Below are 72,089 nucleotides of genomic sequence, written 5' to 3' on the forward strand. Positions count from 1 at the left end.
TCCTGTTGGAACCTGACTCCAGTTCCTCTTGGAAACCCAAGGACTGTAAGTTGAACATAGTGCAATAAATTGAGAGGGAAAGGGCAGTTAAAGATTCAACTTCTCTAGTGGCCAGAATTTGGAGTTCAGAAGGTTGGATTTGCAGGATCACTGCGCCCTCTGGTGGGCACATAGGTAGCTATGCGGATTTCATAATGCTTTTTTTTTTCTTTCTTTTTTTATTTCTTTTTTACATACATGACAATAGTGGAGTGCATTACATCATAATTATCCATTCACAGCACAATTTTTTTGTAGCTCAGTATACAAAGTATGTTCATATCAAATTATGCCATTATACATGAGCTCTCTTATTTTTTTTGCATACAATTCTTAATACCCCTTTATACCACCATTTATCATATCTCTGTTTGTATATAAGGTATGTTGATAACCTGAACAGACACTTCTCAGAAGAGGATATACAATCAATCAACAGATATACGAAAAAATGCTCATCATCTCTAACAATCAGAGAAATGCAAATCAAAACTATTCTAAGATACCATCTCACCCCAGTAAGAATGGCAGCCATTATGAAGACAAACAACAACAAGTGTTGGTGAGGATGCGGGGGAAAAGGTACACTCATATACTGCTGGTGGGAGTGCAAATTAGTGCAGCCAATTTGGAAAGCAGTATGGAGATTCCTTGGAAAGCTAGGAATGGAACCACCATTTGACCCAGCCATTCCTCTCCTCAGTCTATACCCAAAGGACCTAAAAACAGCATACTACAGGGACACAGCTACATCAATGTTTATAGAAGCACAGTTCACAGTAGCTAAACTATAGAGCCAAACTAGATGCCCTTCAGTGGATGAATGGATTAAAAAATGTGGCATTTATACACAATGGAATTTTACTCAGCACTAAAAAAAGAATAAGATCATGGCATTTGCAGGGGAATGGATGGCATTAGAGAAGATTATGCTAAGTGAAGTTAGCCAATCACCCATCAAAACAAATGCCAAATGTTTTCTCTGATATAAGGGGGGGGGGTGACTCAAAGTGGGGTAGGGAGGGAGAACATGGGAGGAAAATTACCTCATAATGCTTTTTAAGAGTACATTCCCTTTCTTATAATTTGTCATCAAATTTGAATAATTTCTTTTTTTTCCATTTTGAATCACTAACCAGCTGAATAACTTGTGAGACACTGTCCACAAGTTGGAGGATATTCATACTCAAACTTTCTCTGTTCACATGAAGTGGACAACCAAATTCTGATTGAAGGTCAGTAGAAAGCTAGAAGCTAGAAGGTCCGTAGAAAGCTGGAAGGCTTTCTATGTCATAGTCACAGAACACTATAAGATTCAGCCCCCCAAAATCTGCCTTTGCCCCTATGGACCCTGCAGTTAGAGTATGCAGAAGCTGGGCCTGGCAATGTTGGGGGGCGGGAAAGGAAACAGAATTAGTAAGACATCCTCTAGGGAGAAGCCTCGTCCCTGAGTCTTGGAGAGCTTGTGTCCATATTGTCTGTGTGTGTGTGTGTGTGTGTGTGTGTGTGTGTGTGTGTGTTGTGTGTGTGAGGTGGGGGGTGGGGCAGAAAAGGGAGATTATATCAGTCAGTTTGGGTCATTATTAAGGAAATATCTGAGATAGGCTACTAATGAAGAAAATAGGCTTGTTTTAGCTCAGTTTTGGAGATTCAAATGCAAGGTGCCTCCAAGGGCTCAGTTCTGGTGAGGGTGACAGTTCCGATGAGTGGCACATTATGAAAGACTAGTTTATCAAAGCAAAAGGTCAAATCTCAAGCCAGAAAGTCAAAAGAGACTACAGGTCCCACAATCCTCTGTGTTGACACCTCCCCCCCTTACAGTCCTAAGCACTCTCCATTAATCCCCCTGACCAGAAGTCCATAGCCTCCCCCAACCACTGCACTAGGGACCAAGCCCCAATACTGCTGCCCTAGGAACACTTTGAGGGAAACACATTCAAATAGTATAAGTGTGTCTTCCTGTCTGTTGTCTGTCTGCCTTCCTTCCTTCCTTTCTATTATTAGGAACCAATAGAATTTCTATAATTATATAATTTTGGGGGGGAGGGGGAAACCAGGGATTAAACCCAGGGGTGCTTAACCACTGAACCACATCCCAAGCCCCTTTTTAAAATAAAATATACTTAGAGAAAGGGTCTTCTTTCTGATTTGCTTAGGGCCTCAATAAGTTGCTGAGGCTGGCTTTGAACTCATGATCCTCCTGCCTCAGCCTCCTGAGCCACTGGGATTACAGCTGTGCACCACCATGACTTATCTTGGTTTATTGCTTCTTAAATACAACATGATCCAAATAATTCCTTGAGTAATCAACAGAGAATTCCATTGCCCACATCCAGCAAAGCAGGTGTGGAGGATGTGTAGAGAGGTGTGGGGACATAGCAGGGTGGGAAGGATGGCACAGTTAAAGGGAAACCACAGAGAGATGGCAAGAGGGGTCCTGAGCCACTGACAGTCGCTAGAAGGCAGGTGGCAACAGGGAAAGGTTGGTGGGACACGGGCCAGCACTCCTTCTGCCATCCCAGAGGTGTTTATGGAGGACAGCTTAGTACATGCCAACCCAGTGTGGCCTCTCACCCAGGGACTCAGACTACTGAGTCTGTAGGGGAGGCCTTGGGATTGAGGGATTTATGGACATAGAGTTTAAAGGAGAAAGTGCTATCTAGGAACTAGGTATTTACAATTATATTTGAAAAGTCAAACACATTTGGATTGAAGCAGTTGATTTGATTTAATGTTCCCAGATATGACATATACATAGAATTTATTTCAACATATAAATTAAATGGACTCTGCTCACATGCTGCTTTAAAATTTAACAGAGGTATAAAAGTGCCATCTAGTGGGGAAATGGAGAAATGAATTGAAAATATTAGCTGATTTGTCTTTTTCCCCCGTCCTGTACAATACAACATAATGTGGTTATAATGGAAATAATAATACCTTATTTTACATGGTTTTCTGTTGTTTTGTGTTCCTCAGGAAAACCTTCTTTTTATCCTAATTTTGAGCTTTCCCCAAGTACCCGTCTTCCTGTCTCATTTCATAAAACCTGGTGAGTCCTTCTAATTTCAGTTTAGCATTATATATTGGGTGTAAGTTTTTTATTTTGTTCTTCATGCTAAGTAGACAGTAAACTTCATGAAACTAGGAACAAATCATTTACTCACCCTATATCCCCAAAGCTCAGGTTGATACTATCACGTAATTGTGTTCAATAAATATGTTTCATATTGGATGAATTGTTGAGCTATTAACACAGATCAAAGCAGTTCAAATTCTAGGTTATTGAACCATACCAGAATAGTAACCAGGTAAATATTTACAGGAAAGAGAAAACCCCAGTATTCAGAATACAGGGAACCGTATAGAGATGCTAAACTTGCTACTATCACCATCGATTTGCTCCCAATTGTCTTTCCCTATAGTATGTATGCATTTTATATTAATTTCCACCCACGACTGCTTTGCCTTGGGGAAGGAGGTTGGCTGGCTTCCCTTCTCTCCATCAGTCTCCTGCTCCCCAAATGCTGCAATGAAATGTACCACCTATCTACAAATAGTTTTCCAGGAAAGTACATCACTAACATTTGTCCACTAAGGTTTCTCTTCCAGGTAAATTGCCATTCCCGGTCTTCTCCTATAGAGAAATTCTGGAGTCTTTGTTCACATTCACGTTTAGTTTGTGCCTACCCAATCTGATTTGAAAAAAATATATATGTATTAAACATTGGAAAGAAAAGAATTTCTGACCATTCTAAAATCTTGTCAGTGAATTCAATCTAATTCTTTATTGAAGAAACGTGTTGGTGTAGGCAGAGTATAGACAATTGCAAATTAATGGGGACAGTTCTTATTTCCATTTCTTCCAGTTACCACTTTCATTTAATGAATCTTTTTTTCGGTGGTGGTTTCTTTTAGCAGTTCTACCTGATTCCTTGGTGCCAGTACTTGATCCTTTTCTGCTAATATCTGCCATATTTTAATCTTCAAAAATTTCTTTGACTGAGTGAAAGTGTGATCAGAAAGCAAGAAGCTAGGTGCTGAAAACAATTGTGATTATCCAAGAATGGGAGTTTTGAAAATGACAGTGTGTTTTCCTCGGGGTATTTTCTTACAAATACCACATCCTTTGGGCTTGTGACTGTGGAGGAGACTTGGGATCATGTGTCTTCTTCAGGGGTAACAACATCCTCTTCCCTCTTCCAGAGAGCAATCTGGAATGCCGTTCAGGGGGCAAAAGGCACCTGGAGACTCCTTCATGTTGCTTGAGTTTTCTCCAAAATCCAGTCTATGTACTTGGCCACGTTGGTGTAAATGCCTGGCCGTTCCCTCTGAGCACAGCCTTCCCCCCAGCTTGTGATGCCCACCAAATGCCAGACCTCATTGTGCTTGCAGGACAGGGGCCCCCCTGAGTCTCCCTATGGAAAGGGGAGAAAGACAAAAATGTCCTGGTCACTACCCATCTTAAATAAATTTTTGTTCAGAGGGATTTTGCCTAAAATTCTGTCCTGGCCCTTCATAAACTTCAAAAAACCCCATTGCTCAATGCATCCTGGTTGTCTCATTTAGATTTCAGTTAAAGTAGCTCAAATCCAGTATCTCCTGCTCATTGGCTGAAGATTACTTTTTAGAAATGTGTCAGACATTCTGATTTGAAGACATTCCGACGGTGGAGAAGACCCTCTTACCTTGCAAGCATCCTTCCCTCCTTCTTTATAGCCTGCACAAATCATTTTATTGGTTATTTTATGCCCTCTGTATCTTGTCTGGCATTCTTCGTTGGACACCAAAGGGATCTTGGCTTTCTGAAGAGTGTTTTGTATTTTGTCTGAAAAAAATTATTTTTATATTTTTAGTGGAATAAACATATATATTGTCTATATATACAGATATGTATATAACATATATATATACCATATATATGCATATATACTAAATATATATATACTAAATATACATATGTACGATATATACACACATATAACAAATATATCCATATGTACAATATGTAAGTGCAGTATGTATGTGTATATATATATATATGTATGTGTGTGTGTGTGTATATGTATATGTATATATACACACATGGATGTTAAAAATGAACATCTTTTGCGAAAATTCTAGAAAGAAAAAAAGTATTAGGTTTACTTCATAGAAATTTTATAATTGCAGAGTACAAAGAAGACATTATTCCTATTATTGGGTGTATATTTTGTTAATTTAATTAAATTTAAAAATTAATTACAATTCTAAGTAGAATTACTTCCCAGAGAAAATAATTGGATAATAAGCTAGGACATCTACTGAAAAGTGCTAAGTTTCCCACTAAACATCATTAAAAATAGTCTATAAAGAGGTTTAATCACACTTAAAGTTCCTAATCAAACAGACATGATATCATCGTTACTTGGGTATTTTTTCTTTCCAATTTTTTTAATATACTTTCTGTAATTGAATAGTTATTTGACTTGCATTTTAACTATGATGTTGTGGAGTAGAAAAGTTTGTGCTTAAACTATTGTTTTTATTTTTAGGATGCGGTATATCTTAGAACATCATTTTTTACCTCTTAGTTTTCTGTACCCCCATCCAGTCACCCAGCAGTCAGTATATATTACATTTCTATCTCCTTTGGAAGGTAGGCATATGGGCCGTTGAGAGTCTAAATTTTAAAAATCATAGTTTTAGTTATCAGAAATAATATATATTTTGCTTCCCAGAAGAGACTCTCTTGTCTCACTTTATATTGTATTCTTTATTTATTATTTATATTATTTTCTTTATTTATTATTATTCGGTGTTACATATTATAATCCTAAAAGGAAGACACTAGACTAAATCATTCTTAATATTCCAATAGATTATAAAATTATGTCGTCCCATGCACTGAAATAAAGCTTGAAGAAGACTTACCTTTTCACCCAAATTCTCAAAATATGATTGCATAACCAGACAAGTGTGTCAGTCTTAACAGGGTGAAAGACTAGCTTTCTAGACCTTCTCCCTGGAGAGTCTCGTTGGTAAGGTCAAGCCGTGGATCTTGTAAAGTTAAACATTTTATCTAGGTCACCTTGGTAGACAACTTCCCACTTAAAATGTTACATACCTGTGTAGTTTATGGTTGTTTCCAGTTTCAACAAAGCAATATCATATCCACTTTCTGCCATTTCATACTGATCATGAATTATTATTTCTTGAACCCCAAAGAAAGAACTACCCTCTTTTATTTCCGATTGATTTACAATGCCACTATAGACACGCAGAATTTTAGGTGACTCTATACTGAGGAGAAAACAATAAAGGAAGAAAAATTTCCTTCACTAAATCATTTCCAAACATTCTGAGCTGCATATCTATTTTTTTTTTTTAATTTTTCTGTGGTGCTGGGGATTGAACCGAGGGCTTTGTGCATGCAAGACAAGCACTCTAGTATCTGAGCTATATCCCCAGCTCTCTCGGCTGCTATTTAACTAGCTAGTATTACTAATATTTTCCACCAAGAGTATAGATTTTTAAATCAAAAGAAGTGATTTCATCCCCAAAATTTCAATCACATATTCCCCACACAAAGAAAGCACTGGACTAGCATTTAACTAAACACAAAATGAAGCCTCTTTCCAGTCTCCATCATGAACGTGCATACACAACCCATGAAGAGTCCTGGGTATTACTTTCATCTGGCCTTTGCCCAGCTATGACTCTGAGAAATTCATGTGGACTGTCTGTACTCAATTTCCCCATATGTAATAAGTGAAGAGGAGGGGAATTGTGGCTGTGACTCAGTGGTAGCGCACTTGCCTGGCATGTGTGAGGCACTGGGTTCGATTCTCAGCACTGTGTGTAAATAAATAAAATAAAGGTCTATCAGCAACTAAAAAAACATTTTTTTAAAAAAAGTGAAGAGGACTACTGACCTCTTGAGTTATGAATATGCTACACACTGATAAGAAAACAATAACTAAAGCAAATCCATAAAACTGTCTGAAGACAACTCAGGGGATACTGAAGCAGCTAAGAGGAGGTTTGATAACTTAAATTCCCTGGGTTACATGCATTCATATAGTCCCCCAGATGCAGTTTTTATATCTGGCCAATGTTGAAAGTGACCCAGGGAATCCAATTTGAGAATGCATAATGAAGCCTTTCTGGACTGGAGGTCGGGTAGGGGGATGTGTTTGCATTTACTTTGGAAATGAACCGTCATGTTTTGGCACCTATTTTGATGCTGGTAGACCATGAATGGTTCTTCCTTTTTGCTTATTTTTTTTTCCTGCTAAAGTTTAAAAAGGGTAAAAAATTCATGTCACATATAGGATAGGATAATTTACATTTTAAGGTATTTGTTAATATGCTAGTGGTATGAGGATAGCCAACTAATAAAAATAGCGCTATACTGACCCATAAAAACAATGTGCAGCTGTTAATATCCACTGGTTTCCAATGATGGAGCCTCCACAGAGGTGTCTCTGCATAGGTGACATGACGTGTAGTGTTACCTGCCATGGCCACTCGCCTTGAACTGACGCAGTTCCTCCAACAATTCTGGGTTTGATTTTGGTTGTGCACTCTACAACAGAAAGATTGTAGTAAAGAGTTGCTTGTATCTGCATTTTCCACCAGTGGCTATGCTCCATGAGGAACAAAAGGAAGAAAAGTTTCCTTCAGTTCAAGAGTTTACCATGACCCTGAGCAGAATAGACTTCATCATTAAGTTGACAAAGCAAAACATGCACATGAAAGTGGAATGGCCAAGTCATCTTGTAATTACATGCTCCAAAAATTGCTGCTGTTCTCATCTGATACCACAAAGTAGTCTTACTGATGGTTCTTTTCATGCAGTGTTGGCCAAGTGTGGTCTGCAGACCAATAGCATCACCTTGGAACTTGTTAAAAATGTTAATTCTTGAGCCCCACCTCACATCAGAAACTCTGAGAGTGAAGATGGTCTATTCGATAATTTTGTGGGTGTAAAGTTGCCTTTCTAGATTTTTTTTCTCTTATGGGAAAATGAGTGTAAAATTCTGGGGTAAATGTCAAACTGAAGGAAGGAATAAGAGAAGAAACTTTGTGGACAGCAGCCAACAGCAAGCTAAGCTGAGAATGAGCATTATGGGGTTTTGTATGTCTGAAAAGACACTTTCATTTAAGAGTGGATAGGGTGGAAATTAGTTTCAGGGGACCATTTTGAAGATTTTAACTATATCCTGGAATTTTTTGGAAGCCTATATAATTTCCAAGCTGGAAAGTGGCATAAATGCAAAGTTTAGGAAAATTAATAGATAAGTGATAACTAAGGTATGTGATAAATAACTTAGCCAAAACCTTATCAGGTATAGGACATAGATATTGATTTTCTTTCTATTTTATTTCTCAGTTTAAAGGGAATGCTAAAAATTTGATTTTCACCATTATATTTGGTATTAAGAAGTGTTTCTGTTAGGCATTGTTAGGTATCTTCCAATAACAAACTATATTATGGATCAATGACAGGACATGATAAAAAGCTCAGGATTTTCTCTTTTATATTAGGGTGTTATTTCATCTAATATAGTGCAATAAAACTTAGTTACTAAATTCAGAAGGTGATGCACTAAAAATATATAAGATTTTATTTGTTTGTCGTATTTTCTCCTGAGTTATCAACCTATACCTGATATAGTCTATAACTTCCACTGGTCAGAGTCTATAAATTCAACAGAGAAGAAAGTGAAATAGGAGGGGTTGGAATAGAATCTGCAAGTAAAGTAAATGTTTATCGAAGTAAATGTTGGGTTCAATTTTTAAACTATGGCAGCATCACTTAACAAAGTTTGCTAAGTGCTGCTTCCAATGATAGGAAGTGGAATTAAGAAAAAACAGAATTATTTTGAGTGATCCTTTTAAGGTAAGTTTATTGTGAGGAAAATAGAGAAAGTATGAGATAACAGTTTATTTGACTTGCTTTCTAAAGAGGTATAGGCCACCCAAAGATTCTCCTCTGAGCCTCTCTGAACTATATACAGTAAAGCATAGTTTGCTAGTTAGGATACAACGTAACATTTGTATATGCTACAGAACAAGTTCTCAAGAGTTAAGTATTGAGTCACTTTCTCAGTATAGTGCATAATTTGACACAAAAGATTTTTATACTTCTAAACTATTACAAGATGTGAATATCATTTCCATTTTACTTAATAAATCTGTTTCATCTTATAGTTTATTAAAATTTTAGACACTAAACAAAACAAATAGTCTAACAGGATGTTATGATAATATAGGGAGAAGTGTTTGTAGGACTTTCTTTCCAATGGGATTCTGTCCCTTAGAACAATTCTATTTGCCAACAAACCATCTCTTGCTACTGTCCTCAGAAATTAGCTGCTAGGATTGAAACAGTACTGAGCTGATTTTTATTATTATTTATGTAATTATAAGCTTTGTATAAACTGGATGATCTTTTTATTTCCAACCAACCACACTCATTATTATAAATTAAAAAGTTTTTTTTTATATATATATCTTTGCCAGTATTCTTAAGTCTGCAGAACTTTGCAGGGAAATCTGAAAGAATGATAGTCTCTGAAAAACAAGTTACTTCAGTATTTCTTGAATAAATACATAATTTTTAAGACATGCTGGTTACTTATGCTTCACTGAAGATCTTTAGTGAGAGGAAAGTGAATAATTTGATTTACCAAGGTATGATTGATATTTCAATCATCAAGAATAAGAAGAAAGATCCTTGGCCCTGAGAACAAGAGTCAGTTATACAAGTGTTGCCTGAGTCTGTATCTCATCATAAAGTGCTGGTCATATAAATGCTCTGAATTTAAACACATGTTCAATTCATACTAGGCAGTGTCAAATTTAGTCAAATAATTTTATACCGTTAAAACATGGTTAGCTTATGTAAAAAAAATGACAAAAAAATTGCTAGATTTGTTATTTTACCCCATTTCTTCTCTCTGTGGCTATTATTGACTACCTTAGTCATGCCGCATTCAGTGTAGAACAACTCCTTCTGATATATTTTTTCAAGTGATGTTAGACTCACCATTATCCATTTTACATAACCTTAGTGTATATCCAGAGATGCCTCCTCTCCCGTGAAGTATTTTAGTCGGAGAGCCATTGGAAGAAAGTTTTAAGTAACATTTGCCCCTATAATTGGAAACAAAATAGTATAAACATAATGCCCTTCACAAAGAGGTGGGATGGGTGTATCTATGGACTTGACCCTTTGTCTTACTTCTTTTCATGGCATGATTCTTGAGGTGGGGAGTAGGTGAAAAACTGGCAGCGGATGACATCAGTACACATTTTCTGGCAGGCTTCAGGACCTTTCACATCAACAATGTCCAGTTCTTCTCCCAAGAAGTCAGTGTCATGGTAAAATGAGGAATGACAGAAGACTAGATAACAAATCACACATCAGATATGAGACACAGAACCACACATCCATCTCCTCGAGAATGGTTGATCTCAACAGGAAGAAAGTATGCTCATGGTTCACCTGGGATGCTATGCCTGCAGGTTTGTAGACTGAAACCAGAAAGAGCTTTGCTCTTCTTGATGCGTGTACTTGGTAATCCACTTTCGGATGTTTTAAGGAGACAGAGATTTCTGAAAAAGGGAGATATCAATATATCACATAACACACATCAGAGAAAAAGAACTTTTTTACAGCATATCTTGAAAGTAAGGACAGTTCACATTGGCATGAATAGTGAAAATGTTCCTATTTTGAAAGTCTCCTTCGTGGATTATGAGTCACAGTCCATGACTCGGATGTTATAGACAAAAATCTCAAAACTAAGCCATTGGGAGTTCTAAAAACGTTCGGATCTTGCTCTACTGTCGGTATTCCTAGTGTCTTCCTTCTTTATTTCCTTCCTTTCAACACACCTAGTCTATCTCAAAGCATCAAGAATTTTCTTGCTGCCTAGAAGTCTCCTGTCCAGGGTTGGTCCAGCTTAGAAGTGGATGAGTGACATACTTTGTTGACTCTGCACTCTGGCAGCATCTTCCTTGAAGGGAGTGCCTTTTCCTAGGCAGCACAAAATCACTCTTCAGCAGAGTTGTCCAATAGAACCTTCTTGAATTCTCTATGCCACGCAATGCAGAAGCCACAAGCTACATGTGGCTTTCCACCATTTGAAATGTGACTAGTACAGTTGAGGGATTAAATTTTTAACTTTATTTAAATTAACTGATTCAGTTAATCAATTAAAATTTAAATAGTCAAATCTTGCCTTGTGGTCACCAGGTGCCAATCAACCCTCTTATTAAGAATTAAATGTATTGCTCCTTTCATAGATATTGATTGGTAATTTTATAAAAAGAAACAAATAGGACAAAGGAAAGAGAAGCAATTATCATAAAATGACAGTCATCTTCCTAATTTCTGAATTTTCTGAGGCTCCAAGTTTCTATCTTTGGACATCCTTTCTTCTCTGTCTGCATTCAATCATTTGATGCTCTCATCCATGAGATGGTCTGCATTATCAGCTATATTCTGGGAATTCCCTAACAGGGATCTAGAGTGTAAACCTCCCTTCTGAATCTGATTTCTATTTCCAATTGCCTATTCAATATTTTTCCCTAGGTGTCTAATAGGTGTCTCTTCCCCCGACCTCTGCCTTTCATGAAACCTTTTACACCTCAGCTATTAGTATTTCCATCCTTCTGAATCCTTGGGCCCAAAATATTGGACTTTTTCTTTCCTTCACAGACTACATCCAATCCATCAGCAACCCTTATTGGCTCTAGATGACCGTATGTCCCAATCTGAACACTACTCTATCATCTCCATCCTGGTCCAAGAAGTTAAGGTTTGTGTTCATTAGGCGGTATACCTAGAAAAATGTCTGATATATAATAGGCACCAAATAAATTGTGTTAAATTTGTTTAGCAAATGAAATTAACAGATACATGTTTCTGTAATAGTTCCTGAAATTGCAATCTCACCCAACAGGAAACGAGGCTCACCGAATGAGCAAAGGACTCCAGAGCTTACCTGGCTGGAATGCTCTGGGGGGAATGTTCTCCTCAACAGTGGGCAACCAGGTCAAGCAAATGCCAAAGGCTCTGAGCGTTCTAGTTCAGCTATATAGCATCTAGGTTTGATGCTGACTAAAATATTGTTTTTAAAATTAAATTACTTCCTTTTTAAAGTGAATCTTGTTAGTGAAGAGTAACAGCCCCAGCAAGTATTCCTTTGAAGTTGGAAGAAATTTCCTCTGCTTTTTATGTGGTTCCCTTGTTAACTTTCATCAGTAGAGAAACAGGGTTTCCATGCTTGAATCTTTCTCTGCCACCACCCCAATACTCTTTTATTTTTTCCAATACTCTTGATGTAGGCTTTTATCCCTTCCCTACATTGATCCCATCTTTCACTGACATTTCTGCTCCTGGCTCAGTTATTTCGAATGATGTTAGACTCAATTGCCTCTTAACAGTCATGATTATTATCTTCATTCTGTCGACAATTATAAACCCTCCCTCTGCTACAGGTAGAGACCTCCCAAACTGAAGATGAAGAAAAAGTCCTTGGCAACATTGGATCTGCAGTCAGTAGGTGCAGAACAAGAAGGGAGAGGAGCTAGGGATTTTGTTTTGCAATTTTAATCCAATATAGACATTTACATTAATTTTTTTTAGTTACTCAGAATGTTTAACGACAGATTGTGATCCACTGTTTTAAAAAGAAAAATGACCCTTAATTGTAACTCCTTACCTTTGAGATTCTTCTGGCCATTCTTGGGAAAAGAAGGTAAAAAACAGACAACTGGGATGATGAGTACAAATGCGTTGGCAGACAAAAGCATCTGGAGCCAAAACACTGTCGATGTTGTTGTCTGCAAACACCGTACTAGGGAAGATGTCCCTAATACAAGCTAGATGACAGGAGAATCCGTGTTAGGAAATCAATATGCCAGCGGAATAGTGAAGATTCCAGTCACGGTATTTGTAAATTCCACATTCAAATATTTAAATTTACCCCAAGATTTTTTTTGAATTTAGAAAAAATATGAAGTGACTACTTTAAACTTGAAGTTTAAACATAAACTCTATATAGGATGTAACAAATTTTTTTTTTTCACACAAAAATGGCAAAAGATCACTGATCCATTTCATCAATGAGTGTAGAGAGGTATCTAAAGTTAGCCTCATTGCACATATCATCAGCTTTGTTCCAACCAATGGTTCAATCACCTCATTAAGAAAACAGTAGTTACCCAGGTTAGAAAGCGCACAGGATTTCAATGAAAATCCAGATGCCACATAGCGGAGCTTCGTTATTTTGGTTGGTGTCCCTGTTTGGGTGTACTTCAGCAAACAAATATTACTGAATAAAGATAAAAATGGAAAAATATTTTATTCTTCCAACTGAAAGTGTGAAAAAGCATGAGATTATAGAAAGGAAACGACCATTTGAAGAGAGGACTTAAGCATGAAGTAAAGGAATTAACCCCAAAGAACATCCTGAGAGGTGACTGGCAGCTGACTTGAATCTTAGCACCACCATGAAGCCCTCAGGGATGCTGTGAATTTTGCAAACTTTTATTTCCTCATCAGTAAAATGACAGCTTGAGAGAAGTGATGAATAGATAAGTAGATTTTTTTATTATTTTTCTCTATAGGGTTAAACTATACCATCTTTTTGGCTGGGAAGAGAATTAGCAATCAGATCAATTGTAACTGTTTCAAAATTGCCAATTTAAATATGGAGCACTTTTGAAATTATCTAGGATATGGGTATACACTCATGTTTTATAAAAATGTCATTAAAAGACAGAATATCATAAATTAAACTCATGCAAATTGGGCTTTAAATGAACTTTCATGACAAAAGCAGTTAATGCTATTCTGTGAATGTCTTTTAGGACTTAATAAATTTTAGCCTCAGATTGATGAAAAATTTTTTTGACGAGTCAGCAGTTTGTTTTTCACTGGGTGTCTTCATTCCCTCAGGTCAGCTTTTAGTTCACTCACCGATGCTCTGTGCTGGGAAAATCCTTTCCTGCGTATGTGAAAAAGTGACAGTGGATGTCATTTGTGCATCTCTCTTGGCATTCTCGAACATTCTTGGCAATAGAGCCATTATAGTTCATTCCTTTCATGTCCAGGGCTATGTAAACATCTCTGTGGCAAGCTGGAAATTACAAGTGGGAAATATGGGAAGCCTCCATCCAGATCCCAGGGACAATGGTAAAATTTCTAACTTCTCAACAGTCCCTTCTGACTTGAACTTCTAATCTCTTCACCCAGTTTTCCTCAGAAGTCCTTTGTTTTTATTTTAATGTGTGTAATCCCTACTTTACATGAAAATATCTAGGACGACTAAAGTTCTTTTCATAGTGCAGCAATTTTAGACTTGTTAATTTGCATCTTGATTTTCTGACCTAGGCTCTCCTAAACTCCATTGACTCTGTTTCAATAATCAACCTATTCAAGTATCTGGGAATTTTTTTTATTATCATTATTAAGACAAGTGTCAATTCAATCTTCGTATTTGTACCCTTTGATTTGAATTAGCATATATAATAAAGACTTTCTATGAAGCTTTTAGGCTGGAAAGGTGAAAGAACATAAGTGAATGAAGAAAACTGAGTCCTTTTATGGGGAAAAAGAAATTCTAATAAACTGTAGTGTTGCTTTGGGGTGGGGAGGCATATATGTGTGTTTTTACACTGAAAGAACTTCAATAGAGGAATTTATTCCCACATAGCAGATTTTTTTTGTTTTATAGCCATAAAACCATATCTGATATAATTATATGCATTGTCATAATAGCTAGTGTTGATCAATTCCAACAAGACTTACCACTTAATTGGTGTGGGCATTGCTTCAAAGAATATCCAGAAATCGCTCCTGTCATATTCACCCTTGGCAGTATTTCTGTGACACTGTCTTTTAGGACACAGGTAAACCTGTTTTTTTTTTAGAAATAGCATTAGCAGGTGGAAATATGTTTTTTTAAAATAATAGGTCTTAAAATCACACCGAAAGCCAAAGAGGAGGAAACCAACATCTCTTGCCAAAACAAATATTTAGTCCAAACAAATATTTTCTGAGCAAGACTGTGACTCTGTTTTTCATTTCAACATTGCTACATTTAAAAGACCACATATGATATTCCTTAACAAGTAACAAACAGGAGTGGGTGAACTATGGCCTGTTGCTAAAATACTGCCGAAAATCTGCCTGTTTTTGTAATACCCAAGAGCTAAGAACGGTTTTCATCTTTTTAAATGATTACAAGTTAAATAGTGATACAAGTATTTACATGATGTCCCTAATTTTGCCTTTGGACATGGAAAGACTAAGCATTTACTCTCTGCCTTTTTAATAAAATGCTTGCTGATCTCTGTTCTAGATTTCTATAAGCTTTGTAAGTTCAGGATACTGTATAAATATCTGTAGATGCAGCATTATACACAAAGATGTTGGAAACTTAAATTTGCAGAAAGTCTTAATTACTGAATTTTTGAGTTCACCTTGTTAACAAAAGTGCTGGGTGAAATGTTAGAAGATTTAAAAATACAGCCAGAGTGTTTTATAAAACAACCAACTGCAATTTGTAATTTTGATGAGATTCTAGTTAATTGCTGTAAATTACATTTGGTGGACAAGTGAGATGATATAAAATTATTCTTGTTAAGTTTTTTTTTTTCCTTTGGGTAGGATAATGTATTTTTAAAAAATCTTTTAAACATTTTTTTTAGAAGTTTTTGGACACAATACCTTTATTTTCTTTATTTTTATGTCGTACTGAGGATTGAACCCAGGGCCTCGCACATGCTAGCCAAGCGCTCTATTGCTGAGCCACAATCCCAGCCCCGAATAATGCGCATTGAAGTGCTTAGAGATGAAATGTCATGATGTCTTAAAATTACTTGAAATGTTTAGACATATGTACATATATAGGTGGGTAAAGTGAGTCTTGGTGGCTTGGGATTATTGCATTATTTAAAAAAATCATCTTTATCAATGTTTAATTTTTCTAATAAAATAGTTGGAAGAAACTTCTCACTTAAATAGTATCCATTAATAGAAAAGCAGAAAGATGAAGATGGATAAAAGTCAAGCAAAAGGGAAAAAAATGCACCCTTAATATTGAGACCCTAAGAGACTGGAAAAGCCACACAGAAGCATTAATATTCCCCCCTAATCCGCCTAAATAGCATTTTTCTGTCATATTTAATATTTCAACTGAAGGTCAATTGATTTTCAGGTTGTTAACTGTACATTATATGAAATGATAGATGGAAACTTATTAGTAGGTAACTGGCCTGTGAATCTAGTGAAAACATCAGTGTTTACCATTGGGTAGGATCTTCAGCTGATGATTCAGCTATAAATGTGAAGAGCAAACATCTTGGGTGGTGGGTGCAGACCACTTGGCAGTACTTGGCACTCGGTGTAAACACAGTAGCAATGTCCCCTCCTTGAAAGTAGGAGTCTTTGAACAGCCTTGTCACACATCCTGAGAGGCAACACATGGCACAAGTTACCATGGATTTTCCTGGGCATGTGTCTAGTTAGATAATAATCTGACAGAGGCAAGGCAAACAGGTCTACTTAACAGAAGGTGGGCCTGAACTTGGATATCAAAGCAAACAACATTTTCATGTCAGTTTCTTGAATGAGTGGCCTGAGATGGGGGAAAAGAAATCACAAAATGGCACCTTTGCCTGAATGACATCTCACTATTGAAAAGCTACATTGTGTAAAATTTAAATTTTTTTTCCTGTTATAAGAGATCTAACATCCCACATGGTATGTAACATTTTTAGGTCATTTGATTCTTAGTCATTGAGGTTGTAGTTTTTAATCTTGCCATATTCCTAGTGAGAGGTACTGCTATGCACCCTTTTTTTCCCTAATGTTAAAAAATCACACGCAGGGGGCTGGGGATGTGGCTCAAGCAGTAACGCGCTCACCTGGCATGCACGGGGCGCTGGGTTCAATCCTTAGCACCACATAAAAATAAAATAAAGATGTTGTTCCCACCAAAAACTAAAAAGTAAATATTAAAAAATTCTCTCTCTCTAAAAAAAAAAAAAAGATTAAAAAAAACTAAAAAAACAAACAAAAAATCTTAAAAAAAAAAATCACACACAACCCAAATGGAAATATTCACGCAGAATAAAATATAACAACCATTATGATGTAAATATCTAGGGAAAAAAAGGTGGGTGTAAAGCAGTTAAAACTATTACAAGAGGCTTATAGGAATCAGTCTATGAACTTGGTGAGGGAAAATTTTATCTTTGTTTTTTACTAACATCTAACTGGAATGTGGCCTTCTATTATAAACGTAAGCAACAAACTACATTAGTATTCATGGTATTGGTGACTTTTTCATAATAACAATCAGATTTTTTAAAAGTACTGAAGTTGTAGACATTTCAGATCTTCCTTATCTGTCCCACTACTTTTAAGCCCACCATTGCATCTTGTTACATAAAACAGTGATAAGAACCGCATCCATTTCTCATATCACATTTTTTTACAATTCAAATAATTATATTTTCATGTAATTGATTTTCTCAATAATCCTACCCATTTTTAGTTTATGTGTTTGGAAATATTTACTCCAAGAATGGAAATCTACAGTGTTCACTGAACCATCATAGAGATCTGTGGGAGTGAAGAAGATCAAGGTCCCTGTCACAGACCTAGCATACAATTATCCACACATAACCTCCAAATATAGCATGATCCCCCACCCAAATGGCAAGTATTTCAAGAATGACTTGGAAATTTATTGCCTTTCCCCAAGTTCTTTGTTCATTCCAACCCATCTGTATGGTAGCCTTCCAAGAACTGAGGATCTGTTCTCACCTCAAAGTATTTCTATTGACCATGTGCCATGCTTCTGGTACAAAGCAATTGTTCTACATTAAAATATTACTTGAATAAGAATATTAATTACTTAGTAAATTTAGTAGGCTTTAAAACAATAAATGTGGTCATTTTCTTAGGCTATATCTCCTACTAATTGGATCATTTAACTTCAAAGGCAGACTGATTTTTAAAATCCAAACATGATGTTTAGTTCCACTAAAAATCGATGAGTTTTTGTTTGTTGGTTTGAGTATTGAATTTGCATTCAGATTTCTTTTTAAATTTAACTATAATCATTTATGTGGTATTGTTTTGGAGTTTTCTAGGTACACAATCAAATTATCTCTGAACAGAGTTAATTTTCTTCTGATCTTTTACTTTTTATTTCTTCTTCTTTCCTTACTGTGCTGACTGGGTTCTCCAGAACAATGTTTAAGGTAAGTGACAGCAGGTAATCTTGTCTTATCCCAAGTCCTTTAGGAAAGTTTTTAGTATTTCAACATTAACTTTTTTAAACATTTAGGATTTTTTTCCAGCTACATTTTTGTTACCTTTTTAGTTGTTAGCTCAGTTCCTCTGTAACTGAATAACATGCTCTGTATAATGTTCATGCTCTGTATAATGTTCACACTTTGAAATTTGTTGAGACTTATTTTAAGGTCTTGCATATAGTTGGCAAAAGTTTAACAATAGTTAGAAATTAAATGCAATATGCCTAAGTAATTTTTTAAAGGAATGCTTATGTTTTCATAAGAATAAAGAATAAACATGGGGTCTAAAAGTACTTATATTAATATGTTCTACTGAATATTGGTTAAGTAATTTATAAACAAATTTAGTGGATGAAACATAGGGTGGAGAATTAACATCAATATATTATTGAAATGCATAAATTATGTATGCATATTTGTATGACATTTTTCAGTCCAAAGTCACTATTCAGTGTCTGTATTATTGAACTGACTGACTGCTTATGGAAAACTGAAATATCAATGAGGCAAATCAAGACTTCTGCTTTTTTAATGCTATTATTCATTATCATTTATATGTGTTAAGTAGGTAGATGGAGATGTATGAAGATAAAAATATAATATAGATACAGCTATAGATATAGATTTCTACTGTTATTCTTCACCTGCTTTGAAAACTCCTGGAGGTTTAAGTGAAGGATAAATAAAACAATTTGTTTTGTTTCCTGGAGTAAATAGCATGGGATTTATTTACATGTATGCAGCTCATATTGCAATTTTCTCTCTTAGACTTAAGTTTTCTTGTTTCCCACACTACAGACCAATAAATTAAGCTATTTCCAGTCCATTCTTAAAGATTTACTTACCACCAGAAACAGAGGCAAATAAAATGAAATGTACCATTTGGCATAATAAGATCATCCTACAAAGAGAAAAATGTGCACGTTTTTAGAACATGAAAAGTATATTTATGCCATTTATGTCTTGGCACATGCTTATGATCCCAGCAACTCAAGAGGCTGAGGTAGAAGAATTGCAAGTTCAAGGTCCTAAGCAACTAATGAGACCCTGTCTCAATATGAAAAAAATTAAAAGGGCTGGGGATATAACTCAGATGGTAAAAAACTTCTATTTTCAATTCCCAATACCAATAAATAAATAAATGAATAAATAATAAGATCTCTCTTTTATATATATGTATGCATACATATATTATATATGTATATATATTTATATAATTATTTTACTGACATCAGAATTTATAAGAAACAGGAAGTGAAGGGAGTAGTAAATTAAATAGAGTTCACAGGGATCCTATCATGATTCTGAATTTTATCTTTTCAAAATTTCAGAATGTCCTCATCAGGTGGGTGTGTAGCATGCCACACCTTGTCACAGCCCTGTAGAAGCCCAAACTAACAGGGCAGGTTCTCTCCCTTGCCTGTCTTCTGGCCCTCTGTCCGCCTCCAGCTCACTATTAATCAGATGCTCTGACCATCTGCTCTCCTCACCCCGAATTTTCAACTTTACTTTCTCTTCCAGTTCATGTCCTTTCTTTCCATATTTGAGGTCTCTTTCTATATCTCTTAAAGGTCTCTGAGCAATTTCTTACTTATAACATTTTCTATTTTCTATTTTAAAAAATTCAGGGCAAATGAAGACATTCGCAGATTGACTTAGTTATCTACAGATGCACTTACCCCAACTAAGCACTGATAGCATTGTTCTGTGAAAAATGAACTGGCCTAAGAGATAAGTCAGTCCTTCTGATCCTTCAAGGTTGCTCTAGAATGTCTTTTTAATTTGCAAAATACTTTATTTTTGAGTATAAACTCTCACTCTTCTTTCATTATGCTTCCCTCAAATTTATTATACATATATTAAGTAAAAATGTGAAAACAAACACATATTAAAAATCTATCATTCTCTATTGCAAATATTTTAAAACCCCCATTGCAGGAAAAATAAAACATTTCAAGGCATAATTGCTTAAGAGAAATGTTAAGTAATAATTTTTGAAATCATACCTGAAAATACCTTGTTTGCTTATTTGCTGCAATTCTCAATAAGGGTGTTTTTCTTCTTCCAAAGGGGTCTTTATTCTTTCCTAAATAAGCATGTGTAGGTATGCTCACTCAAATATTTATTTTTCCTGGTTTCCAACGTTAAGTAACCTTTCATACAGCATATCCAGGAAAGTCTTTAAAAACTCTGTGTATCAGAAATGTACCTTAAGAGAGTAACTAGCTTTTTCAATACACTAAACTTATTTAGGATCTTTTTATTGTATACTCGACAAGTGACACACACACAGAGACAGCTAGAGAACTTGAATTTGCTTTAGCAGCTGAGCAAACTCACATCTAGAATGCCTGCTAGCCGAAGCTGCACTTAGCCACACTGGTCATTATTAACTGTTAACCATTAATTCCAGCCAAAGTTCAATCCCAGAATCTACTAAGAAAACACAGAAAGTCTGATGGACTGATTGATTTGCAGTGTATGAAGAAAGGAGACCAGCTGTTGTGGGCTAGGCCTGGGTAGAAAGTAAAGTCCTGATCTAAAGATTTAGTTTTCCTTTAGGATAACATCACTTTTCGGAAGCCTATGCAGATATGATTAGTTCTAAGAATTCAAATTCTTTATTATCTCATTTATGAACACTGTCTAAAAATTTTTTAAGAAGAAAATATAAAAGTCTCATAGTTTGTTTTTGTTTTTGTTTGTGGGGGGGAAGGTATATTGATATTGAGACACAAATGGAGAACTAGGAATGATGTGACAAGCAATAATAAAACAATACCTCAATTCCTTGAAGGACAAGGAGCCTGTTACAGCAGGGGTGGGGTGGGGTGGGGAGCTTCCAGGAGTGGTGGCTTGCTGCCACCTATGGAAAAGAAAGCTGACAAGTATTTTTTTGAGCTTCCCACCCTGTGTTTCAGTTATGACCCTTCTTATGGAGCTTGAAGAAGGGCTGAGAGCTCTGTGGACATCATGATAATCCAGTCCTCTATTACCCAGACCTATTTGTTAGTTTACTGGTCATGTCACTTGGGCAAACACCAGGTAGCTACACTATAAACCAGCTACCTGTGGGTCCTGGGCCATGCTGCTTTATTTCTCTGGGACTCAGTCCCCATTAGACACTCACTAGCCCTTCTGTTGTGATGATCCAACAAAAAAAGGTGAGGAGGGGCAATATGTCCCATTTAAATGCATTTTAGAGAAAAATAAATTTTATGGTTCAGAGATAGTTCCCAATTTTCCATAGGAAAGCTAAAAAGATCTTGAGAGTTTACAAATGGAATCATAATTTTCAAAAATGTTCTGGAGACCAGGACAGAAATGAATATATGAGTTTGTCCCCATTAGAGATCATGCCGAAGTGATGTGTACCAAAGGGAACACTGGACTTTGTTCAGGGACTGTGAGTGTGATCTGGTGAACCTAGACAATGTCACCAGTTGACTCTAAGCATTTCAATATTTGAGGACACAGAGAGGCAATCTCATTTCCCGTATATCATAGCAATGCTGCCCTGGACTTTCTGAATAGTTTCTGCAGGTCAGGCTACCAAGCCCTCGAGGCCAAAGACTAAGTGGAAAGATGGTCCAAGATGGGGAAATACTGCCCGACCCTTTCGCAAAGTCCTACAGAATGGGAAATATAGGGGCAAAAAAGAACCCTTTCACAAAGTCCTACAGAATGGGAAATATAGGGGCAAAAAAGAACTTACTAGAAGACAATGAGAAAATAGGCAGCAAAGTAAAGGTATGTTTGAAACTTAGCTATAAATTGATGGGAGCATTTTTGAAAGGAAGAGAAAAGACAGCCCTTGTTCCTTTGGACAGAAAGGTACAAGGGAGAGGCTGTTGAACTTAGGTCTTTAAAAGAAGTGCTCATGTCCTGGGTTTTTTTTGTTTTTGTTTTTGTTTTTGTTTTTTTTTTTATGTAAAGGCTGCTCCTCTGTTATAATTTGATCTATTGCCAATGCATTGTAACCCATGTTGGCATAAAAAGTCCTTAGTTATTATCTTGAGTTTCCCACTTAAAATGAAGTACATTCCAGCTACACAAAAGGCTCATATAGATAAAGTCTGGCCTTTTATGAGACTCAAACAGAACGGCAAACTTATGCTAGGGAAGGTTACCATGGCCATGATATGTAAGATTATAGACCTTTCCTCCTATATGGTTTCTCCCATAAACCTCCATTTTTTCCCCTAAAGTCCTATAAAAAGAAGATAATAATAATTCTCTAATCCTATTAAGATAATCAAAGATTTTAAATGTGAGAAATGCTTCACTGGAAAACCAGATACGGTTCTCCTAAATTTGATTTAGCTAGTTAATGAAATCTCTAAAGCCTTTGAAGTAGTATAAGAACTCTGAAATATTGTTCTCTATTCAAATCGAAGTATAATAAGATTCTTAACTGCATGAAATTTTTTAAAAATAGAACTTTCTCTCAAACTGACAGTAGGAATTCTAAAAATTCTTCTCAGTGAATGCATTGCAGCTTAAAATTCTGATAAACTACTTTTATTGTAAAGGTGATTATTTTTTTCTGTGAAATATTTTTAAGCCCAATCAAACTCAGAAATTACTAGGCAAAAATCATAAGAAAAAAATTCAAAATTTAGTCAAAAGAGATTCAAGTGTAAATCATAAGTTAGGAACATAGGTGAGAGATGTGCTGGGCATATTGTGACCTAAAATCCTGTCTCCTGGTGGAGTCCTCTTCTCACTCATAGCCACAACCCACTTCTTCTTGGAGTGCCTATACTCTCTCTCATCAAAACTCCCTTTGGAAAGGGCACGGCCTACCATGCCCTGCACTTCCATCTTGATGCTGTCCCTGAAATTCCCCCTTTTTATTATCAAGGTTTTTTTTTTTTAATCTTTTTTTAAAATATTTTTTTAGTTGTCAATGGACCTTTATTTTATTTATTGTTGCATGCTTCTGGGAATCAAACCCAGTGCCTCACACATGCTAGGCAAGCACTCTGCCACTGAGCCACAACCCCAACCCTATTATCAAGTTTTGATACTCAACTTTGATCAGGGTTGCAGCAATGCAGGAATTATTGATATTGGGTCCAGATTGTCCTTTGTTGTGGGGGCTGTCCTGGGCATTGCAGCATATCCATCAGCATCCCTGGCCTCTACCTGCTACAGTTGGTTACACCCCCTCCACCAGTTGTAACAACCAAAATGTCAATATTGTCAGATCATCCCTGGTTGAGAACAATGGTCTCGGATAATAATGATAATAACTGATGATGGTCATAAAATGGTTCTGCCCTCTTTTATCCTTCTTTTAGTATGAGATCACATGATATAGTCTTAGAAGGCATCATCTGGGGATATGAATGCTAAGCTTAGTCCTGGCTGTGTCCTTGACAGTGACCTTGAGCTAATCTTTTTACCTCTTTAAGCCTCCATTGACTCAGCTTTATAATAAGAATGGATTTATAGGAGCCGGGAACGCCGGGGGGGGGGGCGCGGAGAGAGCGACCGGGGCAGCGCTGGCTGTGGAGGCCGCGGCGGAGAGAGAGGCGTGGGAGCCCGAGGCTGAGACACACCGGAGGGAGCGAGCTAGCGCCCCGCCATCATCCCGAAATGGCGAGAAGAGGAAGATGGCGGCGGGAAGTGAGTAAGCCTCTCCGTGCTCCCTCTAGCCAACTCAGAAAGGCTGGTAAAAAATCACGAGAAAAACATCCAAGAGTTATGGGATAACATGAAGAAACCAAACTTACGAGTCATCGGGATAGAAGAAGGTACAGAGATTCAAACCAAGGGAATGAGAAACCTGCTGAATGAAATAATTACAGAAAACTTTCCAGAAATAAAAAAGGAAACAGATATACAAATTGAAGATGCATACAGGACACCGAGCACACAAAATCACAGTAGACCAACGCCAAGACACATTGTTATGAAGATATCCAATATACAGAACAAAGAGAAAATATTAAAAGCTACAAGAGAAAGGAGACAGATTATATTTAGGGGTAAACCAATATGGTTAACAACGGATTTTTCATCACAGACACTGAAAGCAAGAAGGTCATGGAACAATGTATTTCAAACACTGAAAGACAATGGATGCCAACAAAGAATTCTGTATCCAGCAAAATTAAGCTTCAGGTATGACAACGAAATAAAGATCTTTCATGATAAACAAAAGTTAAAAGAATTTGCAGCCAGAAAACCTGCATTGCAAAGCATTTTGAGCAAAACACTACACGAGGAAGAAATGAAAAACAATAACCAAAACCATCAGTGGGAAGTGCCTCAATAAAGACAGAGGGCGAGGGGAAAGATAATCACGGAGAAACAAACTAAATTTTTTTTTTTTAAAAAAAGGATAAACAACCAAACATGGATGGAAGTTCAAACCATATATCAATAGTAACTCTGAATGTTAATGGCCTAAACTCTCCAATAAAGCGACATAGGCTGGTATCATGGATTAAAAAAACAAATCCAACAATATGCTGCCTCCAGGAGACACATCTGATTGGAAAAGACATACACAGGCTGAAGGTGAAAGGATGGGAAAAAATATACCACGCACACAGTTCTCGTAAGCAAGCAGGAGTGGCCATCCTCATATCGAATAAAATCGACTTCAAGACTAAGTTAATCAAAAGGGATAAAGAAGGTCATTATATACTGTTAAAAGGAACCATTCACCAACAAGACATAACAATTATCAATATTTATGCACCAAACAATGGTGCTGCGACATTCATAAAACAAATTCTCCTCAAGTTCAAGAATCAAATAGACCACAACACAATAATTATGGGTGACTTCAACACACCTCTCTCACCATTGGACAGATCCTCCAAACAAAAATTGAATAAAGAAACTATAGAACTCAATATCACAATCAATAACCTAGACTTAACTGACATATATAGAGTATATCAACCATCATCAAATGGATATACTTTTTTCTTAGCAGCACATGGATCCTTCTCAAAAATAGACCATATATTATGCCATAGGGCAACCCTCAGTAAATATAAAGGGGTGGAGATAATACCATGCATTTTATCTGATCATAATGGAATGAAACTGGAAATCAATGATAAAAGAAGGAAGGAAAAATCCTACATCACATGGAAAATGAACAATATGTTACTGAATGATCAATGGGATACCGAAGACATAAAGGAGGAAATCAAAAAATTCTTAGAGATAAATGAAAATACAGACACAACATATCGGAATCTATGGGACACAATGAAAGCAGTTTTAAGAGGAAAATTCATCGCCTGGGGGTCATTCCTCAAAAAAAGAAAAAACACAAATAAATGAGCTCACACTTCATCTCAAAGCCCTGGAAAAGGAAGAGCAAAACAACAGCAAATGTAGCAGAAGGCTAGAAATAATTAAAATCAGAGCGGAAATCAATGAAATTGAAACAAAAGAAACTATTGAAAAAATTAACAAAACTAAAAGTTAGTTCTTCGAAAAAATAAATAAGATCGACAGACCTTTAGCCATGCTAACGAAGAGAAGAAGAGAGAGAACTCAAATTACTAACATACGGGATGAAAAAGGCAATATCACAACAGATGCTACAGAAATACAGAAGACAATTAGAAATTATTTTGAAAACCTATATTCCAACAAAATAGAAGATAGTGAAGACATCCATAAATTTCTTAAGTCATATGATTTGCCCAGACTGAGTCAGGAGGATACACACAATTTGAACAGACCAATATCAATGGATGAAATTGAAGAAGCCATCAAAAGACTACCAACCAAGAAAAGCCCAGGACCGGATGGGTATACAGCGGAGTTTTACAAAACCTTTAAAGAAGAATTAATACCAATACTTTTCAAGTTATTTCAGGAAATAGAAAAAGAGGGAGCTCTTCCAAATTCATTCTATGAGGCCAACATCACCCTGATTCCGAAACCAGACAAAGACACCTCAAAGAAAGAAAACTACACACCAATATCTCTAATGAACCTAGATGCAAAAATCCTCAATAAAATTCTGGCGAATCGAATACAAAAACACATCAAAAAAATTGTGCACCATGATCAAGTAGGATTCATCCCTGGGATGCAAGGATGGTTCAACATACGGAAATCAATAAATGTTATTCACCACATCAATAGACTTAAAGATAAGAACCATATGATCATCTCGATAGATGCAGAGAAAGCATTTGACAAAGTACAGCATCCCTTTATGTTCAAAACATTAGAAAAATTAGGGATAACAGGAACTTACCTTGACATTGTAAAAGCTATCTATGCTAAGCCTCAGGCTAGCATCATTCTGAATGGACAAAAGTTGAAGGCATTCCCTCTAAAATCCGGAACAAGACAGGGATGCCCTCTATCTCCACTTCTATTCAATATAGTTCTTGAAACACTGGCCAGAGCAATTAGACAGACGAAAGAAATTAAAGGCATAAAAATAGGAAAAGAAGAACTTAAATTATCACTATTTGCAGATGACATGATTCTATACCTAGAAGACCCAAAAGGGTCTACAAAGAAACTACTAGAACTAATAAATGAATTCAGCAAAGTGGCAGGATATAAAATCAACACGCATAAATCAAAGGCATTTCTGTATATCAGCGACAAAACTTCTGAAACGGAAATGAGGAAAAACACTCCATTCACAATATCCTCAAAAAAAATAAAATACTTGGGAATTAACCTAACAAAAGAGGTGAAAGATTTATATAATGAAAACTACAGAACCCTAAAGAGAGAAATTGAAGAAGATCTTAGAAGATGGAAAAACATACCCTGTTCATGGATAGGCAGAACTAACATCATCAAAATGGCGATATTACCAAAAGTTCTCTATAAGTTCAATGCTATCCCAATCAAAATCCCAACGACATATCTTGTAGAAATTGACAAAGCAATCATGAAATTCATATGGAAAAATAAAAGACCCAGAATAGCAAAAGCAATTCTAAACAGGAAGTGTGAATCAGGTGGTATAGCGATACCAGATTTCAAACTATATTACAGAGCAATAGTGACAGAAACAGCATGGTACTGGTACCAAAACAGGCGGGTGGACCAATGGTTTAGAATAGAGGACATAGAGACTAATCCACAAAGTTATAGCTATCTTATATTTTATAAAGGGTCTAAAAGCATGCAATGGATGAAGGATAGCATCTTCAACAAATGGTGTTGGGAAAACTGGAAATCCATATGCAACAAAATGAAACTGAATCCCTTTCTCTCGCCATGCACAAAAGTTAACTCAAAATGGATCAAGGAGCTTGATATCAAACCAGAGACTCTGCGTCTGATAGAAGAAAAAGTTGGCTCCGATCTACAGATTGTGGGGTCGGGCTCCAAATTCCTTAATAGGACACCCATAGCACAAGAGTTAACAACAAGAATCAACAAATGGGACTTAATTAAACTTAAAAGTTTTTTCTCAGCAAGAGAAACAATAAGAGAGGTAAATAGGGAGCCTACATCCTGGGAACAAATTTTTACTCCTCACACTTCAGATAGAGCCCTAATATCCAGAGTATACAAAGAACTCAAAAAAATAGACAATAAGATAACAAATAACCCAATCAACAAATGGGCCAAGGACCTGAACAGACGCTTCTCAGAGGAGGACATACAATCAATCAACAAGTACATGAAAAAATGCTCACCATCTCTAGCAGTCAGAGAAATGCAAATCAAAACCACGCTAAGATACCATTTCACTCCAGTAAGATTGGCAGCCACTATGAAGTCAAACAACAACAAGTGCTGGCGAGGATGTGGAGAAAAGGGTACACTTGTACATTGCTGGTGGGACTGCAAATTGGTGTGGCCAATTTGGAAAGTAGTTTGGAGATTCCTGGGAAAGCTGGGAATGGAACCACCATTTGACCCTGCTATTGCCCTTCTCGGACTATTCCCTGAAGACCTTAAAAGAGCATGCTACAGGGATACTGCCACATCGATGTTCATAGCAGCACAATTCACAATTGCTAGACTGTGGAACCAACCCAGATGCCCCTCAGTAGATGAAAGGATAAAAAAATGTGGCATCTATACACAATGGAGTACTATGCAGCAATTAAAAATGACAAAATCATAGAATTTGCAGGGAAATGGATGGCACTAGAGCAGATTATGCTCAGTGAAGCTAGCCAATCCCTAAAAAACAAATGCCAAATGTCTTCTTTGATATAATGAGAGCAAATATGAACAGAGCAGGGAGGAAGAGTAGGAAGAAAAGAGTAACATTAATCAGTGACATGAGATGGGAGGGAAAGGGAGAGATGAGGAAAATTGCATGGAAATGAAGGGAGACCCTCATTGCTATACAAAATTACATATAAGAGGTTGTGAGGGGAATGGGAAAATAAACAAGGAGAGAAATGAATTACAGTAGATGGGGTAGAGAGAGAAGAAGGGAGGGGAGGGGAGGGGGGATAGTAGGGGATAGGAAAGGTAGCAGAATACAACAATTACTAAAAGGGCAGTATGTAAAATTATGGATGTGTAACCAACGTGATTCTGCAATCTGCATTTGGGGTAAAATTGGGGGTTCATAACCCACTTCAATCTAATGTATGAAGTATGATATGTCAAGAGCTTTGTAAAGTTGTGAACAACCAATAAAAAAAAAGAATGGATTTATTAGCTATTTACCTCAGCACGTCCTCTCATATGCGGTAGAATGAGAGAAAGCCTCCTTTGAAATTGCTCACAGTATGGTGGAGAAGTTAGACATTAATGATAATTACAAGAAAAAGTCTCAAGTTTAATCAGAGACAGATGTTGGAGTCATTGGTTGGTTACCCTCCTGTGAGATGGTATGTGCAGCACTGTGTATTCCATGTGCATTTTGTTGGCACAGGGCAAGAGCAGTGCTAGTTTTCAGGGTTGGCTCTGCCACCACCCTTTCTTGGATGGAACTGCTAAAGACCCACGCCTCTACCCTCACTGTTCCTTGTGAGAGTGACATCATCCCAGCCTCTGACTTCTTAGCCTCTTACATGCTTCTGGGTCCCATGAGGCTCTTAACTGTCTGAAGGGCTCCTCTGTTAACTATGAACATATGGTGAAAGCCAAAGAGAACATCCCAGTACCAAGAGACTTCAATTGGAAAACTTAAAATGATCATTTATGACTTAGGAAAGTCCCACATTTCAAAATTCTCAAGGTTTTTTTAAATCTTTTTAAAAATATTTTTTTAGTTGTTAATGGACCTTTATTTTATTTATTGTTGCATGCTGCTGGGAATCAAACCCTTGCCCAAACAAGGCCATTCCTTGAGCAACCAAAGCCCAGGCATTTACCCTGTAGACACTCCAAAGTCCTATTTAAACCCTTTGTAATTATCAATACAAAAAAAAAAAAACAGAGATAAAAGATTTTATTGCAAACATTTTCTTCCCTTTTAAATATAAACAACTTCCACGCAGAACAAGACTAATACCTTTATTGCAATCAAAAGTAAAAGTTGAAATTATAATACGTTTTAAAAATCAATTCATGCAATCTAGCCAGGTTTTACAAAAACCATTTTGCTTCTGGACTAAATTCTTGACCCTTCATTTTCCCATTGCATGGTCTGTGGATAACCTGGACCTCATGACTTTCTTTCAGCCTCTCCATCTTTAGCTCTTTCTACCAGTCAATGTGTCTTTGAGTATGGAAAAAGGAAAAAGTCAATCACTTTTAGAAAACTGCACTTTTCTATTTTTCTACCTAGCTTACATAATCTTTTATAAATGGTCAATTCTGTGTAAATGTTAACCAGCTTAACTGAAATGAATCAAGGTACCTCCAATCAATTGTGGGACTTGCCAACAAGTCTGGGATTTCCATTGCATAAGGATTTATATCATTCTTTCCAAAGTCACTTATGACTACTCACGACCATGATTTTACATGTCTGTATTCTATGATACATGATATATCTAACAATGCTTCTTGAATTACTATTGCAGAAACTAATATTCACTGATATCCACTGCCAGGGTTAATGTTCTTTGCAAAGCAGATTTCTTGGTTTCCAGGAGGGCTCTGCAGTGAGTCTATTGCAGGCTCTGCAACCAGGAAAATGCAGCCCTTCAATCCTCACCTGCATATCAACGTTGGACACCTGTGGCCATGCTGGGGTCGCAGAGATAGGGGCCTGAAATGAAACCATCTTTTTATTGTCAAAGGGAATGTTACACATATCTCCTTCATCCACTGGGCAGAACAAAACTTGAGCTTCCTAGCTCTTCATCCAAAGGACAAAGGCAGCATTAGGTCCTAATGAGTTGGCAGGTGAGGCATGGACAAGTTATATCTCTGAGACATATTGAGTTCCAGGGGAAGCAGGAAGATCAGGATGATCCCAAGCACTGTGCTTCAATCCAGAGTCACTTATTGTCAGTTCTGTTTCAAAACCAGAAGGAAACACTCTAACTGTGCTCTTTTGGTGTTCGATTTCACAACAAAATGGCAGAGTTCTTCAGTGATCTCCCATTAGGAGCTCCTGGTTACTGAATACTGAAAGCAAATCTCAGCAAGGCACTGTCCCCACAGCTGTTGTACCTCCTGTTTTTGTTGTTGTTTGTTTGTTTTATTTTTTATCCTTACGACAAGGACGCAAGGTAGACACTGGTCTCCATGTTTTTCAGGTGAGGACTCCAAGGCTTAGAACTTGACTAGATCCCAGGATGTAAAACTAGAGTTACAACCCTGGGTTCTCCTTCAAACAACCCTGGGTTCTCTTCACTGTCCAGCCTCCTTAGGCCGATGACTTCACCAAAGCACCCTTGTCGATGTTCTGTGTCTTCTCTAAAATCCAGTCCACGTACTCAGCAACTTTGGTGTAGACGCCAGGTTGTTCCTTGAGGCCACAGCCTTCCCCCCAACTGGTGATGCCCACCAACTGCCACATTCCACCCTGTTTGCAGACTAAGGGACCACCGGAGTCTCCCTGTGTCACAGAGGGTAGAAAAATAAAATGGTAGAAGGTTTCAATGGAGGTGATTCAAATAAGTTTTTGCCTTTAAAATTCTGAAGTCCCACTTCACATAGTACCTACAGCACACTCAGTTTCTGGAAGTTTCTCAGGCCCTCTTGTGTTCCTTGTTAGCTGTTGTGTGCAGTAAAAATCAGTGCAGGGTGACATTTTTAATTTATTCCCTCACCCATTTTGAGGTTTTTAACTATAATCTAGAAATTATCTACAACCTTATCCCAAAGTCAAAGAAATCTAATGTTCCTATGTTTTAGATTATAGTATATACAGTTGTTCTTTTTAAGTTTAACATGCACATGTACAGATTGTGACATATATGAAGATTGTGACATATATGTCAGAAATAATATCTGATGTACATTATATGTATATGTTAAAGGGTTATAAAATCATCAGATCATTTGTCTCTAAATTTTCAAAAATCTGTCATGAAATGTGCTATTGGAAAATAGTACCTTGAAATGAATTACCTCACATAAACTGGTATTTTCCCACCCCAATGCAATACCTTACAAGCATCTTTGCCCCCTTCTTTGTAGCCAGCACAGACCATCTGGTTGGTTATGACATAATCTCTGTATCTTTTCTGGCATTCTTCATTCGTTACCAAAGGAATATTTGCCTTTTGTAGAATATTTTGGATTTTACCTACAAAGTAATCAATACATATAAATTCAGAGGATGAAATGCAATTAATATGGAAATAAGATTAAAGTCTTAAAGCAAAGAAGGGTGGTGCATTTCTCATCAAGGCCATATTTTTGGATACAGACAGTAAATGTCCAGAAGGTAGACAGAGACAGAGAACACGCAGAGAGCACCCTATATTGGCCTTCATTTCTACATCCCATAACCCAGGCTGAGCAAGGGCTCTGTTTTCATGTTACCTGCCATCCTCTCACCTCAACAGAAGTCCCTCAGAAATTCTTTCATACACTTATTGCCTACAATACCAATCTGGGCATTCTTATATTTTAATATTTAAATTTTCAAAATTATAATACAAAAATACTTCATTTGTGAAATAAATCCCAAACCTCTGACAACAGAGGAGTATTTTGTACTTTGAATACAAACACATTTTCCATGAAGTACAATTTATTTATGAATAACTTGATTTCTACCCAAGTCCATTGGATATACATTGGAAGTTTTCTTTGTGTAGTTAAAGTTACTTTCACTCTTCCTCTCTCAAGGTTCTAGTGAAAAAAATGTTAAAATTTTGAATTAGCTGAATAGAGGGATGATTCAAGAAAGAGAGAACAAGATTGGTCAGCTATCTTTTTTTTGCAAAGAATGACACAAATATTTTTTCCTATAGTGTTATTGGGAACTTAATTTTTGGAAAGGAAGAATCTTATGTTTCTAGAAAAGTTCAAGGGCAATCGAAATACTCCAAGTATCTATGAGCAAGGATCTTCACCTAGAGTCTATAAAAGAATCATATGGTGCATAAACTCAGAAAAAAAATATACATCTTTATATTTCCTGACCTCCAAGTCTAACACGCCCTCCAATTATAAGTGTAGACCACATACACAGTAGTATCAGCAGCACCATTAACTTGGTCATCAACAGGGATGACAGATGTTTAGGTGTTTCAGGAAGATAACTGAAAATATATGTGCTCCTCACTATTGCACAATTACGGCTAATATTAAAACAGCTTTGGGCTGGGGATGTGGCTCAAGCATTAGCGCGCTCGCATGCGTGCGACCCGGGTTCAATCCTCAGCACCACATACAAACAAAGATGTTATGTCCGCTGAAAATTAAAAAATAAATATTAAAAATTCTCTCTCTGTCTCTCTCTCTTTAAAAAAATAAAAAATAAAACAGCTTATTTAATACATCAATTAAAAAGCACATATATCACTATCACATCTTTTGATGTATTTTGATAATTGTATTGCAATATAATTGGCTTTCTTTCTAGTTGTGTGTGACTTATTATTTAAACATGACTAGTGAGGCAGCTCATAGGCATCACCAGATTGCAGGAAGAATGCATGGAAAAAAAATACTAAGATTGGTTATAAAGAAAGGCTGTCATTTTGGCCTGTGCTACTGGCCAAAATATCAAGGGAGAACATAATAGGAGAGTCAGGAACACTGTTGATACTGAGAATGAGTTGCACTTCAGTGGGCTTATGGACCTTATAGGGGCCCTGCTCTTTGTGCAGTCAAGCAAATCATCTTTATTATGAAATAAGATGCGTAAAAGTTTAGCTTATAAAGTTTTTCAGGACGCAGCAAAAGTATCTTCTCAAGAATCACTGAACAGCTGGGCATAATGGTGCATGTCTGTAATCCCAGCAATTCAGGAGGCTGAGACAGGAGGATTTCGAGTTCAAAGCCAGCCTCAGCAACTTAGCAAGGCCCTAAGTAACTCAGTGAGACCCTGTCGCTAAACATAATGTTAAAAAGGAATGGGGATGTGGCTCAGTGGTTAAGTGCCCCTGGGTTCAATTTCCAGTATCCTGCCCCCCACCAAAAAAAAAAAAAAATCACTGAACAAACATCTGGTAATAAATAGAGTAGAAAGATCATAAGTTTGGACAAAATTTTTAGACAGAAACTGGCTAATTTGATCCACTTATGTGTTATGAGACTGGCTTCAGGAGCAAACTTTAGAATTCCAGGCTGTACCTTTTTCTTTATTGAAGCCCCATCCAGTTACCCAACAGTTGGTATAAATTGTATTTGCATCATTTTTGGAAGGTAGGCATACTGGTTTTTGGAATTCTGAAACAAATTTTAAAACCAGAGTTGAGTTAAATAAAGCTAAAGATATTGACTTTAAAAATACATCCTTATATTTTCCTATATTTTCTTACCACGGAAGAATATGGAGAATGACTCTCCCGCTGTCTGCACAACTTCTCAGATCCATGATTTAAGAAAATTTCTCACCATCAGCATAATTTTCCCATGTCATTTTGACATTAAAATTTCCCAGAACAAATGAAAAACTCACAGTGCAAATTTACCATCAAAAGCATTTAGCAGTTCTTGTGTCTTATTCAGTGTATGCTTGACTAGTTAATAGTGGTGGCAAAAAGTGTCTACACTGTTTCAGGAAGTGTTTTACCACATTTCATTACTTAATTATTATAATAAACCATTGAGGAGATCATCGTCCTAATTTTATAGACGAGGAAATTTGAGGTACAAGGAGGCTCAGCAAGTTGCTGGAGGTCACATAGTTGTGAATGGACATTAACAATGAGTTGTGTTAGCAGGCATTCAGCTCCTGTGAAGCACAGTACCTCCAAAGCCAACGGTGATGGTCTGGTCTTCCCAGAGTTGCCTTCTGCATCATTCTGTTCTCTACCCAAGTGATTCCTGGAAATTAACATCTGGCTCCACTTATCCTCCTATATCCCTAATATTCCTAAGCCTTAGCAATGGTACTTCTGCTACTCTTCTGTTCCCAGATGGCAAAGACGATGTATCTGCAATTGCATCCCTCCATGAAAAAACAAATTAACATTTCTTGTCCCCTTAAGTAGAAAGATATATTAGGTCAAGCCATAGGATCTTCCCTACCTTCACAACCACTCTCCTTCCCCACAACTCCACCAACTAGAGAATAGTCTCTCCAGATCTGTCCCCTCACTAGAAATGCTGTGAAACCAATACAACACAAGTCATGTAGTTTTCCCTTAAATATGCTGCATACCAGTATAATTCAAGGGTTCCTGAAGTTTTATTAAGGCAATGTCATGACCAGCTTCTGAGATTTTATATTTCTGGTGAATAATAATCTCTTTTATTCGTGAAAAATAAGTTTCTTTTGTAATGTTGGACAGTTTCACAAAGCCACTGTAAATGCGCCAAGCATCCGGTAAGGAAATCCTAGGAGAGAAAAACAAATTCTTTGTTGGAATGGGAGAGACTAACCTTTGATATTGCTCCTTTCCCTTCTTACTTTCTCTTTCAAAAAAATAAATAAATAAATGAACGAATAGAGGACAGGGAATCCTTTTTTTTGGGGGGGGGATTTATTTCCTGATCCCTCCTCTAGCAATTTGTCACCAACAGCAGCAGTAGTAGATCTCTTAAGGTTTAGTTTAGAATATTGAAAATGCACATTTATGTTTTTACATCATGTTTACTGCAAGTAAAAGTAGAAGAATATTGTTGTCCCCATTCTGAGAAGCTGTGGGGAAATCAAGCTTAGTTCACCAAACCTGAAAGCAATTGTTTTCATTAGATTCAAAACTATCAAAGAGTCAGATTGATTGAAAATAGGCCACATTAGGGGGACTTCTTATTTAAAATCTATATTTTTACAAAGTATGAAAATTTAAATCGACTGCTCAAAAGACAAATGCATATCAAAGAAATCCAAATTTATAGTTCTATTTTGTGCAAAGATCTGAAAAATTTTACCATCATGAAGTGTGAGCAAGAAATGCTCACACAAAATACTAAAAGAAACACTGGAGCTGTCAGGTGCAATTTTTTTTTCAATTAAATCACAAAGTTCCCATGTTTATTGTCTCCTTAAAACTCACAACACTAAGTCTTCAAGAATGGAAATTTCTTCATCCCAAATTTCAGTGCATTCAACAAAAAGGAGAATACAGTTTCCTGTCTTGGAGCTTTTTCTTTTGAGCCAACCATCTACCCTTAGCAAGGCCAAGTGCTGCAGAGAGCTAACTGAAGCTCACCCTGTGCAGAAGCCTTGTGCTACCCATCTGTTCGTTGACTGATTTGTTTTCACAGCAGTATGCTCAATCCTCATAAGCAGCAATCTGGACCCTGCCCTTTTAGCCAGGAGAAGGGGTGAATTTTCCTAAAATAAAAATACTTTTTTTTTCTTTTTGAGAGTGATTTAGCATCTTTTAGGATCTTTTTTGCTCACCATAGGCTTTTTCCATTTTTATTCGTCTCATTGAATGCAGCTGGTACAGCTTATATTTTCTGAGTAATTTTGATGTTCCAGGTACAGTGCTAAACATTTAAGCGTATCACTTAATCCTTCCAATAACATTACAAATTAGCTATTGTTATTATTCATATTCTAAATAAAATAAAACTCAAAGATTTACAAATTGCCCATGGTCATGGTGATAATAAACGGCAGATCTCAGATCCTTTTCTAAGACAGTCTAGTTTTTAGAACTTTAAAACTCTGCCATATTGTATTGTTGGCTTGATAAAATAGAAATATTGTATTAAATTATATACATTGAAATATGTATTCATAAACTCTCAGAATTTTGCTCTACTTATTACTACTTGGTATCTTTGTGAATCAAAGAGTAGAAAGTGAAATTTATATTGGCCTAAAAAAAAAATCTTTGAAGAAAACATTTAGGGAGTGGTGGGTGGAGGAGGCAGCAATTGGAATATTTTTTAAGCTTCTCTTTAGGTAGGAGTGATTATTCACCCAGGGGCATAAATCCTGAAAATAAGTCACCCTCTGTTCTGATGGATCAGCCTGGTCAGGACCCTATAAAATTGCTAAATATTTTCAATGTCATTTCTGCTTTAAAATGTCTTTGACATTCCTAATCATGAGGAAGACACAAATTAAATTGACAATGAGATATTATCTCACTCTAATAAGGATGGTTACTATTGAAAAGATTAAAGATAAAGTGCTGGCAAAGACATGTCAAAAAGGGAAACCTTGCACACTATTGGTGAGAGTGTAAGTTAATACAGTCACTATGGAAGACAGGATGAAGGTTTCCCCCCACCAAATTAAAAATAGAACCATTTTATGATCCACCAATCCCACTACTGGGCATTCATCCAAAGGAAATGAAATTGATATTAATAAGAACGCCCATGTTCACTGAAGCACTCTTCACAGTAGCCAAGACATGAAAGCAATGGAGGTGTCCACCAGCGGATGAATGTGGTACATACACATAACAGAATCCTATTCAGCCATAAAAAGGGATGGTGTCCTGTCAACTGTGACAACATGTTGGAACCTGGAGATTATCGTATTAAGTAAGGTAGGCACAGAAAGGCAGATATGCATAACCTCACTCCCATGCGGAACTTTTATATGTCGATTTCCTGGAGGTTGAGAATGATGGTGATTACCAAGGGCTGGGAAGAGTAGACCTGATCAGCAGGAACTAAATGACATACAGGAGGATGATATTCTTGAATACTGTGGCACAATAGGGCCACTATCAAATGATAATGTACTGTATATTTCAAAAGATTAGAAGAAAGGTTTTCGAACATTTTCTTTTAAACAATAAATAAATGAGGAGATCAAAAGGTTTATCTGATTTAAAAATCACACAATGCATACATTCATTGAAACATAACGTGGTACATCATAAATAGATGTAATTTCATATTTATCAGTTAAAAGGTTTAAATAAAAATTTTTTAAAAAATAGAAAACAGAATAAATCTCCATTAATAAAGTCACATGATGACAGAAAAAATAACTGAGCATTTTTCAAAATGAACAGGCAAGATAAGACATGCAAAACTTACCCATCAAAGCAATGGGCAGCAGTCAGGATCCATTGGTTTCCAATGATTGACCCTCCACACAAGTGGCTCAGGCTCGTCAGCTTCACCTGTAGGCTGACCTGCCAGGGCCACTCTCCCAAAGAAGAATTCGTTCCTCCCACAATGCGTGGGTTTGTTTTTGTGCAGACTGAAAAGTTTTGAAGCTAATGGTTAGAATTAGACATGAGTGAGTCCCCATCTTCCAAGGAAAATGAGATGTGTAATTCTGTTACAGAAGAAAAATCAAGCTATCAAAATAACAGGGGCATCCCTTTACAGTTCTATGACAAAGCGACCTGTACTCACCAGAGCTGTCTCCTGTTTCACACAATCTCAAAGAATAACCAGAGCTCCCTTGGATCCCATGTGTAATCCTGGTTGGGGAACCATCTGAAGATAATCGCATAGAACATTTACACCTGCATCAAATGAACAGTGTAAAATTAAAGCTTCACAGAAAAGGATGAATTTATCCTGCCAATCAGGAAATAAATGTTCCCTTACTTCTCTTCCTTACAGTCTTCTGGGAGTGAAGAGTAAGTAAAAAACTGGCAGCGAACTGTCTCTGTACACATCTTTTGGCAAGCAATTGCTCCTTGCACAAAGGTCATGTTCAGTTCTTCCCCTCTAAAGTCAACTCCAGAGTAAATTTTTCTGTGGCATGGTTCTGGGCCAAGAATAAACATAAAGAGGTAAAAAGGAAAAAAAAATCACAAAAGCAACAAATCACAGGCACAAGTTTCTGGTGCCTCAAGGACTGTTTCATCATTGTTACATTTTAGAAAGTCATATGATTTGTCACATGTACTATGATCAGTGAATCCCATTACCAGGCAGAGTTCTTTTGCAGGACAAAAGGCTATGTCCAGATATAGTGTTTTCCTGATGAGTAAAGCAAGTTGGTTCCCCACTTACAGAAGTTTTTAGGGAACAAACATTTCTATTTAAAGAAAAATGGGAGAGAGAAAGAAAGATGCATTAATCCATTAAGTCTCCAAATTCTCGATTCTGGAATATTCCAATGAAATTAACTCAGGTGCATTAAAATAGGTTGAAAATCATAATCAAGATATGTATTATTATAGTAATTAATATTATCATAATATCATTAAATAATCACTATATTGTTACATGTTGCACACTTTATTTAAGCGTATATAGGACTTCCACATCTGGAGCCATGGCCCGAAACAGGTTAAAAGCATCAGGCAAGTGCAAAAGCAGCTCACATCAGAAAAACAGCTCTGCACATTGTATTCACTTGAGAAATTCTCTTCAAAGTAAGTCAGACCACGGGACTCTACTAAATTATAGAGATTAAATGTAAATCAAGCCACCTTTCCCTGTGGTGAAAATTAATAGGCACAGATACCCTAAAAAGAGCATAATTAAGTTCCACTTTCTACTTGGAAAAATAAAACCCCCCATACATCAAAGAATTAATTACCCTTCTATTACCCTCATGTGTGTAAAGAAAAAACCGGGTTATGTAAGGGTATAGAGGTCAGTCCAGAACCTTGATCAGGATAAACAGGGCTCTAATTTCTAGGATGGAAAAGAAAGAGAGGCCACAGGCTTCAAAGATACACAGCCAGGGCTGGGGATGTGGCTCAAGCGGTAGCGCGCTCGCCTGGCATGCGTGCGGCCCGGGGTTCGATCCTCAGCGCCACATACCAACAAAGATGTTGTGTCCGCCGAGAACTAAAAAATAAATATTAAAAATTCTCTCTCTCTATCACTCTCTCTCCTCTCTAAAAAAAAAGATACACAGCCAGCAAGGAGCTTTGACCTGCAGCTCATACAAAACACTAAGACCCATCAGAAAGGCTCTGCTCATTTCTTTCCCACGCCAGACATTCCGTTTTCAATGGTGCATTTGTGTCAGATAAGAGAAGGTCCATGGAAAATTCCACTAATCTCTCAATTCATCTGCCCCTGATAGAAAAGCACCTGCTTAAACTGGAGGCTCTAGTGCTTTGCAGGATATGAACAAAACTTTTTCAAAACTCAAAAAGTGACGTTAAGAACAGTGGGCCCGCTCCCCTTTGTACTCGCCTCTGTGATTTTACATGCCATTCATTGGTGTGGAACGTGAAGAAGAAGCAGTTGGCATGGTAGGTGCAGATGGTCCGACACACTAGAGCATCTGGAGTGACAACTCTGGCAATATCCACATCTACAAACGTAAGTTGCTGGAAAAGGTTCATTTCGCAACCTGAGAACTCGCAGAGGAAAGACAATCCTCAGTCAACCACAAAGGCTACGTTTTCTGGTCCTTTGTCATCACAACTAAGGACATTATGCAGATTTGTTGTTTGTTGTTGCACTAGACATCCTAAGTGGAAAACTGCCTCTCTTTTTTTTAAAATTTTTTTTAGTTATGAATGGACACAATACCTTTATTTTATTTGTTTATTTTCATGTGGTGCTGGGCATTGAACCCATGCTAGGCACATGCTAGGCAAGTGCTCTACCACTGAGCCACAATCCCAGCCCCCAAAAAACTCTCTTAAAATATCCCCCAATTTAGCCAATCGCTGTGGTGTTCATCTGTAATCCCAGCAGCTTGGAAGGCTGAGGCAGGAGGGTTGTAAGTTCAAAGCCAGCCTTAGCAACTTCAAGGCACTAAGCAACTCAGTGAGGCTCTGTCTCTAAATAAAATACAAAAAGAGCTAGGGTTGTAGTTCAGTAGTTAAGTGACCCTTAATTCCATCCTCAATACCCTCCCCCCCAAAAAAAATCCCCAAATTTATTGTTTGGTCCTTGGAAGAAGGTAAAAAATGTTCTAACTCTGATAAGAAATAATTTTCTATGTCATAAAAATAAAATAACTTATGCTCCTAGTCTCCCAGCTCCATCTTCCATCAGTACAAAATGGTTAAATTACTCAGAATGTATTTTCTTTATATTACCCTGATCCTGAGTCAGGCCTTAGGAACAGGAAGTTTAGTAAGTTCTTGAATATGATGAAAAATATTTTAATAAGAAGATATTAATAAAATTCTAAGCAGCTATCCAAAATACCAACTACCCTTTGAAATTAGAACAGGAAAAATTCACTTTCATTTTCCTTACATTTTATTTTTCAATTCTATTTTTCTTCTGTTTATATTATTTAATTGATTTGATGACATAATTTTATCAAAATTATGGAAGCTTTAAGAATAATAATAGAAACTATGTGAAAGAAAAACAGTCACAATTTAAATGAACATATTTGGATTGAGACAGCACCTCCCTTAGTTCTTTCATGTGTTCGCTCTCGAAAATTAGAACTCAACTGATTAAATTAAAGAAAACAAACAAACAAATATGCACAGACCCTTGAGCTGAAATAAATGGGTCATTGATACCAGACTACAATGGCATCCTCACAAGAACAGCACAACAGGTTGTTCTACACCTTTATGTAGACATTCATAGTGAGAAGGATCTCACTATTTCATGATAAGAATCACTTATTTTCTGGACCACTGCAGATGTTAGGGTTATTCTTATTTTCTTAATTATGAGTCTATGAGACTAAGTAAACTAATTCTTTATTAGTGACAATCTTTACAAAAGAAGGCCAAAAAAAAAAATCCAGCAACCCCAAATTAAGATAGTCCTCTAAACCCATTTTTGAGATTAATACCTTTAACTTTTTATTTTAATCAGTCAAAACTTTTCTGCTCCTTCTGGTTATTTTACCATCCCAGTTGCCCTCTTGATGTGTTCCAACTCTATTGCTGCACTCCAAGCGTGAATTACAGAATTGAACATGATCAGGGTCCACTTCATGCTCTGAATATCACCCTTGATGCTCTGCCTCGGTCACTTGGTTTAAAACTGATCTATTGGGTTTTTACCCCCCTTCCTCTTCTCTCTCCCTTCCTTTCTAACCATGAAGAAGCAGGATTAACCTTCTTCCTATCCTAAGCCAAGATTTCTGTCCTTTGGGTCATGGACCATAGGAATAAAGGAATCCAGACTTTGGGGTTGCCACCAGCAGGACAGAAATGGCTATCTCTTGAGGATACCAATAAACTATGACTCCCACCAGGGCACAACTGAGTGCAGCCTTTGTATCCCCTCTTGAAAAGCCCACTGTTCCCTCCAAGGGTTAGAATCTCAGCCTCTGGGAAAGGAGTCCTCTTTTCATTCCTTTGCTGGCAAAGCAATAAAACTTTTTCCTCCTCCTCCTCCTCCTCCTCCTCCTCCTCCTCCTCCTCCTCCTCCTCCTCCTCCTCCTCCTCCTCCTCCAAACCTTGCCATCATTAGACTGGCATCAGGGTCAAGGTTGGACCTTTCAGTACCAAATGTGGAACCCCAGGGGGACCTGAGAGTGCCTCCAGATCTGGCCTTCTTAGGCAGGTCTGGCACTTCAAATGCCTCCCCTTCCATGCTGAGCCTGCAAGATGGCTACTGAGTTTGGTGGTAGCCAACTCCTGGAGAATTAGGAGATGGGGCGAGTTTGTCTCAGGGTGAACTACTGTGAGTAAAGGAGGAAACATCCAAGCAGCTGCCAAGGATCTTTTTGCATCAGGGAATTCCCTCCTTCTCCCCCTGAACTCTCTGAGCTGCTCCATTAATTGAGCTACTTTGAAGGAAAGGAAACTGAACTCAGTAAAGCCGTATCACATGGACCTTCTGGAGTGCAAGCTAAGACTCTTGATTCTACACATCTTTTCCCCCCTTCATGGGGACATCTGTGGAGCCATGGTGTAGTAGTCATTGTTAGATTGGAGTAGAAAATCAAGGGAATTATTTTTCCCCATCTGGTCTGTTTTAGTTTCCCATTCATCTGCCTTGGTTTGGGGGATTCCCTCTGGTTGTCTATCTCTGTGTTTTTGGAAGACATGGGCAATGCTGTGTTGATCCCACTGGGTAGACTCTGGGGAAAGATCGTGGTTCAATGGGGTCACATACAGGTACAAACCTATGAATAAGGAAAAGCTGATGTTTAACTGTAGCACAATCAGGCTGTTGAATGATACTGTGACCTTCTATTTGGAGTTGGTGTGTTAGAGGTCAAATAAACGGAAGAGATGTATGTGCAGGCATTTATGTAGTTGCATGATACGGAGTCTCAAGGCCAGCAACTAAGTCGATGGTACAAAGAAAGGCACTGCCTCTGGTGTACAAGGATAGCAAGACACCCGAAGAAAAAGTTGCAGAAGATTTAAATCCTTTCAACCCAATGCCTGCTGGCCCAACATTGCCTCTCAGTCTGGCCCCAGTTCCAGGCATGTGGGTTGAGGATGCCAGCCCTCTACTGGGGAAAAAAAAAAAAAGTCCCAGGAAGCTGCTAGGGATATGGATAAATGTGTGCATGGGGCAAGTGAACCTCTGAGGACTCCCAGTCTCCTTGGCCTGAAGTGGGTAGAGGATCACCAGCCAAAGAGGACTTTGTGGTGGGTATAAACACCACTAGACTATGCCCTGGGGACAGGAATATTTTCCCCTTTTAAGATCCAGCAGGACGCCTTATTTATCCAGGAGACACCATAACTGGGGCAGAGCAATTCTTGCTATGACAGTAACCCACTGATGTAAATGCAGAGCGGGCCTAGCAGGGCGAACTACTGCAGGTTGGGAAGGAGGAGAAGAACTCAGCTGCTGCTTGAAAACCTTCAACTAGAGGAGACAAAAAAAAAAAAAAAGACCCCACCAAAAAACAAACAACAAACAAACAAACAAACAAACAAAAACACCCTGAAGCCTCTTGTATCAGCTCAGGGTCCTCAAAAACAAATATAAACAAACAAAAATCCCATAAAGGCCTTGTATAGCTGTACTGCTAGACTGTGACATAACTGTGCCACAAACAGCAGGGGCTACATCCTGTAGTGACAGGAGAAGCTGCATAAGCAGAGAGCTTCGGTAGGTGGAGGCCACTGACATAAACCCCTCACAGCTACTTGATACTGCCTAATGTACATAATGACCAGGAGGTGCAAAGGGATCCTCAAGGAAGCCTAAAGAAAAGCATAGAAAGGTCCACCCTCTGTTGAAAATTAGCATGCCCAATGTTGGAAGAAGGAGCCCACTGTCACGGGAAACTCGCTCAAAGTTGATGATGTTGCAATAATAAGAGCAACAAGTCAAGCGCAATGGCATCCATTGCACAAACCTCTTGAATGCAAACTGGGAGAACAAAGATCAGCTTTTTGGATGCCAGAGGAGCCCTCTCCTGGGGTGAGGTTTGTTGTATAAGTTAAGAACTGAAATAAGGTTCTCACCCAAAAAGTAAGTGCCACCAGAAAGTTCCTGCTTTCACTTGCCAGCCAAGATAAGGAAATGGAGCCTGCTCTGCTGGAGATCTGCTAAGAAAGTGAGTAAGGCCATATGGGGCTGAAGGGACCCTAGGAAGGGTGACCAGTGCTATCCCAACCAAGATTTACCTATGGAGGAGGTATAACTTACTCCTTAAGAAAGAATATCTCCCTTAAGTGAAAGGCATTAATGAGGATTCAGCCTTTTCTGGACAAATTTTTAAAACACAGATTGAGTCAGCTTTGTCAGATCCCTTATAACACTCCAATTCTTCCTGTTGAAAAACCTCATGCTGTGCTGATTTGTGCAAGACTTAAGAGCTATAAATAAATAATATCATTCAGTATTTTCAGCCCGTAGCACCAAATCCATACACTTTGCTGACTGTGGTGCCAGGAGACTGACTGGTTCACAGGATAGATTTACAAGATGCTTTTCTTCTGCATCCCACTGGATGTAGATAAAAAGGTCCCAATACTTTTGCGTTGAGTGACAGGACTCTAATACTACAGTAACCACCTGGTATTACTGGACTGTCTCACCCCAGGGATTAAAAAAACTCTCACACTGTTTAGCGAGAATCTGGCAGAAGATCTTCAAGGGTTATAGCTAGATCAAGGAATCCTTTTGCAATAGGTGGATGACCTGTTTATAGCTGGTCCCAACTATAAACACTGTTTTTTAAATACTAGTGTTGTAATGAAACACGGCACCTCCTGAGTACATAAGTTGCCCACAAAAAAAAAGTCTCAGGTTTATAAACAACAAGTCACCTAACTAAGATTCCAACTTGTCCAAAGAACCCACGGTTTGATATCAGATCAGAAGCAGATTGTCTCTGAGAAATTGGGAACCAGAGACAGTTACATGGGTTCTGACATTCTCAGGATTCTGACATATTTGGATCCCTAATTTTCGACTGATTGCCAAACCCCTATAGGAGATGTAACAGAAATAGAAACTTTGATTTAGACACCAGAATGCCAAAATCTGCCTTTGATAATTTAAAACAAAGCCTCATGAAATGCCTGCCCTAGGCCTGCCTGACATACAAAAAGACTTCATGAGAAATAAGGCAAAGCCCTTGAAGTTCTCTCACAGACACAGGGAAACATATTGAGACCTATAGCCTATTCATCGAAAGAGCTCGACCACACAGGAAAAGGATGCCCCCCTCCCTCAGGAGATAGCTGCTACTTGTGACTTACTACAAGAGGCTGAAAAGTTCACTCTAGGACAACCCATTACTTTGTCTGTTTCTCACCAAATCCTGGTCCTACTAAAACTGAAGGATGGCTACTGGCTGAGTCCTGGGAGGTTGCCAAGATACCAAGCCAAGATACCTATCAGGTAGTCCAAATGTTAACCTTAAAACTGTATTCACCTTAAATCCAGCAACTCTGTTGCCAGAAGATGAAAACAGGCTAATACAACACGACTGCTCAGAGATCTAGAGACTCTTTGCTCCAGTAGGTTGGATCTGCTTGGTCAGCCTAACACAGAGCTGGACTGGAAACTCTTCACCAATGAGAGCAGCTTCATGGACAACAGCCAGCAGAAATCTGGAAATGCTGTGGTCATGCAGCCACAGGTACTAAAGGCTGAGGCTTTGCCACTGGGAGCATTGGACCAGAAAGCCCAGCTAATCGCTCTGACAAAGAGCTCTCAGACTTCCAAAGAAAAGGAGGTAAACATTTATACTGACTCAAAATATACTTCCATGATTGTTCAAGTACATAGAATTCTCTAGAATGCAAGAGAGCTCCTCATAGCTAGAACAAAGACATTAAACAGATCCTTGATAGAACGGCATTCATACAGGATGTGGCCTATCCAAAGCAGATGGTGATCATGAACTATTCCAGTCATCAGAAGACTGATGCTTATGTGGCCCCGAGGAATCAGGATGATGCTAGGGGAGCCTGGTAAACAAACTGTTCAACAGGGCCCTAAAACCTCAACTTAAACCAGACTAATACAAACCTTCTTCTACGGAGGAGGATGAGAAATAGGCCAATGAATGAAGTTTCGATTCCTGGGATAGAGCTGCCAAGTGGAGATGGGATTCCCACGGGCTCCTCCTCTTGCCTGACCTACCTGAGAGTATTCACCATGGGAGGGCACTTTGGTAAATGTCATCAAGCCCCACTCGGGAGGACTATGCCTCCAACAGACTATTCAGCAAGTGACTCCAAACTGTGTCTTAAGTACCTCAAACAATCCAAAGACCAAAAGACAGCTGACTATGAAAGGAACACAACATGTAAAAACACAGCCTTTTGATGCTTGACAAGTAGATTTTACTCAAAAGCCCTGAGCCACAGGAAATATCAGATTGTACTGCTAGACACCTTCTCTGGATAGGTTGAAACTTATGCCACTAGACCACACACATACACAGCCAAGTGTGGAGGTACTAACCTGTAATCCCAGCAGCTTGGGAGGCTAAGGCAGGAGGATCCCAAGTTTAAAGCCAGACTCAGCAACTTAGTGAGGCCCTGAGCAACTTAGAGAGACCTTGTCTCAAAAATAAAAAAATAAAATAGGCTGGGGATGCGGCTCAGTGGTAAAGTGCCTTTCAATCTCTGGTACCAAAAACAAAAAAACAAAAACAACAACAAAAAAAAAAAGAACACACACACACACACACACACAAAAAAAAAACTTCAGAAATAACTAAAGTTCTCTTGAATGATCTGATCACAAATTATAGACTCCCCTCCTCAATGCAAAGTCTCTTTCTGCATAGGTGGCCCAGCAATTGAGCAAAGCATTCACTATCCAACAGAAGCTACCCACATTCTGTAGACCCCAATCTACAAGGAAAACAAAAGATAAACCACACCTAACAGAAAGCTGTGGCTAAATTACGGTATCAAGCCCACCACAGTGGGCTAAAGTGCTGCCAATTGCTCTCATTTAGATAAAGTGACCCCAGAAGCAGGCTTAAATTGAGCCCTAGGGGGAAAAAAAACAGTGTATGGGAGAAACTTTAGGTACCTTGGGGCAGGGGAGTGGAAAATGGGAAAATGTAGATATGTAGATATAGCAAAAAAACTAGATTAAAACAGTATGAACTACAAATCAGTCAAATATTCACTGCTATATGAAGGGATCCTTTCAGGTCCCAATCAAGTTTGAAATCACCTCTCCCTCACTTCAGGTAAACGTCCAAAAAGAAAAATGACAACAGGTTTTAAAAACCTTCTATTCATAAGACCCCTCCCTTGGTTGCCCATTTTTAGCAGGAAGTAGCTTGGAGATGTTGTTGCCCATTTTTCCATAGAAATGGAAGATAGAAATTGACAGTGGGGAAATCTAAAAGGGTTCCACTTTGTGCTTTGAATATAGCCTTTCCTCTCTGCCACTGCTGCTTATTTTTAAACTTATATTTTATTTTTTCCTTCCTCTTTTCCCTCTCCCCATCTCTAACCAAGAGTAGCAAGGTTGACATTTTTTCCCATCTTAGGCCAAATTATCTATCCTTTATGGACCACAGGAATGAAGGAATCCAGACTTCAGGGCTGGTACCAGTGGGGCCTAGAAATGGCTGTTTCTCAAGGCTGCAAATGAATTTTGAGTCCTAACAGGGCATAGCCAGAGCATAGCCTTTGTATCTCCTCTTAAAAAACCCTCTGTTCCCCCTGACAGCAGGACAGCCTCTGAGGCAGGAGTTCCCTGTGTTTCTCCTTTGCGAACAAAGCAATCAAATTAATTTCTCCTTTTTCTCAAAACCTTGTTCTCCCTGAGCACAGCGATGCACACCTATAATCCCAGTGGCTCAGGAAGATAAGGCAGGAAGATTGCAAGTTCAAAGCCAGCTTCAGCAACTTAGCAAGACCCTAAAACCTAGTGAGACCCTGTCTCAAAATACAAAATAAAAATGTCTGGGATGTGGCTCAGTGGTTAAGCGTCCTGAGTTAAAACCCTGGTACCAAAAGAAACCAACAAACAATGATAAAAAACAAAACAAAACAGAAAAAAAAAAAAACATCCACCTTTTTCTCACTATTGGATCAGCAATGGGAACAAGGACTGAGTGTTGGTATCAATCTTTCAGTCCTGGTCTGACCCATACAGGTGACAAAAGGACTTCTTGATTTATAAAGCCAGTTTGTTTGGTTTGTCTACCAAAAGCACTACAGCTGGTAGAATAAGGATCTCCAAAAATCATCTCCTTCACAAAAGTGGGGATGATATTGGCAAAATCATTAGAACCAATATTTTTCAGAGCTCTGGAAATTAACCAAAGGCAAACAATGATCCAGGGACCAATAACTTAAAAAAAAAAAAAAAAGGCACCACTCGTTCCCTATTCCAAGATGGCTGCCATTATTTGATGTGTCCATGTGTCAGGAAGTTCCCTAGAGAATCCCACTCACAAGACTTGAATTTATTTGACTGAACCTTGAGATTACTCATTGTTTCCAGCCTTTTCTTTGGGAGCATTTGCTGGGGCGGGGGGAAGAGGGAAGAAGAAGAATAGGAAAAACAAAATCACACTGATTATATAATGTTGTAGCTGCCTAAGGCATCAGTAACAGCTGGGGCAAATACCAAACCAGTAAGATGGTGAACAGTTTTCCTGCTCAGATTGCGAGTAGTTTTGTCTCATAGATGAGGAGAAATGTGAGTATCCTAAAACCTTCTTTTGAAATCCATGTAGGAAGAAGGTCAAGAAGAGAAGGAAGTCTTTAAACATACTCACAGTTGGGTTGAGAGGTAGGAAATTTTGCATTAAAAGAGGAGGGGGGGAAGTAAAATGTGTGCAGGTTCAACATTTATCTGTGCGACCTTGAGCAGATCATTTCACCTTTAGGAGCTTTAATTCCTTATCTGTGAAATTGGGAAAATCCTTGGTGAAACTAAAGAGAGGGGACAAAGGTGTGGTAATGACTACAAATCAGCCTGAACTTATGAATGTGTCTGAACCATTAGGCCTTAGATAGAGTCTTGTCTTCTAGGTTTAGTTGGCATCTGAGGACTATGGAAGAATGGACTCGGGGAAAAGCCATGCTTTTAAGAGCTTACTCCCCTTCCTGAAATATCCAGGAGTTTTATCACTCTGTAGAATCCACTTTATTAGATTGAAGTAATATGTGAACTCACTGTAACTTAACAAGAAAGCAAGCACAGAACAGGTAGAGATTAGATACATGAGGTGCTCTTTCAGGCTGTGGGCAGCAGCTGGGAAGGGCCTGAGGTCTCCACACATGCCTGCTTGCCTTTCCAGTTTGTTCCACCATGTTATGACACAGCGAGATGCATTTGCTAGGTGCAGCCACCCAATTTTGGAATTCCCAGCCTCCATAACCATAAGCTAAATAAACCTCTTTTCAAAAATATTAATTACTCAATCTCAGGCACTCTGTTATAGTAACAGAAAACATACTGAGACAAGTGCTATGTACAGAAGGCAATGCTTCTGAATAAAGAGTCCTACCTCCTGTAGTCCATACCTCCAAAAATTCTCCCATAAAAAATGTGAATATTAAAATTAATAATCAATAAATTTGAATCAACAAACTGGCACACAATTGACTTCCCAATCTTCCACAGAGAGGTCTTTGCCCAGCATCCAAGATAGACCTTGGCACAGAGCTATGCGGGAGACAGATTTGGTTTCCATAATACCTCATTATTAATAATATTGTGCTAAATAAGATGAAGTTTCATGGCAATTGTTTGGATAATTCAACTGAAATCACCTAAATGTCTGGAACACTAGGGTTTTATTGATTCATTATGGTAGAACCATTTCACTAGATACGGACATCCTCAAGAATTGATCCTATAGTTTTCTCTACACTATCACTGTATTATTTCCTATTACTGCTCTTGCAGGAGTGTTATCACCAACTTAAAGACTTAAAACAAGACAATTTGATATTCTATCATTCTAGAGATCAGAAGCCTGAAATGGGTCTTTCTGGACTGAAATCAAGATGTTGGCAGGGTTTTGTTCCCTTGGGATGCTCTATAGGAAAATCTATTTCCTCATCCTTTTCTAAAAACCACTTGCCTTCCTTTTGTACCTTTAAAGCCAGCAGGGTAACATCTCCCTGACTCTGACCCTTCTGCTTCCCAAGTTCTCTTACAATGATACAGATGTCTACATCCAGACAAATACAGATAATCCAGAATAATCTCACCATTTTAAAGTCCTTAACTTGGTCACATCTACAAAGATTCTTTTGCTGAGTTAAGGCAACATATTCATGAGTTCCAGTGACTCATTCTGGGCACACAGCGAAACAGTGGTCCTCTACTTAGGAAACAGTGGTCTTCTACTTACCAATTTCTGAAAGTGCACAGGGCTTCAGTGAGAATCCAGATACCACATCCTTCACTGCCTTGATACTGGTAGGTGCTCCATTTATACTGCGCTTTAATAGGCAGCTGTTCCTGAATGTAAAGAAAAGAGGTGATTCTGCATCTTGCACTTGAAGGTGTATGAAGCTGTCCAGGTAGTATTTGGTACTGAAACGATCCGTGTTCAGTAGAAAATAAACAAAGGCAATCAGAAGCCAGAACAATAACCTTTATAGTGAGTGGGATAGGGGTTTGCATTACTGATAAAAGGGACACCCTTTCCCTCTGCAGAAGGAAGTTTATCCTGATTAAGGGTATGGAAGACCCTAAATTTTTATTCCACAAATACAGCTTATCTGAGCACCAATTGGAGCTTATTCTCTTTAGAGAAAATGACAGGCAAATAAGGAAGGTAGTTAGGACAAAATACCCAGTTGGTTTTTAGTTGGGGGAAAAAAAAACAAGCTATGAAGAATACAAATAATCCAAAATGCACCATCATAAAAGACACACACTATGAATTTGACTTACCGATACCCAGCAAGATAAAAATTTGGGGTGGCATACGTGAAAAATCGGCAGCGAATATCATTAGTGCACAATTTTTGGCATTCTTTCATACTTTGAACCTTAGTAATATAAAAATTGGCTCCTCTCATATCAATTCCCTCATAAGTGTCTCGGTGGCAAGCTGTACAAATGAAACATGTAAAGTCAGTCAAGTTCCTGTCTAGAGGGAGCCCATTCCCCATCATTTGGGCACGGTAATTTTAAAGGTAATATCCCCATTTTATCTAGGGGATTTAAATTTTCTATTATATTTCTACATTGTCAAACTCTGCTTGAAATAAATATAACCCAAAATGATTTTCCCTTAGAATACCATCATTAAAAAAGGGGGTTATTTTGCTTCCTAAACTGCAAGATATACACAACAATACAGGTAACAATACATTGAAATTATCAATGGGCACTGGAAAGTAAATTAGGCAATGATAACAAGGATCCTGATTATGTGTGCCAAGGATCTGTGTTATTAAACAGACTAATGTGCCTTTGACCTTCTGCACTTAGTGAAGGAGATTCTTTATCTCTGCTGTATTTCTCCACTTTTGACTACTCAAGTCTGATTATGAGTTATTATCTGTAAGCCCTGACATTGACCTCTCTGTGTCAAATCTTTATAAAATGTGGAGAGTTCTTGTACATGCATGTTAAAACAGCTTCCACTTTCGTTCTAAAAGTTTGTTCAATTCTATTTAAGTACCCTTTTAATTGAAATTTATCTTATCTGAAAAAAATGTACATAATTAACAGTGAACCAAATTAGTCTTTTTTAAAAATCAATTTGTTAGACCCTTGGTTAAAGAACCAGTATAACTAGCAGTGTAAACCCGAATCTATTATATATGTATATATACATATATAATAGATTTGAACCCATATATATATATATATATATATAATATATATATATATTATATATATATAATATATATATATTATATATAATATATATAATATATATATTATATATAATATATATATATTATATATATATAATATATATATATTATATATATATAAATATATATATATGTAATTTTCCGCTCTTAAAATGTGTGAATCCATAAAACTAATTTTAAGCCTGGGAAGGTCAGAAAACGTACACAGTTGCAGGAAAACATTATATTGAGGTGGGCAGGGGAGTGGATGACCTTCAGGGGTTCCTGAAGATAGGACTCTGTAGGTTATAGAAAAAAATCTCTTTAAGTTTACTACTGATGAGAAAAACAGGCAAAGGGTTGGGGTGGGATAATTGTAAATGAAAACTCTTCATTATGATTATACAAAACCTTTAAATCTACCTCTAAATGTTTTGTTGTTGTTGTTGTTATTGTTGTTTTTTACTAGAATTGATCCTGAGTTTGGAGACTTTGTGTACTTGCTGGGAGTTTTTTGTTTGTTTGTTTGTTTTCACTTATTTAAGATGTTTGGAGAGAATGAAAAAGGAATTTTAAAATCAAGCTAGTGAGTTGACTGATTTGGGGCATAAATTAACAATAATTAAATAGTATTGAAAAATTGCACAATATTTGTTATTCTTTAAATATTGCTGTAAGATACAATAATTGGAAATAATACCAAATTATACTAGTATATAAACCTGATCTTATACATAGGAAATGTACTTTGCCTCAGGGTAACTACATCTATTACACTGGCTTAGTCAGGCCTTCAAATTTATAATGAAGGCCCTGCCACCCTTGGTTAACTGGTTAAAATTCTAATTGAGGGCTCAAAATGTGGCTTATTCAAAGAATGGTGTTAGTGGGGGAGGAAAAGGTGACTTCTGAAATTTGAGCCCATAAAATTAAGGGTATACAGTAAAGATACAATAGTAATGATAGGTAGTCCCAGCATAGTTACTTTAAAGATTCCACCAACCCATCAGTTGAGAGGATCTTTTCATCACTATTCACTTTCTGGCCAGTCCCAGTGTCACTAAAGAAACACTTCCTTTGTCAAATTGTTTAGGATGATGTTAGAAATTGTTTCCTAAGATATCAGTTGCAACAGGTGTGGAACTTAATCCTCTAGCATCCCAGCTTTCAGATTCCTTCTAAGAAGAATTATTATTCGCCAGATTTATAGAACCCAATCCTTCAGTTTGGGTTGAATGGTATTCAACAAGGTTTCTTAAACTCTTGTCAATGGCACTATTGACATTTGGTGGCACCAGAAATGTGGTGAAGAATGTGTAGCACCATCTCTGGCTTCTGCCATTATATGCCATTATATATATTATAATCTCCCCTACTTAACACTACCAAAAGCATCTCTAGGTATTGCCAAACGTTCCCAAGGTGGAAGGGAGGGTATAAAATCACTGCTGATTGAGAACTACTGATAAGAACTGCAGATTACCTTCAAGTGAACTGGGAGGGAGATGGTTTTCTTTTATTGTCTTATCTGAACTCAATAACAGACTATCCTTTGGCTATGTTTTCACTTTCTGCAAATATTAAACTATACTACTAAAATCATAAAAAAAAATAGAGGCTCCTTAAGCATGTGTGTACTGGCTGATATGTTGACTGATAAAGACAAGAGAATTGTCAAGATAAACATGCTTCCCTCTTTACATCCATTACACTACCTCATCTTTGTTATTTTTTTTTTTTAGTGCTCCCTTCCAAAAGTGCACAGCAGTACAGACTTTGAGCAAAAGCTATTTTAAAGGAGATCAGTTATTAACTCAAATTTAGTTAAATAATAAAATGCACATCTTACCACTTATTAGGTGGCCACACTGCTTTAAGGAATGCCCAGAGATTGCATTTTTCCTATGCACCCTTGGTAATGTTCCGGTAACACTGTCTTTCAAGAAGCAGCCATACCTGTTTTTAAAAGTAGCTTCACTCAGGAAGTAGAATCAATAAACATACACTAAAGAAATGTCTAGCATTTTCTACACATTACTAAATGAAACCAGGAATAAGAAAATTAATGTTGTTTCCCAACATTTGCTGGAAAACCACTCAGAAGTGATTGTGTAATATCTGGTGGTCTCTGTAATACCTCACATAAGCATTGTTTTTCTTCATGCTCACAGAAAGTCAATCATATTAGAGTTGATTGTTCCTATCTTTCTAAATTTCCAGGGTGATTCCCAACTGGTGATTTTTTTTTGGGGGGGTAACAAGGATTGAACCTAGGGGCACTTAACCACTGAGTCACATCCCCGGCCCTTTTTATTTTTTATTTTGAGACAGGGTCTTTCAAAGTTGTTTAGAGCCTTGCTAACTTGCTGAAGCTGGCTTTGAACTTGGGTTCCTTCTGCCTCAGCCTCCAGAGCTGCTGGGATTACAATTGTGTTCCACCACAAAGAGCATGGTGATTATTTTTATAAATAATTTACTTAAAATTTAAATCAGTAATAGGAGGTGGATCTCTATATAGTACTTATCATTCTTATCAGTTATTTGTAATCTACGTCTCCTGGAAGACTTCTTTCTGTCTTTAATGTCAATCTTAATGTTTATTTCATTATTTATAAGAATTCTAGAATTCAACTTTTAATGTGATGCCTCTCACAGTCTGAGTTTTCTGTACAGTTTAACATGTAAGATCAGAGAATGAGTATTGAATTTCTAGTTCTTAAACTCAAATAGAGTGGGAGATGAGAAAAGAGTTATGGGTATGAAAAATGGAAACAAAATATTTTGTTCTGGATATTGATCAAAATGAAAGAAAATTAAGATGAAGCTATGAGTGTGTACAATAAGCATCTTTACAAACTAATTAATATTTTAATCATTATTTTTCAAATTCTTTTTCAAACTGTAGTTCATAATATATCCCCCCCTCTCTCTCTCACAAACACACACACACACACACACACACACACACACACCCTGTACACTCTAGGTAACCAAACTGGCTTATTGTAGACACCGATCACTAGTCCTGGGTCTTACACAACTATGTTCTCAACAAAATGCTTGATTCATGTTATATCTTTTTCTTTTTTGGTACTAGAGATTGAACATAGAGATACTTTACCACTGATTTACATTCCAACACTTTATTTCATTTTGAAACAGGGTCTCATTATGTTGCTGAGGATGGCTTCAAATTTGTGATCCTCCTGCCTCAGCCTCCTAAATTTCTGGAATTACAGGCATGTACCACTATGCCAAGCATTTTATATTTTATTAAGACGAAACTATTCAAAAATGTGATTAAGTCAGACAGTTAACTATATATTTCCTGGTGTAGGTGAAATGTTTCCCTATTATTAGACCCTTTCTTGAGACAATCTCTTGATGATTTTTTTAAGTGCTTTTTTTTCTTGAGGCATTGGGTTGAAAATAACTGGCTTCTACTACTTTAAGTCAATTCAGTGATTTTTTTAAAACACAGTTTCCTAGGACGGAGACACTGGTTCAGTAGGTCCAGCCTGTGGCTAAGGAGTCTGCTTTTGTAAGTCCCACTCCAGGGAATCCTGATGAAGCTGGTCTTTGAACTCATTGGAGAATCCTGTGAGATACTTCAGCTTTTTTGCACATCTGATACCATTTTGAAAAATGACTGAATTGGCCCATAATGAAATGCAAATTCTTACTTTTTAGCTGGCTCCTTAGTTAACATTGATGGAAGAAAACTGAATAGCAAACACCTGGGGTGGAATGTGCACATCATCCGACAGTGCTGAATATCTGGGCTGTACAAGGAAGTGACATCCCCGCCTCTGAAGAAAGTATTTTGATATACTTGAATCTGGCAGCCTGTGATATAATCATTAAAAGTTAATGTGGAATCAATGCAAATAATAATTATAACAGAAATATATTACCTTCTTTTTTTTTTGCGGGGAGGGGGCTGTGTACCAGGGATTGAACTCAGGGGTACTCAACTACTGAGCCACATCCCCAGCTCTATTTTGTATTTTATTTAGAGACAGGGTCTCACTGAGTTGCTTAGCACCTTGCATTTGCTGAAGCCTGCTTTGAACTCTCCATCCCCCTGCCTCAGCCTCCTGAGCCACTAGGATTGTAGGCTTGTGCCACCACACCTGGCTGTATGTTGCATCCCTAACCTTCTTTCTTCTTCTAGTGACTGCACAAAGATCTTTATAGCATGACTTTGATTGTACAAGCAGAATGAAACATATTAAGGCAATTATTTGAACAACATACAATATTATTTAATGTCATTTTAGAAAAGTACTTCTGTATAAAAAATTGGATAATTGTTAAATCATATAATAATTTGCAGATCAATGATCAATTATCCCCAATAAAATATGCTAACTTTATTTCTCCCTGTTGCCCAACATGCTATGAAAATAAGCCCTAAACATAATGATATTTGATCTATTTTTCAAAACTTTCAAAACAAACATCTCCCTAGATAATCAATAACTCTGTAAGGAAAGCTTGAGGCAGGCTTTATTTTCTGCATCTGACATGTATTTTTTTTTAAAGAAAGAAGTTAAATAACTAGGTCTCAGAGTGTACAGATTTGCCCAAGATCTATATAGTTAATTAATGTCCTGGGACACAAACTGAGCCTTTCTAATTTCAAATCTTGTTTCCCTTTTCTAGTGTGCAATGTTAAATGTTGTTCTTCAACTCAGTTTAATTCAAGCAAATTATTTTTTTGTTAAGATAATTTCTAGATAGTTTAAGCAAATGCATGCACACACTAAATCAAAAATAAAATTTCAACCACTTACTGTTTGGAATTAATCACAGTTCTTAATTACTTTGCACCCCACATATTATTAGAGAATTGTCTTTACTGGCTTTCCCATCTGAATTTGGATTTACCTTGAAAGGTAATTTTATTAATCAAATTCTGATTAATAAACTTTCCAGTTCAGATAGTACATCCATCTTAGTCAATCAACTGTTAGTTAACCAGGCAATATTCCAATGGCAACTGTCTATACCCTAGTGCGGTAGTCACTCTTCAATTTAAATAGTGTGTATTTTTGAGTTGCCTTTCAGAGAATGGGCAACTCAGACAAAATGTATTTCCTTAGGTTTTAACATTTTATCTGCCCCATTCTAGCTGTCTGGGAACTCTGGCCCTGAGACCCATTTGATAACCAGACCAGCAAGATTGCTTTTCTTCCTCTTGGCATTGTGGCTAACAAGCTAACCACTTGGGTAAAGTCTATATTTGGCAGGAGCATAAATCTCTTTGGGTTAAAGCTTCTGGGGATAAAAGTTCCCAAGGGTGTATGCCTAGATTTTGTACATGCACAAAAACGGAGTAGTTGGCCCAGGGGAAATGCTAACCATAAAAAAGCCTTGTTGTTTAGACAGTTGGTGTTTTGGCTTATTCATAATTATCAAGCAGCCACATGGTCCTGATTGTAAGGCACTTACAAGGGTATAAACTAGGACCAGTGCTGGCCTGGGTGTTCCCATTCTGCAGTTGAGTCTTTGTGAACTTCCATGTCAGTCAGGGCACCTAGAAATGTATCAATTTTGGAGCTGAATGGAAAGAAAGTTCTAGTGCATTCCTGTCTATCCTCTAATCATCATAGCTTTCACAGTTTTTACATGTCCCTGAACATTGAGCAAATTGTTTGGTCTTGTTAAATGAGGAGAAGCAAAGCATTCTAATTTTTTCAAAAAATTAAGTGACATCTGGGCAGGGTGGCACACACCTGTAATCCTAGCAGCTTGGGAAGCTGAGGCAGGAGGATTGGGAGTTCAAAGCCAGCCTCAGCAAAAAGTGACACTAAGCAATTCAGTGAGACCCTGTCTCTAAATAAAATACAAAATAGAGCTGGGGATGTGGCTCGGTGGTCAAGTGCCCGAGTTCAGTCCCCAGTACTAAAAAAAAAAAAGAAAGAAAGAAAGAAAGAAAAAGAAAAAAAAGTTAGGTGACAAATATAAAAAGATAATCTACTAAAGAAATAAAAGTGATTAGTAAGTAGGTGAAAAATGGTAAGAATCACAAATCCAGATAAGATAAAACAAAAAAAAATGTCAATTTACCCATAAGGTTAGCAAAAAGTTAAAATTAAAGAACCAGTGTTTTCATATTGATTTTGATTCCAAGTAATAGAAAAACTAGTTCAAAGTAGCTTGGGTACAAATGAAATTTATTGGTCCAGAAGCCAAAAAGCCCATGGTAAATCTGGTTTTAGGAGTAATTGCATAATATATTCAATGTATAACATCAGTACACAATTTGTGTACATCAATTTTCTCTGTTCTGTAGTGGTACCATTGATCTCATTAGGAGCCTTATTTCTAGGTCTAAGCCAAAGCGTTATTACAATACTTTGGCTCTATTGGGTCATTGCAGTCAGCAGGATGTGTGTACTTCCTGATTCAAGTCTGGCTGGGACATAAGCTCTAGCTCTGGTGTCAGTAGCAGAAACCACATGGACCAAAACTGAGAGGCAGCAGATCTCCAGAAATAAATTTGGATACTGTTGCCCAAAAGGTGACAATATGCCTGGTCACAAGGCTACAGATGCCTATTAGAGTTGACCTAAGCAGATAATTGAGCATTCTCACATGCCAGTGGGAAGACTTATACTTCTTTACAGCATTAATGTGTTTTTTACATGGCAATGATTATGGTACAGAAATGCAATTAGGGGTTGAGGGACAGATGGAGGAGAGGTATGAGTCAGAGTTAAAAAAAAAAAAAGCTTTCCTAAAAAAATTGTTTTTTATTACAAATATAAATCTCATCCAGTGGTATTTATCTTAGTCACACATCTAAGAGATCAATGAACAATCTTGGAGTAGTCATCTGAAGTTGTTATAGACTCAGAACCTACTCCTAGTGGTAACCCAGAGAATATTTCACCCAGCAATGACTAATGAAAAACAATGTGCAAAGTCATTCTGCAAATTAATGACATAAGTAAATCAATAATACCAAAACATGGTGTTGAAAACTATTCATCGAGAATATCAAAGGTATGTTTTAGTAAGTTAAATTTAAGCCATTTCAGAAATGGTTCCTTAGTGGCCTAGAGTAAAATTACCACGTACCTGTCAGACACTTGATGGGACCCAGATGCTATGGTACTCCTTTTAATTTTTAGTGTAAAAATAAAAATAGAAGTTGAATTATTCATTTTGAGATCTGCTTTGTAAAGAGTCATCTCCAAAAAGAAGCTTTTCTAGTACCTGCTCCAAGACATCTCATTCCTAGGCTCCTCCCCCTGATAAATCATGTATGTTTAGGACAACATATCTGGGAAGAAGTGTCTTGCCTTCAAACACTAAAAGGATAATTCTCCTGAATTACCAGGGACTGCCTCCTTCCTCAAAGCTGTATATTCTTGACCTTTCTCCAGGATGGTACAATTTGCTGGACTACTCATCTCTCAAACACCCTAACTTCATCTCTTGTAGATAAAATACTTACCACAGGAAACTGTAGCAAACAAACAAATGAAGTAAGCTGCGTGCTTGAATGAAAACATCCTAAAAAAAAAAACAACACATACATAAGTCTGTTAGTTGGGAATCATATTTAACAGACATTTAACACAAACCTTAATCTTAGATGATACAGATTTTCTTGTAACTGAGTTACAAATCAAAGCATAATAATACCAATAGAGAGAGCCAGGACTTTTTAAATTTCTTGTGGATTTTTTTTTGTTTGTTGGTTTGGTTTTACTTTTTGTCTCTAGGAACTTGGAAAATTTAGAATGCTTCCCAAGATAGAGAATTGAGAGTTTTACACTATTATTGTTACTTTTTTCAGCTCTGTTGCTAATAATTTTGAAAAGAGAATTGATAGGGAAGAATTAAGCAGTTGCTAAACCTCTTGACATAAATAAAAATACATGTATTATAATACCAATAACACCAGTCCAGAATCTCTATGTATGAAATAGTAAAGCCCCTCTAAAAATGTTAAACCAATCAAATATTGTCTTTGATTTTAAAATGGCATGCAAATTTAAATATTTCCACCTACAAGAGCATCAGTTTTTTCTAGACACTCAGAAAATTAGAACACAAACTAATAGATTCTTCACAAAGTAAAAATTATACTTTAGAAACAAAACACTCTTTGGAAGCAACCAGAATAATAGAAATTTGCTACCTGAAAACACAATTGCTTCTGTGGTTCTGAAGATGAGGGAGTCTCTCGCCACTTAAAATTGAACACTCCTCTAGCTGTTCTTAATGTTGTATGGCAGGCAATATTTGCTTGGCTTCAATATTGACTTTGGGTCACTGCTAACACTTTCAACTTTTTGTCCTGTCGAAATATTCCCTGAACACCCTCTTCCTGTATTCAGCTACCTAATATATTAACTATTTCATAGAGTAATATCAACAAGATGGCAGGCGAGGCTTTCTGGCACTCATTCCCTTGTGAAAACATTAGTTTGAACAACAACCCAAGCACCAAATACCTTCCCAAGAACTAAGGAATCTAGATGAGAGGTTAAAGTACCCGGTTGGAACACAGAAATAACAAAAAGGCATGTTGAAAAGTGTGGAAAAGACATTCCTCTCAATGAAGGAAAGAGAATAAGGCATATGCCCAATTTTGCTACAGATTTCAGCCCTAAGCCTGCCCTAGTGAATCTCAGGACCAGGGCAGCCACTGCAGAACCAGGCTTCAAGCAGGTTAGGTACTCTCAAACCCAACCTCCAGGCCCACCACATGGGCCCAGCAGCATCTGGCTTATTTCAGACCAGGAAGACCCTAGAGCTCCGGATACTCCCCACAAAGCTAAGCTTGAAGCCTACCCCAGCTCCAAGCTTGTCTCTATGACTCCAGAGTCCAGGCTAACTCCTGAAGACCCAGGATTCAGACCCGTCCCATCACCAGACCTTCCCCAATGAACTCAGGTCCCAGACCAGGCCCAGTGAACCCAGCTGCCAAGCCCACTCCAGTGGGCCTAGTGGCCATCTGTGGACTCAGAACAGATCCATCTCCATAGACGGAGGGATCAGGTGAGCTCAAAATCAGGTTGGCTTCTGAAGTTTCCAGCTCAAGACCTCCCCCCGCCCAGTGTCAGGTCAGCCCTCAAGACTTTAAGCCAGTTCTTCTGCACAGGATCCTTGCAGCCCCACTAAACCTGTTCCCCAGTCATGCTTTTATGCTTTTACAGTGACCAGGCCCACCCCAGTAGGTCCTGGTGCCAGGCTAGCTGCTCTGGACCTAAGATCTAGACCCACCCCTGCAGACCCATGTAGCACGCTATCCTTCTTGACCTCAGTAGCAAGCCTGCCCAAAGACCCCATCAGATAGCCCACCAAGAATCTCTGAATGAATTAATAATTAATGGCTTTCTTTGATAATGTCAATTTTTATAGTCTAAAATAGGTGCTTACTTCTTCAAATGTGCAGACACCCAATATAAGGCTGCAAGGATCACAAATAATCAGGGTCAAATAACACAGCAAAGGAACAAAATGAAGCATAAGAAACTGGCTAAAAAAATAATGTCAGTCTACAAATTGCCTGACTGAAAATTCAAAATAATTATCTTAAATAAGTTCAATGATGTGGGGAGCCATTCTGACACGTGATTGGGTGACTCCCGTTAAGGGCCTGAGGCGCTCTGGCTGTGTCGGAGCTATCCCGACCCTTTCCTGATGAGAGAGCCCAACCGTGTGGGGGTGTGCGTGACCACTGACCCTGGAGACCCAATCACTGACCCTGACCTTGGAGTGCAGCCCCCCTCAACCTTCATTGGATGGAATTCTCCCCTGAATCTCTTGTCCCCCAAATAAAAGGCTGCTCCCAGGCGTGTTCGCTCTCTCTCTCTCCTGCTAGCCCAGAGTAATCCTCGCTGCCCTGCTGGGCGGCTGGAGGCGGGAACCAGGGAGGCGAGCCGTCTCGGACCTAGCAATATAAAATAAGGTACTGGTTTGTGTGTTTTATTTTGATCTCTTCTAACTAACTTAATGCCTAGAACCTCATTAATGAAACCACTGCGCAGGCCGCGTGGTAGAATTGGCGCCCAACGTGGGGCTTTCTAGATTAGTTAGATTGAGTGGGAGCGCGCTCTAAAAAGATAAGGAAAAGAAATAAAGAGGAAATAAGGAATAAAGAAATAAAGAGGAAATAAGGAAAATAAGGAATAAAGATAAAGATAAAGGAAGAGGTGACATTTGGGTCACAAAAGTACCGGGAGATATTGTAGGAAAGAGACATTAAATTACTTAAAATGGGAAATTCTACTTCTTCGGATAAGGAAATGTATCTGACTATTTTAGACAGTATAATTAATCAGAAAGGAAAACAGATAAAGAAAGCTCAGTTATTACAATTCTTAAAGATTGTAGGTGAATATTGTCCTTGGTTTTGTGACCAAGAGTCTCCAAATTTACTTACTTGGGAGAAATTAGGAAGAAAGTTACAGAGAGTTTGTCTTTCTACTGAAATACCTGGAGGTATAGAGAATATACAGAAAACTTGGACAGCCCTAGAAGTCTGTCTTTTTAAAAATATGGGCCAGAGTTCACAGCCCCCTAAAGACCTTTTAAAAGGCATTCAAGGAGCTGTTAAGTCTATTCAAATGGAAAATCAGCCTGAGGGTAAGTTAATTACCTTTCCCTTGAGCCATTTAAGAACAAAAGCACTAGGGACCAAGGTTAGAAATGTGAACTTAAAGTCGCAGCCCCATGCGGAGAATTCAGATGGCGCTGATCAGCCCGCTTTCTCACCGCCGCCGGCATTTCCTCCTAGGCATTTCCTCCTTGCAGGAGCCCGGGAATTCCAGGGGAGGTCGCACAGTGTGACGTCATCGCGTCGGCCATGGGGGCCGCCATCTTTAGATTTACCGGAGCAAAACAAACAGTTTCCATGCCGACCATGGGGGCCGCCATCTTTAATTTTACCGGAGCAAAACCACAGTTTCCGTACAAACCCCTAATGATTTTCAAGGCTTTTAAGAGAGATATATTAGCTAAAATGGGACTGTTACTAGTTACTTCAAATTCTATAAGATCAGTTGAAGAGGTTAATCAGAGGTATTCTCCTGGAGATGATAGGGAGACCCTTCAGGAAGAATATCTGTTTACAAGCCAGTCTCCACGACAAAGATTAGTAAATACTCCAGACCAAAATTTTTATTAGGGGCCCTGAGTACTTCCCCGATCCCTAAGACAGCTGAAAAAATCACGTGGCTCACAGAAGAGCCTATATGGATTTCTCAGTGGCCCATCTCAGGGGAAAAGCTTAAAATAATTCATAGATTAGTTGAAGAACAACTTCAGGCTGGTCATATTGAACCAACACTTAGCCCTTGGAATACACCTATTTTTGTTATTAAGAAAAAGTCAGGAAATTGGAGATTACTACAGGATTTAAGGGCAATAAATCAGGCAATCCAGCCTATGGGATCATTACAGCCAGGACTTCCCTCCCCCACAGCCATTCCTTTAGATTATAGCTTGATGGTAATAGATTTAAAAGACTGTTTTTTCTCTATAAGGTTACATCCTGAAGATTGTGAAAGATTTGCTTTCACTGTCCCAGCAATTAATTTTAAGGAACCTGTTAAAAGATACTGCTGGAAGGTGCTTCCTCAGGGAATGCGTAATAGCCCTACACTATGCCAAAAATATGTTGACCAGGCAATAGATCCCATTAGAAATAGCTTCCCTGATGCATACATTATTCATTTTATGGATGATATACTATTGGCTCATGCTAATCCAGAAGTACTTTCAGAAATTTATACTCAGTTAGAGACTTCACTTACAGCAATGGGTTTATGTATAGCTCCTCAAAAAATTCAAAAGGTATCTCCTTTTCAATATCTAGGTCAGATAATTCAAGGGAGTACAATCCGTCCTCAAAATCTTCAGATAAGAGTTAAGGAGTTACATACCCTAAATGATTTTCAAAAACTATTAGGAGATATTAACTGGCTAAGACCATCTTTAAAGCTAACTACTTCTGAGTTAAGTCCTTTATTTCAGATATTACAAGGAAATCCTTCTCCAACCTCTCCACGTCAACTAACTTTGGAGGCCAAGGCAGCCTTAAGGAAAGTGGAAATTGCAATTAAAAATGCACAGCTTACTAGAATAGATCCTAATGAAATAATGTATTTATTAATATTTCCAACTGAGCATACCCCAACAGGAGCCATATGGCAAAGATTAGGAGTTATAGAATGGATTTATTTATCCCATTCTCCTCAAAAAACATTAATTCCTTTTCATGATTTTATAGCTCAATTAGTAATTAAGGGTAGAACTAGGATTTTACAATTAATTGGATCTGAGCCTGATATCATAATTATTCCATTTTCTGTTCAACAGACTAATTGGCTTTTTCAAACTTCTAGCTTATGGCAGATAGCTTTTGCAGATTTCCCTGGACAGATAGATAGCCATTATCCTCGTGATAAGATTGTACAATTTGCATCATTAACGTCACTTATTTTTCCAAAGATTGTACGCTCTCATCCAATAGAGAAAGCTTTATCGGTGTTCACGGATGGTTCCAACTCTGGTAAGGCAGGTTTCTTCAGCTGTGTTCACACAGAGGTAATACAAACTTCTTATACTTCTGCTCAAAGAGCAGAGCTCCAAGCTCTGATTTGTGCCTTAGATTATTTTTCAAATGAGCCTATTAATATCTATTCTGAAAGCTTATATGCAGTCGGAGTTACCAAAAATATTGAAACCTCAGTTATTGGGTTTACTTCATCACAGGAGTTATTTGAATTATTTCATAATTTACAAAAGACAATGCTAATGCGAAAGTACCCATGTTTCATTGGACACATCCGTGCACATACTAACCTTCCTGGACCTTTAGTTGCAGGTAATGATAAAATTGATAAATTAGTAGCTTTTTGTCAACAGATGTCTTCATATGACTGTGCCCTAGTTTCCCATTCCTTACATCATCAAAATGCTTCTAGCTTACGTAAAAAATTTAGTATTACCAGAGAACAAGCTCGTCAGATTGTAAGCCAATGCCCTAAGTGTGTTATTCACACTCCATCTCTGCCATCAGGGGTAAATCCCCGTGGATTAAAACCAAATCAAATATGGCAAATGGATGTAACTCATATTCCTTAATTTGGTAAACAATGTTATGTACATGTCATAGTGGACAATTATTCTAGATTTATCTTTGCCACAGCACATACTAAGGAAAATACTCAACATGTAATTTTTCATTGCTTAGCAGCTTTTTCCGTTTTAGGGTGCCCTATGCAGATTAAAACAGATAATGCTCCAGCTTATGTAAGCTCTTCTTTTCAACAATTTTGCCAAGAGTTTAAAATTAATCATAAAACAGGAATTCCTTATAACCCCCAAGGTCAAGCCATTGTAGAACGAGCTCATTTATCTATTAAGCTTCAATTACAAAAATTTAAAAGGGGGAATAAGATTGTGACTCCCCAAAATAGCCTTAATCATGCCTTATTTGTTTTAAATTTTTTAAACTGTGACATAGAAGGTCACACAGCTGCTGAGAGGCAAATGTCTCCCTCAGTAACAGGTCCTTTAGGCAGAGTTCTGTGGAAAGATTTACAGACTGGTCAGTGGAAGGGGCCGGACCCGGTAATATCATGGGGCCGAGGGCATGCTTGTATTTTTCCAGAAGGTGCTTTCCGTCCTATTTGGGTGCCTGAACGTGCTATCAGACATGGAGGAGATAGAACCCAGACTCAAGTGACTGAGGATCGACCCGGAGGAGCCACAACCCAGAAGGAGGAGATATCGGAAAAGGATGAAGAAAAACCAGATTGAACCAGCCGAAAAGCTGATTTCGTGGAAAGATGTGAAGAAGCTGACAATCCAGGCCTCCCAAATACTTCGACGCCTAGGAAAGAACAGGACCCCAGTCTTGATGGTAGCGACAGTAATTGCCCTACTGGGCTGTCAGGTAAAAGGGAATCAAGTAGACACTTATTGGACATATTTCCCAGATCCACCCCTGGTACACCCAGCTGTGTGGACTGGAGAATCTATTCCAGTATTTACTAATGACTCATTCATGATGGGAGGATTTACAGATACTCATATTACTCCCAATCATGTGACTAGATTTAATTATTCTGGCTACAGTGCCCAAATACCTTTGTGTTGGTCACATGATAAACATGCTGGCTGTCTGAAAGTATCATTCGAAGAAAAGACAGCGATTGGTAAACCTAGACTGACAAATAATTCTATTTATGGAGACTTAAAACCTAATACTAGATCAGTAATTAAGATGGGACTTTCCCATAACAAGCCAGTCATTTCTGCAAAACCTCCACCAGTACCCCACTGTCCAAATAGTTCTATAATTGAAATTGGCACCTTTCCTAAATGGATGGATTGTGTAAATACCTTTCCTGTACAACATAAGGTGTCTAAAGCTAGTGGGTATATTTTAGACTGGTCTCCAAAAATTGATAAGAGACAATTACGAAGAAATTCTGCTATGACACCTGCAGGATTTGTTAGTAATATTTTGACTTATAGTGAAGGAGGTATTCAAAAAGATATTTGGCGTTTAATTGCTGCCTCAGAGTATTTACATTTTACAGATAAACCTTTACCAAAATTTGTTGGCAAGAACTGTAAAGAGGGATCTTGCTATGGCTTAAGAGCCTGTGTCCAATCTCCTTATGTTTTAATTATTGGAAATGTAAAAGTTAAATGGATAGATGATAGATATTTTGTTACTTGTAATAAGTGCAACCTAACCAATTGTATTTCTAGGTATAATGGAGGAAAAGGAGTGCTGATACTTCATCAGCCCTCTTTTGTTTTATTACCTGCTAATATTTCAGAGCCATGGTATGCTGATGCTGGTTTACAAGTCCTGCAGCAAATTCATGCCCAGCTAACAAGACCTAAACGTGCTATTGGAGTCATAATTGTTGGTGTCTTAGCACTGGTCTCATTTATTGCCTCAACCGTCTCTGCATCTCTGACATTGTCTCAGAATATTCAGCATGCAAAATTTCTTAATAATTTAGCTCAAAATACTTCCAAGGCTCTGCGTAATCAAGTAAATATTGATGAAAGGATTGAGACTAAATTAAACGCCTTAGAGGCAACTGTTATAAACATAGGTAATGAACTTTCAGCCTTAAAATTTAAGGAAAGGCTTAAATGCCATGCTAATTATAAGTATGTATGTGTTACAGCTGCCAAGAACAATGCTTCTCTCTGGGATTGGGAGAAGGTTAAAAACCATTTATTAGGTATTTGGCAAAATAGTAATAATAGCTTGGATATTCTGGAACTTCATCACCATATCCAAGACATTCAAAATAATAGAGCTGATTTTTCAGATCCTTCTTCTTTGGCTAACCAAATATTGAAGGAGTTAAATGGATTCAACCCTGGAAATATTCTTAAACACTCTGCTTGGTACATTATTGGATTATTCTCTTTGCTGTTAATTCTCTTTTGTATTGTAACTATAGGATGGCGAGTCTTCCAATCAAGGATCCAAGGACTCCAGAGAGTGAACCGCCGCCTCATTGTTAAGAATAGAAAGGGGGAATATGTGGGGAGCCATTCTGACACGTGATTGGGTGACTCCCGTTAAGGGCCTGAGGCGCTCTGGCTGTGTCGGAGCTATCCCGACCCTTTCCTGATGAGAGAGCCCATCCGTGTGGGGGTGTGCGTGACCACTGACCCTGGAGACCCAATCACTGACCCTGACCTTGGAGTGCAGCCCCCCCTCAACCTTCATTGGATGGAATTCTCCCCTGAATCTCTTGTTCCCCAAATAAAAGGCTGCTCCCAGGCGTGTTCGCTCTCTCTCTCTCCTGCTAGCCCAGAGTAATCCTCGCTGCCCTGCTGGGCGGCTGGAGGCGGGAACCAGGGAGGCGAGCCGTCTCGGACCTAGCAATATAAAATAAGGTACTGGTTTGTGTGTTTTATTTTGATCTCTTCTAACTAACTTAATGCCTAGAACCTCATTAATGAAACCACTGTGCAGGCCGCGTGGTAGACAATGACCTGCAAGTGAATACAGCTAGGTGACTAAACAAAATCAGGAAAACAATGCAAAAGTAAAATAGGTGATTCAACAAAGAAAGAATCAGCAAGCTCTGTGACAGTTCCATTGAAATTAACCAGAGTAACAAAAAGAAAAAAAAGACTAGTAAAGAATGAAGAAAGCCTAAAGGACTTGTAAGACACAATTAAGAAAATTTATATGCATTCTAAGAATCCCAGAAGGAGCAGAGAAAGGAAAAAAAAAACCTTTAAATGCTTATTTAAAGAAATAATGAAAATAAAATCTCAAATGTGAAGAAGGATATGAACATCCAGATCCATGAATCCCAAAGAAACCCAAATAGAGTAAATATAAAGACATCTTCCCCCAATACACATTTTAATCAAATCATTAAAAGTCAAGGACAAAGAGAATGTTTAAAGCAACCATATACACAACTTGACACATACAAAGAAATCTGTATTCCCATCAGGAGAATTCTTAGAAATTTTGTAAATCAGAAGAGAGTGATATGACATACTCAGAGTACAGTTACCAACTTATGATAGTTCAACTCTTTTTCCCTTTACAATAGTGCAAAATTGATACACATTAAGTAGAAATCTTGCTTCCAATATTGAATCTTGACCTTTTCCCAAGCTAGCAATATAAAGTATAATAATCCCTTATGATTCTGAGGAACAGCCATGAGATCACCAAGGTAAACAACCAACAATGAACAATGTATCATGTAGTTAAGCAGTGATGTTTGGTAGGTTAGGTGTATCAGATACAATTTTGATTTGTGATTTTTACAACTTATTGATAAGTTTATTGTGACTTATCCCATTTTATGTCAGGAGCATCTGTACTGAAAGGGGGAAAAAAAACCCTGTCAAACAAGAATATTATACCCAGCGAAGCTGTCTTTCAAAAGTGAGATGGAGTTTTCCCAACAAATAAAAGCTATGGAAGTCATTATTACTAAACTTGCCTTGCAAAATACGCTAAAGGGAGTTCAATCATTGAAAAAAAAGGACACTAAGAAAATAAAAACATATGAATGAATAAAACTCAGTATAAAGGTAAGAATTGATCAAATTCAGAATGCTGTATTACTGTAGTGGTTGTGCAAAAATCTCTTTTAACTCTAGTAAAAGCTAAAAAAACAAACACTAGAAATAACTATAGTTATAATAATTTGTCAGTGGTTACATAATTTATATAAGGTATAATTTTTGATATGAATAACATAAAATGTAGGGGAAGCAGAACTTAAAATGTAGAGTATATCTATAAAACAGAAGTTAAGCTGTTCTCAGCCTAAAATAGAAGGTTATGCCAATAATATAAACATGAAAAAAATTACTTTTAATAGATCCATAAAAGATAAAGAATCAAAGAATAGCAGTATAAAAAATAATCAAATCGCAAGGAAGGATATACAAAACAGAAAACAAATAACAAGATGGGCACCACTAAGTTTTTACCTATCAATAATTACATTAAATATATTTATGAATTAAATTCTATAATCAAAAGACAGATAGTAGCTGAATGGATTTTTAAAAAAATTATGTAATTTGGAGACCGGAAAAGGAAGCCCAGTGCCAAGCCAGACTGGAGGAGGAAGCCCGGCCCTGCCCCGTGTGCTAGTCCAGAGGAAACCCATCAACCCTTAAAACCCATCAAAGGGGGTGTGGCTGGTGCACGGTTTTGCGGCTGATCCAGGTACACCGTTTCCAACTCCCCCACCCTTAGCTGCAATAACTCAAAATATTTCCCACAAGCTTTTGGGGGAAGTAGCTATCAATGCAAAACAACAACTGTACAGGCACCTGGTTTCCACCTCAGAGACTAGAGTAGGGAGGATACAGGTGGAAGCTCATATCCTTTCACACTGGCTATATCCACCACCCTGAACACACAGAGGCTCAAGCTAGGAATAGACAACGCCATCTACTGGAAGAAAGGAAAACAGAGTTCTGAAAGACTTTTCTTCTCTCTCTTTCTCTTTTCTTCTCTCTCTTTCACAACCTCAACATATGTGAAACCAAGATCTGTGCATGAATGACTGAATCACCAAAATAATATAATATAGAGGAATTGCATATGCCCCACCTTCCCCCATTTTTTTCCTTATTTCTTTCTTACTTTCTTTTTCCTTCTCTCTTTTTTCTCTTTTCTTCCTTGTTATTATTTTTTCTTTTCTTTATTCTTATTCCCTCAATCCCACTTTCAACCCCCTAACTTTTACTATCTATAAGTAGGGTAACTATCTAAATACAGATAGGAGGTTGAATCTATACATTCTTCCATAAATTACCAGTCTATGGGTTAGAGTTCTCCAAAGTTTGTTAAGTTAGTTTAACCTCATACCCTCACTCCTTTCCCTCCAAGTATAACATCCTTCATCTGAAATTCAGTTTTCTATATGAAACTAATGACTATATTTTAAAATAATAATTGAAACCAATATCTATAGACTTAGTATAACTATAAATGTATTAATAATGAAAACTTGTGCTTAGATGATGTACTGTTGATATTGGTAACTGTTAACATTGTCTTTCTCCACAAAAGAGGGATATTGGAGCTACACAAGAATAATATAAATATATAAGGGGAAAACCATTAACACAATAGTTTCACAAAGCTAGAAAGAAACATGAGCAGTATGAAAAGACAAGGAAAGAAAGGACCACAAACAATGCAGGTCAATTCAACATTAGAAGAGGTAATATCTGCAGCTGATGGAATGTCAGATAAAGAGTTCAGGATATACATGCTTCAGATGATCTGGAGTCTCAAGGAAGACATTAGACAGCAAATTCAGACAATGAAAGATCACTTCGACAATAAATTACATAAACAAATCCAAGAAGCAAAAGATGAACTCTACAGGGAGATAGAGGATATAAAAAAACAAACAAACAGAAATCCTGGAAATGCAGGAAACAATAAACCAAATTAAAAACTCAAAAGAGAGTATTACCAGCAGAGTAGAACACTTAGAAGATAGAACATCAGACCATGAAGACAAAGTTTTTCAACTTGAAAAGAACATAGACAGATCAGCAAGAATGTTAAGAAATCATGAGCAGAACATCCAAGAATTATGGGATAACATAAAGAGCCCAAACATAAGAGTTATTGGGATACAAGAGGGTATAGAGGTCCAAACTAAAGGAATGAGCAATCTGTTCAATGAAGTAATACTAGAAAACTTCCCAGAATTAAAGAATGAAGAAGAAATCTAAATACTAGAAGCCTACAGGATGCCAAATGTACAAAATAATAAGAAATCCACACCAAGACACATAATAATGAAGATGCCCAACGTACAAAATAAGAAGAGAATCTTAAAAGCCACAAGAGAGAGAGGAAGCAGATTACATTTAGGGGTAAACCAATCAGGATAACAGCTGATCTTTCAACATAGACTCTGAAAGCTAGAAGATCCTGGAACAACATATTTCAAACATTGAAAGAAAAAGGGTTCCAACCAAGAATCATGTATTCAGCGAAATTAAGCTTCAGGATTGAAGATGAAATAAAAATCTTCCCCGATAAACAAAAGTTAAAAGAATTTGCAGCTAGAAAACAAGCTCTTCAAAACATCCTTGGCAAAACATTACAGGAAGAGGAAATGAAAAATAACAATGAAAACCAACAGTGGGAGGTAGTACAGTAAAGGAAAAACTAATCAAAGAGGAAAAACAAATCATGTTAAGTAACATAAATAACCAAATATGGCTGGAAGTACAAACCATATCTCAATAGTAACCCTAAATGTTAATGGCTTAAATGCACCAATCAAAAGACATAGGCTAGTAGACTGGATTAAAAAATAAGATCCAACAATATGCTGCCTACAGGAGACTCATCTGGTAGGAAAAGACATTCACAGACTGAAGGTGAAAGGTTGGGAAAAATCATACCATTCATATGGACCTCGGAAGCAAGCAGGAGTGTCCATACTTCTATCAAATAAAACAGACTTCAAGCCAAAGTTAGTCAAAAGGGATAAACAAGGACACTACATACTGCTCAAGGGAACCATACACCAACAAGACATAATGATCATTAATATATATGCCCCAAACAATGGTGTAGCTACGTTCATCAAACAAACTCTTTTCAAATTCAAGGGTCAAATAGACCACAACACAATAATCATGGGAGATTTTAACACACCTCTCTCACCACTGGACAGATCTTCCAAACAAAAGTTGAATAAAGAAACCATAGAGCTCAATAATACAATT

General features: G+C 37.6%; 2 protein-coding genes across 2 annotated transcripts; both read right to left on the reverse strand.

Moving 5' to 3' along the window:
- Positions 1–4,295: 4,295 nt before the first annotated feature.
- F11 (coagulation factor XI) lies at positions 4,296–19,263 on the reverse strand (the record flags this gene model as incomplete). Its single annotated transcript, XM_081269576.1, has 14 exons — positions 4,296–4,457; positions 4,728–4,867; positions 5,606–5,701; positions 6,146–6,321; positions 7,438–7,606; positions 10,073–10,179; positions 10,268–10,430; positions 10,532–10,641; positions 12,756–12,915; positions 13,258–13,367; positions 14,015–14,174; positions 14,846–14,952; positions 16,346–16,508; positions 19,209–19,263. 14 exons carry the CDS (start codon positions 19,261–19,263, stop codon positions 4,296–4,298), a joined length of 1,878 nt encoding a protein of 625 aa, XP_081125702.1.
- Positions 19,264–31,072: 11,809 nt separating this feature from the next.
- KLKB1 (kallikrein B1) lies at positions 31,073–59,362 on the reverse strand (the record flags this gene model as incomplete). The annotated part of the gene is made up of 14 exons (XM_081268954.1): positions 31,073–31,291; positions 31,845–31,984; positions 33,985–34,080; positions 35,018–35,193; positions 37,810–37,975; positions 38,134–38,246; positions 38,332–38,494; positions 38,658–38,767; positions 39,883–40,042; positions 50,378–50,487; positions 50,926–51,085; positions 53,689–53,795; positions 55,523–55,685; positions 59,305–59,362. 14 exons carry the CDS (start codon positions 59,360–59,362, stop codon positions 31,100–31,102), a joined length of 1,914 nt encoding a protein of 637 aa, XP_081125080.1. The 3' UTR covers positions 31,073–31,099.
- Between the last annotated feature and the right edge of the window lie 12,727 nt (positions 59,363–72,089).

This window comes from Spermophilus citellus (genome assembly GCF_964194105.1).
Source record: "Spermophilus citellus genome assembly, chromosome: 16".
NCBI lineage: Eukaryota > Metazoa > Chordata > Mammalia > Rodentia > Sciuridae > Spermophilus > Spermophilus citellus.